General features: G+C 41.0%; 1 protein-coding gene across 1 annotated transcript; it reads left to right on the plus strand.

Moving 5' to 3' along the window:
• The first annotated feature begins 6,155 nt into the window (after positions 1-6,155).
• Positions 6,156-57,530, plus strand: LOC115795128 (cholecystokinin receptor-like). The gene is made up of 5 exons (XM_030750935.1): positions 6,156-6,709; positions 25,049-25,297; positions 34,729-34,990; positions 51,655-51,782; positions 54,962-57,530. The coding sequence occupies exons 1-5, from the start codon at positions 6,565-6,567 to the stop codon at positions 55,537-55,539; spliced, it is 1,362 nt and encodes a 453-aa protein (XP_030606795.1). The 5' UTR covers positions 6,156-6,564; the 3' UTR covers positions 55,540-57,530.
• The last annotated feature ends 3,418 nt before the right edge of the window (positions 57,531-60,948 follow it).

Here is a 60,948-nt window from a genome sequence, read left to right on the forward strand (position 1 = left end):
TGCCCTAAAACAGCTGGTCTCAGGCAAAGGATGAACTGAAGGGTTGCACCAAGGCCCGGGTCTAAGAAAATGTGCTTTTCAAGCTTGACACCAAAGGGTGACTGTGGCTCAGGTGGTAGAGTGGGCTGTCTGCCAGTTGGAAGGTCGGTGGATCGATCCCCCGGCTTCTCCTGTCCATGTGGTGAAGTATCCTTGGGCAGGATGTTGAAAACCAAGTTCTCCCTGATGCATCTCTTGGAGTGTGTGTTAGATAAATGTGCTTGGGTAGAGATAAAAGCTGTGTGTGAATGGGACCTGCAGAAAGTGCTTTGAGTGCTCTATAAGTACCAGTCCATTTACCATTTTTCAAATATCACTCTCCTTCATACTAATAATTGGTATCAGTATCGACCCTGACAAAACCATCTCTGTCACATCTGAAGTCGACATTTACAGGTGCCAGAAATTGTCTTAAGTGGAACACATGGTGACTTTAATCAGAATCTAAACAGGAGTAGCTCATCCCAGTATTGGTGGAAACCAGTATGGAAAATCATGGATAACTGGGTAACTGGCACCCCTAGCTAACTATCATCTATTTTTAGACAAGCTTTTACCAGTGATGCTGAAGTCTGGAGACACATGTGCACCAAGAATGTTCACTGAACCTAGAGAAAATAGCACCAAATGTTTCAACTTTAAACCACTGAATTCAAATCCAAAACTGCAGGATTTCCAGTGGATATGACAGCATTTTACAAACCACAGTGTCAGGGATAAAGTAGCTCATCCAGCTCATGATCCATCAGGTTATTATAATGCATATTATGACCTGATGATCAACAGAAACCATGACCATAAAAACATGAAAATATGTGACTGCGTCAGCATTGACAGTGTATAGTGAAGAGAGAGATAGGGGAAGACACACAGTAAAGAACCATGGATTTGGGCGTAAACCTGGGCACACACGGTCACCCCTGCAGCAGTGTGCTGCCTGTGATGCTCATTAAATAATGGCAATAAGCGTTTCAATGACAGAAAACACATTAAGAATAAAAATAACACCACAATGCAAATATTAATAATAAAATATTCTGATAATCATGAAATAATGATTATATTTCCAAATTAAGGTCTGTTTTTCACATGAAACACTTGAAGGAGCTGCAGATTCTGGCCAGCAGAGGTCACTATGACGCTTAGTGTGGAGCACATTTCTTATGACAAGCTTACATGTAATGAAGCAGAAGTGCTTTCAAACGATAACACCTGTGCGCCCAGCAAAGGATGAAGCGATCACCATCGGAAGTTCAAAAGTGAGCAGACTCTCAAACAGGATCCCCCCGAGTGTTTGCATCTTTATATTGTCATGAAGAGCCAAAGTTGCATAGTCTTGGCAAGTCTTCACCAACTATGTGTTCTTTTTTTTTTTTTTTAAATCCAATTTTAAGCCCGTGGAGATTAATTAGAGCAGGAATGCCGTCTTTTTCTTTATTCTGAGCTCTCTGTCTGTCTCACTCTGTCTGCTGTGCGGTTTTACACTGACAGCAAAATGCTTGCATGTTAACTACACCACAGCAACCCAAGCCTTTGTTCCCGCGCCTTTGCTGACAAGTGCATCGTGTCTATTTGTGCGCTGCTCATCATAAGATAGAGAGACAAGACCTGTCTGTGCTCTGGCCTGTGTGCTCAAACTCTGTGTGTGTGTGTGTGTGTGTGTGTGTGTGTGTCCCAGATAGAGAATCAAAGCACACATCACGCTCTCTTTCTTCATTATGATAGATGAAAGGACTACTTTTGGATGAGTGAGGCAGGCAGTCCAGTCGCACTCAGACAGAAGCTTACAACATTTCAAAACCGCTCCGTGTGTGCAAACACACAATACTTTAAGTCCAGTGATAGCATCTTAAAGTTTGGCTCGTGGGACATGCACATCTGAGGAAAGAGATTAATCTTGAGGATTATGGCTGAATTAAGTATCGTGCTTAAAACACTTGGGGTATTTGGGGCTCGTTGTGGGGAGAACACTCAGCCAAAGTTTGCACTTTCTGTCAAATATTTTATGGTCACTCCAGCAGTTTATTTCAGCCTCAGACTCTTTGCTTTATGTGGGGCGATTAAGTTGGAGCGTGCATGTGGCGAAGAAAAGCTCTGCCAACATCTGGCAGCCTGCAAAAGCTGAGAGGACAGGAGAGTTTTTGGTGCCCATTCCTGAGGGGGCCTTAGGGTTCTTATGGGTCAGATAGTTTTAGGAAATCAAGTGCCTGCAAGGATGTGTTTGTCTTTAATTCTGGGAAACACTCGGGTCTTCGTTATTTTAGGAATGTGGCCCCCCATTAGTGTTTTTTCCTGTTAGGGAAGATAGATATTACTTTAAGAGAAAAACAAATAAGTTTATCTCTCAGAAAAACAGAACGGTTTTATTTGCTCAGCTTAGCAAAGACTGAAAAGCAAAAGCAAACAGCCAGTAAGACTCTATTCCTGTCAGTTATCTGCAGTTATTATCTGCATCTGCAGTTATTCCAGGGTGGCTAACGGCTCTGTTTTGTCCCGTCCTTCTTTGCACATACATGGAAAGCCGTGATAGAGATAGTAACGACTGTGAAGGTGAGTTGTGAAGTTTCTGCAGCAAAAGTACATTTTACAGCACTTCTTTATGGTTGCTAGATTTGCCAACGTGCAAATGGGTATTAGCTACTTTCTGTCTAGCTAAGCAGATCAGCAGAATACCCCTGGGTGAAAAAGGAAGTGCAGAAAAGAACATGTCAAACATTGATAACGTTTGAATACACACACCTGAGGCAACATACACCTGTACACCTATTAAACAGGTGTTCTGTTATATGAGGAAGATTTACTTGTCAGCTGCATGTCTGTCCACACTGGAGGAGATAATAACAATTATAATGTGATTAGTGATTATATTATTAGGCATACTTGATGTGGGACAATTATAACAAATCCTAATGTAATTAAATCAGAGGAAAGCATCTGAAACCATTTAAGGACTCTGGAACTTTAAGAGATTCTAGTTTGAGCTGGTGAAGCTTTGGCAGCCAAGACACCGTCTCAGAACTGTGAATGTGAGAAGCAGAGTGTGGATAATATATTTCACATCATCTATGACAGGGTTTCCTAACTGATCACATGCCAGGCACCCAGACAGAGATAATCAGTAGATGGCAACTCCTTATTTTGGCATTTTGATTTGGTTTTAGGTATTTAAAGAGATATGTCTGATACACGCTCCTCCTTGGTAACGCTATCCTTGGGTGGAATTTAAAAAGCTGAAAGAATTAATGTTTATATGTCACAGTATGCTGCAAAGACTGGAACCAAGGCTGCTCCAGTCATTTGACATCATTACTCAGACTGCATTGCGAGGATTTTATTTTTTTATTTTGTAAAAACTAGGGGTTTTTTTTTAGATTTAAATTGCTGATGTTAATGATAATGTTAATATAACAAGCTATACATACAGGGTTCCTTTTAATATATCATAGTATATATGATATTACAGCCACAGTTCCAAAAAAAGACTTGTTACAAAGCCATGCTGCTGTAATAGCGGCAGCATGGCTTTATCATTGAAAAAGAAAAAGAGGCCATTTGGATGGAGTATACGTTGCTGTAAAACCTGCATATACCTTTCACCATTGATGGAGCCTTTGCAGATGTGCAAGCTGCCAACTATATGGGCACTGATGCACCCCCATACCATCAGAGATGCAGACTTTTGAACTGAGCATTGACAACACGCCGGATGGTGCGTCTCCTCTTTAATCTGCAGAACGGGGTGTCCATGTTTTCCAAAAAGAATTGCAAATTTTGATTCGTCTGACCGCAGAACAGTTTTGCACTTTGCCTCAGTCCATACTAAATGAGCTTTGGCCCAGAGAAGATGGCAGCATTTCTGGATCATGTTCACATATGGGCTTCTCCTTTGCAGGATACGACTTTAACCAGCATTTGCGGATGCCGCGGCGAACTGTGTTCACGGGCAGTGATTTCTGGAAGTGTTTCTGAGCTCATGCAGTGATTTCTATGACACAATCATGCCTGTTTTTAATGCAGTGCTACAGTGTGACAGAGCTTCTTGCAGATTTTGCAACTGCTATTGCAGATAGCCTATCGTTACCTCTCTAAGATGATCTTTTTCAGCTACTTATGAATTCTTAAAATAGGCAGGATGACAGAGGCCCTTTTTGCCCTTGAGTAGTTTAACTGAGCTGCATTTTCTCTCAGCGAATTTTCACTGCACAGGTCTCACTAAATGGAGGAGGTAGTTCTGACACTCCCATGTATCAAAAGGCAAATTCCCCATCTCATCAGACATGCTGATCATGACCTGTGTGAAGACCTTTATCTAGTGAAAATCAATGTGGAGCAGCTGCCAAACTCTCAACACTGAAGGCTCCGGAGGAAGAGGAAGGGAGAGACTTTTGGCATTACTTTAATAAGCCGTTATCCTACAAAATGTGGAAAACCACCAGCACATGTTAGCCAAGCTGGAAAGCCACACACACACACACACACATACACCGCCTACACATGAGAGCAGTACAAAAGCAATAAGAGTACTTGTAAATCCATCCCCAGGACTGACAGCAACCATGCAACAAATCACAAACACAAGTAGCCTTCCTCCCCCACAGTGCAAACTAAAACCCCCTCCTCCCCCACCACCTCCAGACACTTTTCAAAGCGCTGGTATCATTTCTCAAGCGGCAGCACATGAACTAAAATAAACCCAGAGATTGTGCCCCATAAACAAAACCATCACGCTGCCCATCAGGAGTCTGAGAATCTGTCACCTTCTTCCTGCAGGTTAGCCCAACAGCCAAATGAAAAATGCTGAAGTTGTTCCACAGGCTATGAGAAATCTCCAAGACACTCTCTTGCTTTAAGCAAATCATTTATAACAGCCGATGCGCAAATAAGACAGCAGCATTCATATAAAATATGTAAAAACACCCTCATCAAAAACACAGCATGTGCAACATCTATTCTTTGAAACCATCCTTTGCTTTACAGCTAGTCCAAAGTTTTGTTGTGACCCATTATAAAAACGTTCGTGCCCCTCTAAACGTCTCATATGTGGCATGTTTTGAACTCCAGGGAAACACACAGACAGACAACCGCACAACATCACAATGTTCAGCAGAAAGACAAGGGATACAAATACACACAGAACCCACGGGAGTGGAAACAGCTGGGTCACAAGAAACAGGTGAAACTAAAATCAAGGGACAAGACTACCAAAATAAAACAGGAAATGACATAACAAGGGAGACCCTAACAGAGAGACTGAAGCTTAAAACGATACAGGAAGACAATAGGACAGCGAGACTAAGTTATTTAAATTCCTTCAAAACACACTTTGGATCGAAATGAATAATAAAAAGTTATTTTGTAAATCTTGGTCATACCATGTTTCCACATGGAAGATTACTTGTGGTATGAAACTGCATGCTCATTGGCTAATGACTTATCAATCACAAGTCATTAGCCAATGAGCATGCAGTTTCATCCTTCTCCTAACATCCGTTTTTTTTTTTTTTCAACCAACATATCGATGGTGGACTTCAGAAACACAAACACATGTTAATAATGCAAACACTCTTTTAAATGATAATGATCTTAAGAGCTTAACTAGATCTTTTGTGCTTTTCCTGTTTTCTATTACACATATGCACAGTTACACTGGTGGGTGCCCATATTAAACAAGGCCACAGTTGTGTATGGAAACTGGCTCACACCTGCTGTTTAAACCTTCTGCTTATGAGGGACAGCCAATCAGAAAAAAGCTGTTTGAAGAGAGAGAGGGGGGGGGGGGGGGGGGGGGGGGTCAGGGAGATGCCCTAAAACAGCTGGTCTCAGGCAAAGGATGAACTGAAGGGTTGCACCAAGGCCCGGGTCTAAGAAAGATAAAGATTATTATCATGCAAAGCTACCCTATAGAGTCCAGAAATGAAAACATGGAGCTGGACATAAGCATAACAGCTCCCTTTGAAACAGCCTCTTCAGGGTTTTGACCAAGTGGATCTGCCACAAATCTTAAATACAGAGATCAGACGCCACCCCCAAGTAGCCTGGACACCCCTGCTCTATAAAACTCGTGGCTCCACCTCTGCTGCGATATCTCTTGGAAAATGAAACTGTGGAGTTCATTTTTCTTGGAACCTGCAGTCGCTGTACCTGTGGATGAGCTGCAGCCAGTTTGTGCAGCGCTTCATCTGAGCTGTTACAGTGACGGCTGTGATTAGAATAGAGAGGGAGAGACTGAGAGAGAGAAAGTGTGTGTGAGAGCTCCTCAGTTGCCTTAGCAGCGCAGCCTCATTCCTCCACAGTCGGGCTTCAGTCCGCTGCACTGCGCGCTTCGTGGGGCTTCCCTCACTACTCCACATCAATTAACCCCGCCACACTGCGCTTGTTCTCCGCTTATTGGAAAAAAAAAAGGAAGAAAGAAAGGAAAAAGAAAACTTTGGGCTCCCTCCAAGTTTTCACAACGCCCCTTCTCCACCTGTTATGAAGAAAAAGGCGGCAGGCTGATCGCGCAGGTGTAATAATAGAAGCGAGAAGATGGCTCTGTGGCCGGGGAACGGGAGCGTGGCGGAGGAGCCGGCGGGCTGTGCTCCGGAGCGGGGGAACCTCAGCGTGGAAGTTGGCGAGCACAACGTGAGCTGCACGAATCGCTCCGTCCTCAGCAGAGCCGCTCGAGCCAGAGGTAAGATTTTTACACATCTTCTCTCATGCACTTCACACGAATCATCCAAGCTGAGGTGTTAAACTGCTAAAGACGGCTCCATCAGGCAACATCTGGCCCCAAACAGATCAGCATAAACAAATAAGGTGTTGCACCCTATTGTGTGTTTTTTTTTTAAATTGTGTATTTATTATTATTATTATAGGTCTAAACTGATCAATCTCAATATTCCTCTCTTCATAAAAACAGCTACATCTGAGTGATTATTTTGAAAAAGCAGTTTTCATTTTTTGTTGATAGTGTTGTTTCCCTCCAATTACAAACTGTCACCCATGACTAATTCTCTGGTTTAAAATGCAATCAATGGACCTAATGCAATTTCCTCGCCTAACTTAGATGATGTAGCACCCCAAATACTGCTTTTACCCCCTGATCCTTTCCTCACACTGTTGGAGCCGTGTTTTACCAGAAAGACATTTGCAATCAGGAGTTTTCTTTAAATCAGTTTCTCCCATCCTTGTTCTATGTAATCAATCACCCAGCTTCCCAATTTACTGCTGCTTCTCTCTGCATCAATAACGCCCCAATCAGAATGAGCAGCAGCAGCAGCAGCAGGCTTGTGCAGTGTGAAAAGCAGCTCTAATTCATAGTGTTTGTTCTTCTTGCTTATAAGTCTCAAAGTGCGAAGGAGATTAAGCCCAATACCAGAGGAGATAAGGCTCTCAAGATAAGTCTATCACAACACCAGTTGAGCATTCAGGCTGATTTGGTAATGAGGGCGAGAGCTCCTTTTAGTTTTTGAGTCCACCCCTTGCCTCTGCTGCAGCATCGAGAAAATTTCAAATCTTTCCCCCCTCTAAATAATTCACAGCCGCTCCTGCTTGTGTGCTGCATTACTTTTATTGCCCTCATATGTGAAGCAGGCATGAACATCAGTGGGTTCGACTACCCAGAGAGCAATCAAACACTGCGAGACCAAAATGTGGTCACATTGCTGCCTCCAGCTCACATGCCTGGCTGGCACATAAACAGGCTTCTTTTTATTTACCTTCATCCTTCAGGCTCTCTTCGGGCAAAAAGAGAGCTACGGTTATGCATGAGTATTTTTGCTCTCAGATATCCACAGCCGGGACAGGAAATTAAAGCCCCACCCCATCACTTGTGGAATAACCACTGCCCGATTCACTGAACTGGAAACGTAGTCTTTCGCTTTCAAAACGACTGAATTCCTGATGCAGAAGAAAAATACTTGGAGAAGAGGTTTGTTTTCATGCTGGGGAGAAACAAAAAGCAGCAGAAAAGGCTGAACCTAATATTATAAACAGGCCCTCATGATAGTTTTCAGTGAACACAAAGTATTATATTTAATGTTTAATTCCACACTAAAAGCAGTTTAAGTGAAATATATTTAAAAAGATGAAATATTCTGTCATTATTCAGCTTTTGTTCGCACCGAAAACACCAGAAAGTGACAACTGCAGTAGATGCACGCAGTACAACGAAGCTCTCTGAAATGACACCTTGAAGTGGGCTTTATTTAATCTACAAAGCAGTTTGAGTTAATTAACACCAATCAGTTTCATCCACGCCAAAACGGGAGAGAACCTCAAAGAAATCCAAAATATTTAAGTAAAATTGTTGAAAAAAGAACTCGACTTAATCTTTTTAACTCGTTTGAACATTTGTTTTTACACAGGGATTCATAATAATTAGCAAATATCTGGAGGTTTTGTTTGTACCCTGGGGGGGGGGTGCACATTAAGTGAGGATTAAGCAAATTTTCTGCTGAATTTTTACTCACCTGAATGCTTCGTTTAACTTTTGTTGATTACTTTATGGTAGAAATCTCTTTATTTTGGCAAAAGAAAACACAAAAATCAGCAGTCGGTAAGTGTGTGGGGTTTGTCTGATATCAGGCTACTTATTGCTCTGCTTTGCAGATTATTTCCTCAGCCGCTTGTTTCTTCTATAAGACATCATTATATAGTGACAATTTTTCATCGCCCAAAATGACAGCTTTAGATAAATTCTTTTGTCTAATGAAGAGTCAGAAATGATGGGTGGGTGGTTTATAGTCAACAATTACAGTGTGCTTAGTATCACAGCTGCAGCCTCTGTTGTTTAGCGTCTCCTTCTTTCTTCGTTATTATAAATACTGTAGAAGTCGTATAGAAGTTGTGAGGTTTGCCTGTCTGGGGGAGGGATGGGAGTTGAAATGCGGTGTGAAGGGAGAGACGTGACACAAAGCTACTGTACGAGGCGAAAGGGACGCTAAAAACAACTGGTGTACAGTAGATATCACACTAATTTTGCGTGATATCTCCGGCAGACTCCTGTTTTTATCTGCAGTAATTCATCCGGCTCTGCTCTGGGATCTCCCTGTGCTTCCATGTGCGTATGTGGATATGCATAAGGTAGGGAGAGCAGCAGCGAGCTGCCAGCACAGAACAGAGCAGCCATCAGTGACAAGAGATATTGCACATTGATTGCGTCAAAGATTGCAAAGAAGGAGGCACTCGGATCGGGGTGGGTTGCAAAGCGGCTTGTACAACAGCTAAAGCAGTTTAAAAAGCTTCCCTATACGAGTAACTGGCTGGAAGTGAAAGGGTATCAGCTCCGCCATCAGCTGATGTAGGCTGGCAATGAGCTCAGCTGATCTGCTGGGATTCCTACTGAGCTTGAACTTTGTGGCTTGAACAAATGTAGGCTCTAAATGGGGTACAGCACCATATTTTGAAAATATGCTCAAGTATATGGCTAATTTTGGTTTTGTATACAGTGTGAAGTCCTCAACCTTTGATATTTTCACACATGTCCAGATGTGTTTGTCTGTCTACACTTTTGGTCTATTGTTTTTATGATTGTTGAATCAGCCGCGCACAAAACTGAAACAACATCTGACATGCATCATTTTAAAATAATCCTTCTGGACTCCCGAGAGCAGTTCAGTTCAGACAGGGTGCTGCTTACGTGGAATATCATCTGCAGCCGCACCTTGCCTCTGCTTAGACACTCTCGAATCCCCAGATAATTCAAAGTGGCACTTTGCTGAGCTCACCCTGCCCTACGATGAGTTATCTCGAAGTGGATCTCATGAGCATTAAGTGAACACTTGTTTTTAGAGGAACTCCAACAAGTCGCCTTGGGCACTGAGCAAAAGTGGGAAAAAAAAAACCAGAGAGTTAGACAGGGAGACTTGCTACTGCAGTGAAGCTGTGCACTGTATGCACAGTAATAGAGCTGGGAGTTTCTAACATTGAACCAATTTCTACAATGTCGTATCTTACAGAAGAAATTAGCATCTTGTTCCTTGGGATATTAACACAGTGATGTCGCCTGTCATAACATGATCACAATAATCAGATCAGATAATTGGAAATTTTTGAAGCAACCTGGTGAGGTGAAACAAATGGCATGCAGGCACTGTGTGTGCAAAGTATTTGAAGCATCCACCCCCCTGATAATGAGCAACTGCCTCTTGATAAAATCCTTGTACATGAGTATACCTTATAGTTAATGAGGACAATCACCCTTTTTCTCTCATCAGGTTACTCCACTAAAACGGCACATATATCGCAGATCTAGAGGGTCTATAGTGACACATGTAGGGTATGAGAGCATTAATAAAGATCCCATCAAACAGGAGCAGCATTCTCATAACCTTGAAATAGCTGTATTGATCTGTAATGCTCTCTGTCTGCACTCTGGCTTTATTAACTCGCTATAGCGGAAGGCTGGAATAAGGAACGACTCACAGTTATATGGGGTTACCCAACATCGGTTTGACTCAATGCATATAATGGGCGGTTAATGTCATTGTCACTGAATCCTTTATCATGTGACCTCCCTGCGTAACAGGACTGTCAACCTCTATGCAGCTGCAGCACAAGACAAAAGAAGCTTGTTGAATCTAAAATATGAGCTTTAATGTTTCATTGATTTTTACTCAGTGAACTTTAGGTTCCAGTTAGTAGTTGGGCTGCATCATGTCTCCTGGAGCCTCACTGCTGGCTCAGTTTACAGTGTGACTTATGGGATTCTGGTAGCAAACACCTTGACTGAATATTTAATTCAATACAGAAACCCCATATGGGCCAGCTATTGTATTAGCTGTGAGTTGCTGGTCCTAATTAGAGAACACGTAAGTGAATGAGAACGCCACTGAATTAGGAGTCAAACAGGGAATTCCCCTACTTTTACTAAATATTTTTGTGGCACATGTGAACTGACAGGTATTTTACTCCATTATGAACAACAGGTTTTCTTAAGGGGCCTTCATACAGAAGGAAACTAGCAGTCCTGTAGCAAACACAGGCCTTGGAATGCCAGTGAATTTCAGCAACTTTAAGTGATGAAAGGCAAAATATCTATTAGCAGAGGTGGCAAAAGTACTGACATTCTGTACTTAAGTAGAAGTACAAGTACTTGTGTTAAAAAATACTTTGGTAAAAGTCAAAGTACTGGTTCAACTTCTTTACTTAAGTAAAAGTAAAAAAGTACAGGCTCTGAAATGTACTCAAAGTAAGAAAGTAAAAGTAGTTTTTTGGAGGACGTTTCTACCTGCTATTTTTGTGTAAAGCTAATTGAACCTCATTATATATTATTGTAATAATATAAAATAATACATGAGAATAAAAACATTATTCCAATCTAAATTTTAATTCTAATGAATGCTCTCAGCTTGAATCTGTTATGAAGGACACAAACTGTGAAAGGGAATTTAAACACAGCTCTGTTCTCTGTGTCCTCCATAGTAGAGGGTGACTGTGCCTCCACCTAAACACAAACATGAGGATACTCAGGGGTTACAGTGGGATTCAGAAGGTGGAGGATCCCTAAGATCAGCTGTAGTGGTTCTGCATGGGGAGAAGAATCACAAATTTCTATTGTGAGCTCCAGTAAATGATGTTGGTGTGCAGGCTGAGATCAGCTGACCTGCTGCTCTGAGGTTTACTGCTCTGTGTGGATGAACTGAACTCACAAAGATGTAACCCAGTATTTCACAGCTCTCTGAGCTGATCTCCATCCCCTACACTGACAGCATACAGGCTGTAGAAATGTTGGATTCAGTGAATGAATCTCAGCATCAGCAGCTTTGATTCAAACTCATCTCTGCTGCACTGATGTAACCTGTAACTCTGACCATGAACACAGCCTCTGTGCACCAACACTGAGCTTTACTGTAAATACAGTACAGCATACTGCTGAAATACAGCAGCTCTTCTTTTAGCTAGCAGACACACTGTGTGACAAACTGCACACACTTTGTGTGTTTGCTGATATTTGTTGAGCATTTAGAAACGTTGCATTTACCTGCCACACGTTACTCCCTTTACGCTCGCTCCTCTTCAGTAGCGCTAGCTAAGCTGTTTATGTGCCGCGAGCACAACTTACGGACTCGGTCCGGCCCGCTGTAACCCCTGATTATAGCGCTATAAATGAGACATTAATTATATGGGTTTACGTATTTAATCCCTTTGTACCCGATAAGCCCCGGGGGATGGAGGATACGCCAGTACGATTGTCTCTTATCTGTTATTATTCCTCCGTTTAGGCTCAGATCGTTTGTTTGAGGGCGCACTGACTGGAAATGCAAGCTTCTCCCTGACGTGTTAAAAAGTAACGAGTCTGTTTGAAAATGTAAGAAGTAGAAAGTACAGATACTTGTGTAAAAATGTAGGGAGTAAAAGTAAAAAGTACTCAGAAAAATAAATACTCAAGTAAAGTACAGATACCTGAAAAATGTACTTAAGCACAGTATTTGTACTTCGTTACTTCCCACCTCTGTCTATTAGTCATGCAAAGTGGGCAGGCCCTGAGTTAAAGGTACAATGTGTAAAATCTCACCACTAGATGTCAGTCGATTGCAGACTTCAGTCAACCGAGACCTGTTTTCTTACTCCTCCCAATTAACGTGATTAATCCTAGCTACAGTGGCTGCTATAGAACAGACAACTAGTGTAGAGTGTCAGTCTGCTGTTTACCTTAGCTGCCAGTATGACTGCAGTGTCAATATGCCGGCAGTCTATGTCTATTTACTCTGGAGGAGGCTGTAAAACTTTGTGAAAGGAGTTCGATCTGAGTTGATGGGTCAGTGAAGCTCACTTCTGTCCGATGGCAGCGATACTGAGGTGAGTTGTTGAGGATATCTTGAACATTTCTGTCTGTAAGTGCTGCTGTTTTTGCCGCTGTTAGCTGCTGCTAGTTGCTACTTGAATGACACTGTCATTCAAGATATCTTAAATGGATTTTTAGTTAGGCGATATATAGTTTTGACTAGTGCAAATTAAATTCTAGATATCTTGAAAGCAAATAATGACTAGGCAAAACTAAATTAGAGATATCTAGAACTGTAATTTTGACTAGTCAAAATTCCCATTAAGATATCTCCAAATGAATTAGAGATATCTTGAATTAGGCAGCTTTTATATTTAAGATATCGTAAATTAACATTCTGACTGGTCAGAATGACATTACTGATATCTTGAATTAGCATTCTGTCGAGTCAAAATGTCACAACTTATGTAGCATTTTGGCAGAAAGTTTATAAGGCAGTTTGTTAAAACGGCCTGCCATAAAATCAGAGATTCTTTACAGATTTCTTAAGCAGTCTTCAAGTACACGATTTTTACGTTGTTCTCATATCCTATACTGAAGAGCTCTTTCTATATTGTGGCATTTTCTTACAATTTTGTCCAGAACGGCCAGCACCATTGCAGCCACCTGAAATTCTACACAGGCAATTGTTTGAACAGCTCGGTACAGCCCAAGGGGGCTTACACGCAATTGCTTAATTCAGATATCTAAAAATGTAATTTTGACTAGTCATAATTTCCCAGATATGGATTAACCCTTTTTCCACACCTCCACTGCCCTCTACACTGTGTGTGTGTGTGTGTGTGTGTGTGTGTGTGTGTATGGGGGGGCAGGTTCATGGACTTCCTTGAGTGTGAGTGAAATTACCATAATAACCATGCATTGGCTGTGAAGTACAATATCTCAGCTTTCAGAAACCATTTGAATTTTTCTGATGGGACAAACTGTTGCATAATTACGGTAATGCAAATGTGTCGACATGATAGCTCTGTGTTAAAGCGGGTTAAAGGGTATTTTGGGACAATATGATCGGTGTTAAAAGGTTAAACCCATCCAAGACAGAAAGAAAAATTCACTGAAGATCTCCATGGAAAATAGATTTCAGTCTAGGACTAGGACGACTAGGAACCTAAGTCTATGAGTCATAAGGCTCGTTTTTGTGCCAAGGAGCTGATTAGCTTAGCTTAGCACAAAAACAGATTGCGGCAACAGCTCGTTTGGTGCTGTCAAAAATGACTGACCAGTCTCCGTAGTTGAAAAATGAAGCTTACTCAGATATTCAAAACTAAAGTGAGTTAATCCTTATTTATCTTCATGTTAAAATGTCTAAGTTAGCCCTTTATTTGGCCCGTTAACTTCAAAGGTGCCGCCATTTTACCGTAATAACCCTATATTGGGTGTGAAGCACAATTTCTCAACTTACAGAAACCATTTGAATTTTTCCAACAGGACAAACAGTCGTGTAATTACAGTAATTCAAAGTGCATTTGATCAGACCTTTCAGCGGTGTTAGTCAGCTGTTCGTGGCAAGTAAGGGCAGGTAATGGGTGCATCGGTACCGACTGCCGCTGTTAAAGGTTTAACAGAGGATATCAGCACATTTATAGACTGATACATATTATTCTCTATAGCTTACCTCCCACTTCATGACAATACTTTGACATAATTCACTCGTCTATGGAATTAAGGTCGAAAGTGACAGGTGGATATAGAGCCGGGCGATAGAACGATAACAATAATTAAAAACTTCCCTCAATGGCAGTATAAAACATGGTCAATATAAAGTCAGTTGAGCTCATTACATTCATGTTTTGACTGACAACACAAATGGCCAATGACAATGAGAATAGTGCCGCGCTGAACCAATGGTGTCTGGAAGAGAGTTAGAACCACGTCAGGTCAGGTTGATGCACACAGTACAGAGCGTAGGAGGAGCAGCCGGCAGCAGCACACGTGCTAATGTTTGAGCTGCTACTCATTAGGAGTGTGAGCGAGATAAAAGACAAAAATGAAGAGAGAAAATATTAACGAAAACTCGAGCGACAGCGTTACCGGACGTGACATCCCAACGGATGCGGCCCGAGGCTCAAAAGATGAGGAAATTGTTGAAAAGAATGATCAGAGGAATGTGTGGAGCTTTTTTTGGCTATTTAAAATCCAAAAGCAGTGTAGCATTCACTGTAACAATGTTTCCACAAAGGCAGGTAACACTATGACAAGACGTGATGCCAGTAAGCACAGCTGTAAATGTCGGATTTAAGTGGCTGATTAAAGTCACAGACACTTGTTAACAACTCTGTGGCCATAAGCATTGCCACATGAGATTAATTCATTGTTTAATCCATACAAAACAGGAACCAATCAGACTAAAGAGAACGTTTGAATGAACGATTCAATAAGAGATTGATAGCATCAAGAGGTCATGAACCAGCTATTGAAATTGAACCAGCTATTGGAACTCATTCACATAAAAAAGCCATGAAGTCACCACTGCATTCTTATCCTGATCCTAAATGGGTTTTGGGCTAATTGCTATGGGCTCCATGGGTATATAACTTAGTTTGTATCCAGCCTGCCTGCATGGCGACAAATGGCAGGCTTCTGCCTTTTAGTCATTGTGTTTGCAGTGACAGCAGAGTGCACGGGGATTTACGGAAGATGTCACCCATCAGATGCTGCTGTACAGTAACTCAACCTTTGCTTGCTCGTTAATGGCTTTCCTTTAAATAGACACATACCCACACTTAATCAAGTTTGTCCCATACTATACACACTTCACTGTAAAGAATAATTCTTCCCTGGTTGGTTTGTTTGCATGATTCCAAGCAAAAACATTCAATTAACTGCTTTAAAACATGTTGGTGAAGAAAAGAGGAATTAATGACATCAAAAGCTAATGTAAATATCAGAGAGAACCTCGTGGATAATTGAATATCTGCCGAGTTGGTTCATGCACTACAAACAAGCTCTTTTCAAGTTCTGAAAAAAATCTAAGTAATGTAGGATCAATATTCATCGCTCATGGGGAGGCAAGGTGGGACGACTAATTGAATTCAACTGTGCTGACGGTTACAGTAACTCACCTCATTACAGTGGTAAAATGCAATACAGCGATTGACTTGTGCACACTGAGCACCGTGCTAAATTACTGTCAAAGGATTCATCTGCTCCCACTTCTTTAAGGCTGGGTAATGCAGTGCGGTCATATGCAGTGCAGAGGTTAAAGATGAAATCAGTCAGGCTTGTGTAAAGCTAAAACCCATCTACCTGAAAATGTGCACCAAAACTCAGGGATTCAGTTTTATCACTTCAGACAAGTCTAAAAGAGAACCACGTCCTTGTCATAGAGTGAAATCAGTTTTGGGCTTCAGTCATTTTCTCCTGTTGGTAAAGCGAACGTGTGGAGTGTCACAAGCACCCCGTGCTGATCCCTATCTCTTTATTGAATCTTTTTGGATACGAGACAGGCTGTCACCTCTTTGAAGTAACCTTTGCAATTTCCCGGTGGCAGATTAAAGAGACAAGAAGTCAGCGATGTAAGATACTGACCTACTGGCTGCGTGGACACGATAAACCAGAAGCACCCTTTTCACTCTAAAACATAAATAGTGTGTTTGTAGTAGTTCATTCACAATGTGGAGTGTTTATTAGATAAGATGGAAATGACTCCAAAACACAACCATTCATGGTTATAAGGAAAGGAGGTTTATACAGCATGTAATAAAACATCTTCAGTTTTTCCACTGTCACAGTACGCTGAAAGAGTGCACTCTAATGATTTCATGAGTAAATCAGTGTTACAGCCCCTAAATCCCCTAAATAGTTAGTTACAAAGGGCAAACTGAAATAAGGGAGATGGGAGCCCCGGCTAAAACAAACAGAAGTGGTCGTGTCATTGATCTACAATAGCTCTTATGCAAAAGTGAAGTGTATGTAATTAAATCTTTGTATACATATTCAAGGATGAGTGTTAACAAAAAGCCTTACCTGCTTTCTTGACCCATTCAAGCCTGTATTAGCAGTCAGAGATGCTGCTGCTGCTAATTTGCTTTGTTATTATTGTTTTAATATTGTATGCTAACCAGCAGCAGTCACAACTTAATATTTATCGGTGTATTTTGATGGAACAGAATAAATCCAGACTGAAAGCAATCCTTATGACGCGCTGACGAGCGACGAGACTGGCGGGTGACCGCCGCTGATGTCGGCTGACAGCAGAACGCCTCAGTGCACCAGCGGGTTTGTTTAGGAAGTGTTCGCTTAACAGTTTTTTTTTTTTCCACAAACATTTGATTTATGTATATTTTGCCTTTTAACTTGCAGTTAGTTACCACAATTAACTCATTATGAGAATCTCATAATCTCAGCATGCCGCAGTGTTTGTGTGTCTTCCCCTGCTGTTATCCTTGTATACGGCCTCTGCTGCTGTGGGCTGAGCTGCTCCGATCACTCAGAGATGAGAGTTTGAATGCACAGCTATCCCACTGACACTGAGAGCAGAAAAATGGTTGGCCTTAGCTATAACAAATGCATAAATAATTAATATTCGAGCACCACATTTTAACTCTTTCTTTCTTCCAAACAAAGCAGGCCATTGGCAAGTTTTACACTTGGTTTATTAAAAATAAGAAGCTTGAAAAACTACTATACATAATACAGTTTTATAGTTATTTAGTGTAATTCCTCATTTAGCCTTACATGATTAATTTTAAGAGCTGCTGTTATATTTTAAACTTGTGTTTTTCAGCCTCATTTGTATAATATATTAAAGAGATCAGACAGCTGCATGCAGTAATGTTGCGTTTAGATTATATTTCAGTCGCTCAACCCAGCAAAAAGTCTCGCTTTGAAGACTTTTTTTTCTGATTTCATAACATTAAAATAAAATCACTTACAATTAATTTCTTGTTCCTTGTTAAAATTATGTTTGCAAGCCTAACCTGCCATCTCGTTAACGTGTCCGAAATCAGTGTACAGTCCACTAACGTGTTTTAATTCAGAGTTTAATTTGATTTATGCGTGATAACGTGCAGTCTCTGGTTGCCTGTCCAGTCTCTCTGCTCTTGACTATTAACAGCAACTCAGTAAAACATCTTTGATATGGCTGTAAGAGAGCCATCGTCTGAGATTAGATCAAACCATAAATGGTTAAACCGGGGAACATTAAAGCATAATTTTCCTCTAGATCTCATCAAGCATTTTATCCACTAAAGGCAGAAACTGTGTCTGATCTGCTTCCACTGATTTTTATCTTCACTTCCTGTCTGTTTTGTCCCTGTCAGGAAACAGCTGAATATTTAGATTCAGAAATCAAATGTAAAATCAGGATTCCAGCTTCTAATCAAGATTCAAGTTAGGTAAATGTTAATGAAAGACAGTATTAAAAATTATATATTTTATATGAATGTCTTATTCTCTCTATGATGATGACAGACTGGCCCAGGCCTTTGCAGTGACTCTTCTTCCCTCCTGTGTTTTTTAAGATAAATATCGGTCAGCGCTGACACGTGTTCACATTCCTCAGTATTCTGGATTAAAATTGAGGCTCTTTATTTACTGCACATACTCAGAGTTGATTGAACACATCAGCTCTAAGTAATGTAATGTAATGGGAAACTCAGAGCTGCCGATCTCAGAGTTAATCAGCTGTTGAACATGCTTTGTGGGGCCCAGGTTAATGAGAATGAGAAGAGGACAATAACAGGATGATGGATGTGCCGGTGCACTGCGGACAAACAGAACAATCAGTTTAACATGTACCTTCTGTAATAAGAATGTGAATTTAATTCATTTACTCAATTAAAAAAATTGGAAATGTCTTAAAACAGTAGTGCTTTAGGGAAATTTACCAGTATTGGATAGTTCTATAGTATTGCTGCTGTTAAACAGATGCATCAAAAGTGCACGTTTGTTCTGTTTGCATACACGTTACATTCATTTCCATATGTCAAAGGTACCATGTGGTGTTTTCTTGTTCACAAACAAACTTATGCATTTATTCAGAGTTTCTCAGCAAAACACATCATGTTGAGTGCATTTACTTCTTGATAAAACATTTGTATATTGTCCATTGTGAGTTCTCACATTCACCTCGGGGCCAACTCAGGGTTCAGTACCTTTTCCAAGGATATTTTGACATGCAGACCGGAGGAGCTGGGAATCAAACCACTGACCTCTCATTTAGTAGGTGACCCAGTCTACCTCCTGACCCACGGCCGCCCCAAGGACCGCAGACCAACCAATGCGCGTCGTTCAAATGCCAGATCCAGTGTGGTCAAATCCTCCATAAGAACACTAACGAAGCATGATCGGGTTTTTATTAGTGGCTCCTCACCATAACTAATTGTTGCTAATTGACCTTAAGATCTAACAATCATGTTGACATGAAGAGATTTGCGGAGATGATAAACGATGATATCTATATGATAAACGGTTGCAGGTGTAACAACTGAAATTCCCCTCTGGGATAAAGTATTCCTGATTCTGATTTTTAAAATATTTTAGTCTGGGTTTGCTCGCTGCCTTTCTTGGTGAAACAATAATTGCACAAAGACGGTGACTTTCTTTTTTTTTTTTTTTCTGCACAACCTAATGGCGCATTACCACAGAATGTATTATTTGTCACATTAAATATGCAAATTATAAATTAGTGCAGTCAGTGAGACTGTTCCCATTGAATAGTTCAACAAAAGTTCAATAAAGTAGTTGTTGCACAAAGAATTTCACTGGCATGCTATGAAAAGTTGGAAAAACGGCTTTTTGATGAAAGAAAAAAATCAGTCTGTCTCTGTTGTTCTGTCTGCTCTTTGTATTGAAGATAATTGTGACATTACATGTTTATAATACATGAATGATAATAAGATTAGTAGTGAACGATAGAAAAAATGGAGACCCACTTATTTGAGACCTTTACATGAAGGATGCCGGTATTTCAGGTTCCCATTGACATATACACACACAGAAAAATGGGAACTACGGGTTACCCATTATTAAGTAGAGGAGCTTATGTTAGTGCAGGAAAGATCAGTCTTGTAATTGATCAGCAGTAGAAGTTAATTAACTAATTTAATGCTCAGTAAATGCGGTAAGTCATTCATCAAGCAGATCTGGCAAACCATTACTGAAAGCTTATTCATGACCATGTAATAGGCTTTGGAAAAAAGGTTTTGACTCGGGGTCCATTTACCGGCTGCTTTCTTAATGCAAACTGACTGCCTGAGAAATTGGACTAGTTTGTAACACAAGTAGTTTGAAGATGTCCTCGTGGTCTGTGGGAAATTATATTTTTTTCTTAATTTCTGAAAATTCACTCATATTCAGCTAATAATAACAATAATCAACTGAAGATGGATCATAAATGTTGCAAACTAAAGCTGGTGTGGTGACTTCTTGCTCTTAATGACAAATAGGTCGCTGACTGCTGAGTTCAGAACTCATTTCCTGATTCACGTGTGCGATTCTCAGGTTCACTTCCAAAGGCCGTTCCACTCACTTGTAATCAGGAGATGCGTCAGATTTGGATGAAGACGCCATTTATAACAATTTGGACTATTTCATCAGCTCTCCGGGGCTTTCTACATGAACTGCAGCCTCACTGTGAGGCTGGAATTAAAAGAATAATTCAGAACCGCGGCTCTTTTTCTGAGGTGTTTCCTCCAAGATTATTGCTGTTAATTATTCCTGAGCTTTGTGACGATTTATTCATGCATGATGACAAGATCCTGCTCCATCACTCAGGATATATATATGAGCAATCCCCATCCAATAAATGACAATGCTTTCAAATGGCCTGCTGTGCCTGTGAAGTTGCGCTAATCCTCTCGTAAAGATAAGACAACGTGAAGTGATGTGATGAAACTTTAATGAACCCTGTGGGGAAACATAATTACAGTTTGCATTGCAGCAGCCAATAAGATGTGCATTACAAATAGAGCGGCGTACAGGTTAAAGGCACAGACGCGGTCCTAGCATAAGCAGCCATGCCAAAGTGTTCCGCACCAATAATTCGTCCTGTGGTTCCGAGGGGAACCCTGCCCTTTCAGTCACGTGTTTTTTTTTTTTGTTTTTTTTTAGATGCGTTTGGATTCGAGCACAGCTGTCACGCTTTGAGGGTGTCAAAGGAAGCAAAGTGATTTGTCCTGCAGACAAAAGGCTCAAGGGAGCCAGTATACCGCTGGTGCTCAATGGAAACATAATTCCACTTTCATTTGGCTGGATCGCACAAAATCTAACAGGAGCGAGGCTGCTGAGCCAGTGACGGCTTACTGCTGGATTTAATGAAGGGAGCCTCAAAATGTAGTGCTGATTCTGACTGTGAAATTCAAACACCTGTTGCAGTTACAATTTTTTTTTTTAGTTATTTGAAATAGATGTCTTTAGCTCCCTGTCAGACATGGGTTTTTTTTTTGTCAGCTTTAGAAATGAGAATTATGATCTGAATTCACTGTTGTGCCACACATATTTGCTTTTCCAAGATGAGCTCTATAAACTCTCTATAGGCTCCTCTTGTTGTGTTTTTCTTTATTCATTTGTGTTGTTTGAGTGTATATGTATTGTGGCAATGCCAGAGTTGACAGGCGGGGGGAAAGCAAGAAAGAAAAAGTTGGGGGGGGGATAAGAACAAGAGAACCGAGCACAAGCAGAAAAACACGATGGATCACCGACTGCTGCGCGATGTGACAGCATTAAATGTGTCGGCGTCACGTCCGCCTGAGCAGCGCATATCCACGTCTCTCCCGTCTATGTGCAAGATTAAAACGTTCGTCTGTGATGATCCAGATGAAAGTTTGATTTCTTTCACCCCGTGTGAGAGGGGCAGGGGCAACTTCAGCAGCATGCAGCATCCACAAAGATGCATTGCTCAAAGGGACAATGGTGAAGAGAACTGACTGTTTAAAGGTGTGGCTACCCTCTTGCAGTCCACAAGTCTGTGACCTATGTGAGCGGGACAGAATGCTGTCACATCTCTGAAATCTTTGGCTTATGAAGCAGCTCTCACAAAGCAGAGGATTTGCTTAATCAAAAGAATTATTCATACTTGCAGTCAAGGGGGGGACAAAATCTCTCAGGTGGTGATTAGCATGCATCCTGCAATGTCCTGGGTTCAAATGCAGACCTCACCTACTTTTAAGTTTGCCATCTAATTCCTTTGTAGTTTGTCCAGTAGATCCTAATCGATTTCTTTTTACATTTACTAAACATTTTTAAGTTTATTGCAGACAAATTCCTGTCATGTTTTACTTTAGAAATTTTCTTTAATCTATCTATTTACATGGATGACATTAATATGAATATGCCAGCCTGAACTAACTTTAAGCCTCAGTCCTTTTGCAAGATGTTCTGCAGCCAATTAAGCTCAGAGTTACAGGATAAACGCAGCGATACAAAGACTTTTTTTCTCAAACTAAAAGGTAAAGTCATGCAGCGCATACTAATAAGGCACAACTGTATAAAAGAGTATTTATCACACAGTGTTTTATAAAATACTAGTAAATACACCCACACAGAGCCAAGCTAAAGCAGAGCTATTAGGCAAACAGCATAGGCTGTTTGCCTAATAGCATGGGGCAATGGGCAAGTAGGTGATAAGACAGCAAAACAATGATAAAATATCAGAACTATAATGTTTTAATGTGCAGCTGCTGTGGTTCAACAACTTGGGCAATAGGCTTTCCAGAGTGTAGTGTAGTTAAATTAAAAGCTATCAAACAGTCCTTATTATCATGATCATCGAGTCAAATTCTAAATAACCTCAATACTGTGTCTTTCTTCTAGTTCTGCAAACACTGAAAGTCAAACTATGCCTCTCTGCGGGAGGACATGATGAAATAATGAAAATCAAAATTTTATTTATATAGCACCAATTCACTGCAACGCTCACCTTAAGGTGCTTAATATGTAAGGTAAAGACTCTACAATATCAGAAAGAAACCCCAAAAATCAGCCGACCCCCTACGAGCCAGCGTTTGGCGACAGTGGGAAGGAAAATCTCCCTTTTAACAGCACTAGTTTAAATAGATGGGCTGTTAGTGTCTCACTGTGGCACAGAGATGCATTTTAAGCCCCACACGCACTGTTTGTGTCCCGCTTCCACTCCTCACGAGCAGTGCTTGCCTTAAAGGTGATGCTCTATATTCCGTCTGCAAGCTCTGCTGTAAAACTCTGGACTTCGCTCATGTCTGTGCTTAATCAGAGGACTCAGTCAGCACATGGCGGGCCCCGACCTTGTCCTGTCAGATGCTCTCATTCTCAAACAGACTCGCTGTGACAGGCCGGTGTTAGTGAAGGGAGCATCCCAAAAACCCTCCGGCTGGGCCATCCAGCTCTCAGAGATGCTTGGCTGTATGGCAGTGCCGAAAGAAGGAAATCTTATGGAACCCACTGTAGATGACTGATTCATTATTTCATTTTCTTCCAAATGTAGTAACTGTGCATGCTGCTGTGGCCACATGCATTTATGATCACTTTGCATCATTTTGTAGTTATGTTGTTGCTTACTCCTGTAGCTGTTTTCCAACCCTTTGTGTTTGCATCTCTTTTTTTATCTCCGTTGTCGACGACAGATGACAGTCAGCGCTAATCCAATACCGAGCATCGGTCTGTCTTCCGTCAAGTTTTTGGCTAAATTTGCGACTCCTCTGTCATTTATATTTGAAATGATCTGAAACTTGGCACAAATACTCTTTGGGTAGGGCTCTACAAAATAGAGGAATGAATTTTCAATTTTTTACTTTTTCAAAAATTTTTTTTAAGTGAATTTCAGCCCGTCCGTCCGTCTGTCCATCCATCCATCCATCCATCCATCCATTCTCTTCCACTTATCCTGTTCAGGGTCGGGGGGGGGGGGGGGGGGGGGGGCTGGAGCCTATCCCAGCTGACACAGGGCGAGAGGCGGGGTACAGTATCAGCTCAGTGATGGTTGAGCTGCAGCCAAATTAGTTTCCGTTCCATTACATCACATATTGTACAAGTAAAACATCTGACATGGCGCTTTATAGGCTAACAGGTCTCTTGTTTGCTATAATGCATCTCTTTGTAGTGTTTAGTACCTCTTCATAGTTATGCATCAATTTCTAGTCATGTGCATCTTTTTTTTTTTGCAATTTTGCATTTATTTATGGTAATTTTTGAGTGGCTTTCTAGTCATTTTGCATCTCTTTTTTTTCTGTTTTTGCATCTGTAATAATTTTATGTGTCTTTTTTTTGTAATTTTGCACAACTTTGTAGTCATTGTGCTGTTATTTCTACTGATTTTGTGTCTGTTTACTTAATTGTAATCTCTGTGGTCATTTTTCACCTGTTTGTACTCATGCATCTTCTTTTAGTCCTTTTTTTTGTCATTTGTCTCCTTTCAGTTATTTTGTGTTTCTTTGCAATCATTTTGTTTCATTGTAGTTATTATACCGATATGATTTTGCTTCTCTGTTTAATCACTGTGCGTCTCTTTGCATTCATACGTCTCGTTGTTGTCATTTGTGTCTGTTTTTAGTCGCTTTTACGTCAGATCGGAGTCATTTTGTGACCGTGGCCTGTAGCTAAAGCTGCCTGCTCCTCCAATCTTGCTCCTGCCCCCACAGACTGAAATGATAATGTTGAAGATGAAAAGGGAATGGTTTCATTTCGATCTTGTTTTTCCAGTTTGGGTTGTATTCCCAAGTGAACCACCTGACGCAGTCAGGTCAGTGCTTGTAATATTGTTTCTCTTCATCTTTTTCTTGAAGATTACAGCGCTTGCTTTTACTCACAGGGTGAGCAGCCAATTATTGACATTAGCACGATTTAAGATGTTGATTAAGCCAAGTTGTTCTGTCTTGTAATAGAGTTTGGTGTTATGCGCTCACAGTCTTATTTCCCAGGGGAACAACCTGATCCAGGCTGTTGTCTTTATGTAGTGATACTATTTTGTTTTTTTCCAATTTACTCATCTCCATGTTTTTTGTCTCATTATTTATATGTCATTTACTACATGGGTTGCTTGGATGTATTACTGACATTTGCATACAAATGAAGAAAATGTTTTTGGATGAATTTGGTTATAACCTGGTGAAAGTCTTTTGTCAGCCAGTTCAATTAATGCACCGATGTTCATCTTATGCTGCTTTTATTTGCTTTTCCGCTTCTTATTACTGTTACCAATGCACTTTCTTCTCTCCCAGGACTAAAAAAACCAAAACACTCTTGCAAACTGAGATTTTATTAAAAGCTCAGTTATTCAAACATGCTTCCCATAACTGACACTGCCTCGTCTGTGTTTGTGTCTATCAGAGATGGACTCCCTGCGCATTCTGCTCTACTCGCTCATCTTCCTGCTCAGCGTCTTCGGCAACCTCCTGATCATCGTGGTCCTGATGCTGAACAAGCGCATGCGCACGGTCACCAACTCCTTCCTGCTGTCGCTGGCGGTCAGCGACCTGATGATGGCCATTTTCTGCATGCCCTTTACCCTCATCCCCAACATGCTCGAGGACTTCATCTTTGGAGCCACCATGTGCAAGATTGTCACCTACTTAATGGGTGAGCCTGAATCTTTTGATGCCAAACCCGAGCTGAATTGAACAGGTTTGAACGCAGCCGCTTTCTGTGTTGCTTTTTTCAACTTTTTCGACTTAGGAGTCACCGGGCCGGGTCATGCTAAAGAACATTTTTGTTCTGGGTTTGTTCAAGTCTTTAGAAAAAACTTAAGCCAGGTACTCTAGTCTGTTTGCAGCATCTTTGTAGGATGTAAAGCTCCTTGAGGTGATTGTGGCTGTAAATTGGTGCGTAACACATCAAAGGCCCTGACCGACAGTGAGGAGGACTGCTGTGGGAGGGAAACTTTTGTGGAGTGAACAACAGCAACTAACCCCCAGTGCAGACAGCTCACACCCTAAATGAGTAAAACCAAAGCCCCCTGTAGGCATGAATGCGACCTGTTCTGTGGATTCAGCTGAATGAGAAATGTTCGCACTCCTCCACCTGAATGCATCATCTGGGGTTTCATGAGCTGATGGAAGTGAGTCAACTGACAGAAGCTGTTTTGTACACATATGAATGAATACATGTGCGTCTTGCTACCTTTTATGATGCTTCAGGTGTCTCTAAGGAGGTAGAGCAAGTTGTCTGGCACTTGGAAGGTTGGTGGTTTGATCCCCGGCTCCTCCAGGCTACGTGTTAAAGTGCACTTCATGGGCAAGATGCTGAATCCCAGACTGTGCCCGATGTGTGAATGTTTGTGTGACTGTGTGATCACGTTGTGTAGTCTAAAAAGTGCTTCGAGTGCTCAGATTCAGAAAGCGCTGTACTCAGTAAGTACCAGCCAATTTACAATTCAGGAGGCTCTACAGAAGAGGAGCCTGATGTTAATGTGACACCTGGTAATCAGGGGGATGAAGTGGGCCGGAATGATCCTGAACGGGATTCTGACACCTTTATTAATGAGTTATTAAATCTGACAGCCAGTTTAATGTATAATATTGGTGTTCCTTCCTGCTGATGCCGTGCAGATGCTCATCAAATCAGAAAATACTGTCAGTCCACAGTCCCACCTGCATACTCTACACATCCCTGCCATGTGTTAATGCACACAGATGTCTGTTAAATTGTAGTTAACCAGCTCAGCAAATATCAAACTGTTACTGTGCAGTGTAGCTGTGGCTGAGTGGCTGTATTTCCCAGGAAAGAAAGATGTATGAAAGAGAGGACAGGAGAAGATAGAGATTATTTTTAAAGGTAAAGGGACCGCTCTGGAAATTTAGAGCTTGCATGTAATCTCCTAATTATTGTTAGAAATCTGCTGTGTGCTTCTTTCTTTCTTTTAGAGGAGAAACTCTAGCAGTTAATTCACACGCAAACAGAATTTTGATCGAGTTTGGAATGGGGACAGAAAGCTGTGTTAATAACACAGCATGAAAACACAGGAAGCTGTGGTATAAACAATTCATAAATTCAATTACTTTATGCTAATGAGATGTTAAGTATTAAGTTCAATAAAGAGACTCTATGGATTTGTTTTGCATTTGGAAGAAGAAAACCAAAAAGGTCACTTTTGTACTGAGCTGAACGGGCTCATTATTTTAGAAACCTTACACAACAAGCACAACCAGAACAAGGGAGAGTTTAACTGAAAGTGATTATTATTTTATTTTTATTTTATTTTATTTTTTTACATAAGATCCAGCTGGTCATTTGGTGACTGGGCTATATGTGTTTTATTCTTCTTTGTGGCTCACAGCTGATCTGGACACAGTGATCCTCACTTTAGAATCCTGTCTAAAATCGCTCTATAGTTAACAGGGGTCTGTCTCACATAGAGGCTTTTCTCTGGCCTTCTTTTTTTGCCTGTCAGAAGGTAGCCATCGCATTGAAAGTGCTCGAACAGTCACACGTCTTCAGGAGTGTGACTTAGCGATGAGCTGGCTCTCATCAGGCCAGAGTTGAGGTGCCACGTGAGGCTTGAGTCAGACTGAAGCACAAGAGAGAGTGCCAGGAAACTGAGATCGGCTGCAGTACTTTGTCTCTTCGCTCCACTTTGAGCTTTTGAATGGTTGAGAAACGATATTGAACGGTTAGGATCACAATCCTATTATTGTCTCCGAAATGTAATGCGCCATCTGTGAGGACTGGCTCACTGAATCTCCTTTTCAATTACTGGGCTCTCTGAGCTGTGATAAGGAGGAGAGCAGGAGGGCCGACCGCTTCGGACTTTCAGTGCTAACTTTTGTTTTTTGGATACTTTGTACAATTTTACTTTTTTTTCCTGCTGAACTGCAAAGTAGTTTGATGATGAATGATTGTGAAATGATTAATCACTGGACCACAGGAATATTGACATTCTCTTAACTTGTGAATGATGAGCAGGGTGTCTTCCACTGCAGATGTGATAAATGTTCTTTCCTGGCTGCATCTTCATTTCATTTTTCTCTATGAAATGATTAAGAATTACATGACTAACTTCCTAAAAGACAATCAGAGAACTCTTTCAGCTGTGCAATAAAGTTCATTTGCCCATATTTGCAAAATATGCAGTAATTAGTTTTGGTGAGCTAACATAAAATCATCTACCCAGTTAGCACCAGTCTGTTCTCAGGATTGGACAAGGTTGCTAATAGGCCATTAGGGCTAGTCAAAAGAATTGTACCGTGCATGCTTGTGTGTACACCAATCTTCATGATGCTATTTATGCTGGTCCATATACACGGATCAGCCACATTAGGACCAGGTGAAGTGAAAGTCATTGATCATCCTGATACAGTGCAATGGTCTTTCATGTGGATATTACATTGAGACATACTGATATATAATTGCAGGTCACCACAGTCATCTCGAGGCTCTTTTTCTTGAAAGGTGAAGACTCTAAAATTTAAGCGAGAAATCCACAACAATCCAAAACTGGTGCCAGTGGAGAGAGCAAACTCCCTTTTAACAGGAAGAGACCTCCAGCAGTGAGGGGGAAAGAGAAAAGGTAACCTGGGAACACCAAGAGAGCATTCCTAGTTACAGCAGCATAACTAATGGATAGTTCAGGGTCACCTGCTGCAGCTCCAGCTATCTAAACTAACTTAATCTTTATCAAAAAGGAAGTCTGAAGACTAAACTTAAAATTTGAGAGGTTGTCTGTCTCCTGAACCCAAACCAGGAGCTGGTTCCACAGGAGAGGAGCGTGATAGCTGATCGCCCTCGTAGTATTATCTTTATTGTATTTGGAGTGAACTGAAAGCTTTTCAGGGAGCTTTTAGGGCACCTCAGCTCAGCACCAAATCGTTTCATTGAAATGCTGGTTTGATCAGGCTGTTACCACATTGGGACCGACAAGAAATCCCGTCCTTATTTTATGCAGTACAATAGCAATCTGAACACTCGTAGCATTGGTCTCATCAGGTGGAGAGCAGAAACTAGTAAAAGTGAGATAAAGGGGGCAGATGTTGAGGGAAATAGAGAGAAAGGACCAGAGCTCAGTCTTGAAAAAATAATTACAAACAAAAGGGCTTCATTCATGATCTCACTGCTTGAAGAGTCTCATTAACAGTCAACTTTTTTGTAGACCTTTCCTGTAGCCCCTATTTTTGTTGCCTGTTTGTGAAAATGAGAGCTGTAGTGTTTCTTTAGACTGCCTGTGATTCTGCTGCCTTCTTTTGTTCACCTGTCTGACCTCTGACTCCACCACAGTTTTACTGAATAATTTCCTAAATCAGGATTCCTAACCCTGAGAGGTCTAAGAGGATGACAAGTGCTCTAACCCTGTTCCTACATTTTGGAAAAAATTATTTTTCAGCACACTTTTATTTATTATTTTTCGCTCCCCTGATTACCAAATATTGAGAGAACAATAAAAAAGACAAATCTTTTCCGATAGCAGAGTCAGGGATTAGATGAGGGTACTTGTTACCAGGGGTTAGGGTTAGAGTTAGGGGGTTTATCCAGGTCTGGGTCCCAGTGGCAGCAATCTAAGCAGAGTTGCCCACCACCTTTCCCCAACCACTCAGGATTTAGGATACCAAGCTGTTTCCAAGCCAGTCGAGATATATCATTTCTCCAGCGTGTCCTGGGTTTATTCTGGGGTCTCCTCCCTGTTGGACGTCCCTGAAAGACCTCACCTAGGAGGTGTCCAGGAGGCATCCTAGTCAGCTGTCCAAACCACCTCAGCTGGCTCAATTCAATTTTATTTATATAGCACCAAATCACAACAGTCACCTCAAGGCGCTTTTATATTGTAGGTAAAGACCCTACAATAATTAGAGAGAAGACCCAACATTCAAAACGACCCCCTATGAGCAGCACTTGGTGACAGTGGGAAGGAAAAACCCCCTTTTAACAGGAAGAAACCTCCAGCAGAACCAGGCTCAGGGAGGGGGGGTCATCTGCTGTGACCGGCTGGGGCTGAGGGGAGAGAGGCAGGACAAAAGACATGCTGTGGAAAAGTAGCAGCTTCTCCCAAACTCCTACATCCTCCTCACAGTGCTCATCTACAAACATTAACATCTGCTCGAATTAGTCAAACTCCCGGTGAGTAGGAAGTATCTGATCCGATCCTTCCATGAGCAACGTCTTCTATCAGCCAAAACCAATCAATAAACAGCATTACCGCGAACTATTGATATTGTGACAAACCGACTCAGGGAACTCATCTACCCTTTGCAATGTCATCTGTTAACACACACCCACTGGACATATAATACACCATTCATCCTTCTACTTGCCCATTCATCCAAGCATCCACCAATCTGCCCCAGCTCGGTAATCGGGTGAATAATGGCCCCTGTACCGTTTCCATGGCAGTTATGAGATCGATGTTGTAATATTCAGAGTGTGTGCTTTCTTACACAAGCGCAGTCTTCAATCATATTTATGCATCCATGTTTGTGTTTTTGCTGCTGGTTGTATGATGCAATTACCAACCAACTTACCAGCTTCCCTTGAGGTGCACTTTGCATAATGCAGTAGTGTTTGGGATGTACGCAGCTATCTGGATGTCTGGAACCAGTAACACTCCAATTCCACTGGTACATTTTTTTTTTTCTTTAAAGACCATCCTTCAGCAGAGAATTAGTGTTTTTCAAGAATTAACAGGCATGGTTTCACCTGAGGAATGTAAATCTTTTCTCCAGGTTGAGGTGTGCTGAGAAATCCACAACACCGAACTTCACAGCTTCACTCAAAAGCCAGTTATCGGGCTGCGAGTGTCGACTCGAGTGAGGTTTAATGAAAAAGAGAAAAAAAAAAGGATTAGGGCCTCTTTATTCGGAGCGGAGCAGAGACAGTGCAGGGGGAAAAGTGTTTGGTTCGGTTAGTTGACTGGTAATTAATTTGTCAGCGCCTCGTCCAGAATTGTAGCAGAATATCCTCTCGTCAAACATCATCCTCACAATACCGCCAAGTTTCAGAGAGTGAAGCTTTGATCTGTACGTGTGAAAACTCTGCCAAAATCGACTCAGAGAAGCAATAACTAAGTCACATGGGACACATATTTAATGAAAAAGTGTCCACTCTGTTTAATATATGCACAGGAAAATGTAGCACTGTCAGCAGGAGTCATATTGAGGAGAAGACTCGGAGTTATTGCTTGGAATTTTAAATGGCATAAGTAAATTCAAAGTGACGTTTTTGGGGTTCTGTCAGTCATTAAATATTTTTTGCTGCTGGTGATGATTTCACAAGATTCCACATAATAAAGGAAAATGCATCTGCATCTTCTTAATGCCCGAACAGATTCCACACACGCACACTATATATATATATATATATATATATATATATATATATATATATATATATATATATATATTAGTGTGCGTGTGTGGGAGGGGACAACGTGGCCATACATGCACGTGTATGTTGTACCAAACAAGGTGCACAGTGAGGAACTCCAACTCCATTTTTTTGGGCTGCAGCTGGTAGTCGTCGTTTTCCTCTGTAGCCTTGGTAGGCAGAGCCATTTCACTACCTGCTGCAGTTTCAAAACTCAGCCAGAATCCTCATGCAGATCCTTCTTCAGAGAGGATCTCATGTGCTCTGAGTGATCCTGAGGTCAGCTGTAACCTGGCTAACAAGCCAGCGAGCGGGGAAATTACTAAATCAAAACAGCCAGTGTTAGCTCATTAGGAGAGACTGGAGTTTAAAAATAAGAACAAGAAGATTGTTCACGAGTAAACTGATTGCAGGTGGCTTTGTCCTGTCAGAAACAGTTAAAAAGAGTTTAATTTTAAAGTACATCTTTCGACACAACTATTCCCAGAGACCCATCTGAAGCCTGTACACCAGTTACAGCAGTTGGCTGGTTTGCTTTTTATTGATGGCTCACACCCTTTGGACAGTGAGTCTCGAACAACAAGGTTTAAAAACAGCTTTGTTCCACCGCTCAGATGAACAAATCATAGCTTTGTTACTCTGTGGGTTACGTGATGCTTCAAAATGTGTGCGTGTGAGGATGGGTGGTTTATGACTGCAGACCAAATCTGTCCATGGGCACAAATAAAGAAACCTGAACACATTTTGTTTCTTTGCTCTTCTTTAGAGGTTTCATAAATTGTTCCATCAGTAGTGCTGATCTCATCTCAGCGTTTTCTTCCAGTGGCTGTAATAAAACACATGGTCTAGTATTTTATTCTGAAATGTTGAAAGGGTTGAAGAATTGGGGCCAAACCTTCAGACTAAGAGCACTTTATGCTGGTCAGAATTTCTGTGCTGTCTGTGTACCTGCAACAGTGTCATCAGTTTAAATCACTCAAGTATCGGCGCTGTACATCACTTCCTTTCAGTATGGATTTCCACATCCTCGCTGCCATCGGTCTTTATAAGTGAAAGGTTAGGAAAAAAAAAAATCACTCTTGAACCTGGCTCTACCAGCTGAGCTACTTATCTTCATTAACATGTCCTCCCAAAGCCCAAATCCTCATGCAGCTTACCTTTTCAAATGTGCTATATAAATAACACTTTTCTCCATCTACTCATTGTATTGTTCGTTTGATTAGACCTCCTCTTTGCCTTGCAGGGAAAGAGTAAAAAATAAAATTCACCTCTTTCTGCGCTCCTCTTTCTGCAATTAGTGTTAGCCGGTGCTGCGGCTGAGCGTGACCCCCTTCAAGCAATAACAAAAGCAAACTCTTGTGTGTGATTTGGTCTTTCTCTGCGTCTGCGCTTAGCACTTGAAAGAGACGTGTGGGTGTGAGAGACTTACAGTGTGAGACTCTTTCAGTGTCTGCGCTCTGTGTTAAGATATGCATGTGCTGACTGTGCCACCCACCTCCTTCTGCGTAGACATGTAGTGGACAGTGGGCAGTCACTCAGGACTGTTCTGTGGAATAGGCTGGACGTCTCTTTAAGCTTTGCAGGTGGGGTTAGGCTAACTGGTGATTCTAAATTGCCCGTAGGTGTGAATGGTTGTCTCTCTGTGTTGGACCTGAGACAGGCTGGTGACCCTATAGCAGCTGGGATAGACTCTATAAAACTGCATTTTATATTTACTCAGACTATCTTTGTCTAATCTGAAACATGTAAGGCTGACAAGCATGCAGGAAGGCCGCAAATACTTTTTGACAGCACTGATGATTGCTTGATTTTCTAGGGGCAGCCCTGGTATCCCTTAAGGTTTCATGCAGAAAGTTACACTTCTCGCAAAGAGCTGAAATACTTGTTATCATAGCAAAATCTCTCCAACAGCTCATACAGAAAAAGCATTCAGATGTCTTCTTGTGACGCTGATGTTCTCTTTGTTGTTGAGCATCTTTACAAGCCAGCTCCCTGCCTGCTTCAGATCCACATCAAATCCCACACCAAGTGTCCCTGCTGTTCCCCCTTTTTCTCTAGGGGTTTCAATCCTTGCATTATTTTTCAGTCAGTATATACTTAAATCTGTAATCTTTTACCTTCTGATAAGATTAAAAAAAAAAACCCACATAACAATAGAAAGGAACAAAGTTTTTTTTTTTTTTTTTTTAAATCATTGTTTTGTAGGAAAAGCCTGCACCAAAGGATGAAGGGAAATCATTTTTGACCACCACTCAAAAGCTTAATATTGTTCCTGTAAATTGAGTTGCTCGTGTGCTCGTAGGAGAATGCAGAATGACTTGAATGATAACGTAAAGCTCTGGTTTAGGCAGACTACGTTCTTCCATCCTGGAGGAACAATGAATGGGGATTAATACACTCTGTGACAGAGGAAATGGTGGATTGAGGTTGTTGCCTCTCACGGCGACGGAGGATCAGTGCAGTGAATTTATTTGGGCTTGTGACACACAGGTATGTGCATATTGATGCTGTTTGTCTCACCTGGACTCACACTTAGAGCACAGATACACAACAACTTGCATCATTCCCCCCCTCAGCAGATTATGCATATTAATACATGCAAATCCAACTGGGCCTTGGTTTGTGTCTGAAGAAAATTAGACTTTAGATAATCACAGTGGTTCTAGCATGCCATTGCAAGGACATGGATGATATATCTTAAAAAGGAACACTGACCATCAAGACATGTAACGCTTATTAGAGTAACCCTACCCGACCCCTAACCCTTTTAACCCTCCTAATGTAAGGCCAATAATTATAAGACTTCATTTTAAATGTAAAATGTTTTAGCTCATGAAAATGTACCTGTTTACCATGTGATTAAATCAAAACCCAACCATAACCCTAAATCTAGATTGGCAGTGGGTTATATTAACATTAATAACAGCAATTTAAATCTCACATGTACAAAAGAACTTGTCAGATTTGAAACAGTCTTTGGATTTCTAGGCTGCACTTGTTTACGTCGCAATGAAGTCTGGGTAGTGATGTCACTCGCTGTGCAGTGACATTTGCTTTACTGTTTTTTTATGCTCTGTATGCTCTGAACCCAGAGTGCATAGTGCATGCACTCTGGGTTCAGAGCCTGAACATTTTTAAAAGGGTGCTTAAGGCCCACAAATTGAAATAGTCAGGATTCCTTTAAAAAAACAAAAAAACAGCTTTATAGTCTGCCTGATATCCAGATGTTTGGCACTAAAGGCTTAGTTACGGCATTGAAAAGTATTCTGTGGATAAACTGAGGGAGCCAGATTCACCCTGTCAGTGCCGTCAGTCACTTGCAGCCCATAGAAAACTGTCCCAAACATTAATTGTTACTGTTGATGGAGCAGTCTGGCATTTATTTGCCTTTGAACTGGGAGCTTCTTGTATTGCAAGGGTGTGTTCTTTCACTTTTGAAAATAGTCAGAGCTGCTGTGACATGTTTGAACAGTTTGATGAGCTATAATAATATGCTCGTTAGTGTTACCTCAAAGATGAGCAAATATTAGACTTACCTTAAGTGTATGCGCTCAGTACTGCTGTATCTCCAAAATGTGCCGTCTGTATGTGGACAGTTTTCTAGGTAACAGGTTGATATTGAACCATGTGGAGAGTCCAGACTGAAGGATAATTGAAGGATTTCTCCATTGAGGAGTAGACATGCAGAATGTAAATTTAGCATTGTTTCTCTTCTCTCGCAGGGGTCTCTGTTAGCATCTCCACCTTCAGCCTGGTGGCCATCGCTATCGAGAGATACAGCGCCATCTGCAACCCGCTGAAATCCCGGGCATGGCAGACCCGATCCCATGCCTATCGCGTCATCGCTGCTACCTGGGTGGTGTCATTGCTAATCATGGTGCCCTATCCGGTGTTTAGTACCCTCAAGTCTTTCCCAAGAATCAATGGTACCGTGGGCCGCATGTGCCGCCTGGACTGGCCCAATCCGCACTCTGAGCAGGCCTGGTAAGTACATGTTAAACAGTTAGGTTTAAACTATTTGCTGCCAGAGAAAGAAACTCAAAAAAAGGTTTAAAAAAATTATTTGTGCTGTTAACAGTTCATCAGACATGTCTTTATATAAAGAAGAAAATATCTGTGTGGGGTGGATGATTAGTTGGGATATGATGACTGCCAGCTATTTCGAAGCAATAATATCAACCATCCTGAATAGATAAACACAACCCAGCGTCTGTGAAAAGCAAGGCTTCATGTGCATTACAGTCATTGCGTGTGATGGCTTCACAGCCTTGACAGGGATGAGTGAGTAAAATATGAATGGACTGAATCTGTAAATGGAATGCAGTATTCATGGCTTTGCTTCCAAATCTGTGGAGATTCTTGGATTCTGACTTACATTCAGTGTAATTATGTAATTTACATATGTGTAACCAAAACTTCATTTTTGTAGCAGTGCAGTCATATTTCTATGTACTGATTGCTTACAATTAAAAAAAAAACAAAAAAAACTTGATGATCATCGCCCTACTGTTCCCAGCACAACAAACTGAAACAAGACAGTCTTTGTGCTCTTTAGTCCACGTCATTGACAAATAGCTGGCAGTGCATTAGCTGTAATTCATTTCAAGTAAATTGAGCAACAGATGTGAAACATGTATACGGTCTGTTAGTGTTGCTAATGTCTTACCAGTGTAGCAAATTGATCTCTGCCTTTCAGCATGTTTTGTTATTGAAGGAGGTATCGTTATATGCAAAGCTGTAATTGCTAAGTTCCAGTTTTAATTTATAATTCTCTTGTAGTTTATGCTTTAACAGGATAACTCATGAAACTGTGAGTATGCATTAAGGCCCAGTCACAACTAAAAGGAACTGTATTCTGAGGTTTTAGTGCAAATAGTAAAGCTAAATGGGTAATATTCTCAGTTGATTTTGACCTCATGGATATATCAGTGTAGACCATTTTGTCTGATATATGCTGGTTTGAAAGATTTTTTTTTTTTTTTTTAAGAGACCTTAATGCAAAGGATGTAATTAGGAAAGTGTATAATTGTGAAATAGATTGTTGGAACATAAACCCCACCATTTATTTGGTCTACGTGGTGTGTGTGTGTGTGTAGGTGTATATATGTATGTATGTATGTATGTATGTATATATATATGTATGTATGTATGTATGTATGTATGTATATATGTATGTATATATATATGTATGTATGTATGTATGTATGTATGTATGTATGTATGTATATATATATATATATATATATATATATATATATATATATATATGCCTGGATAAGGCATAAATTAGAATCAGTTGACAATGTGGAATATATTTTTGTTGTTAAGGAACTGAGATGTTTGCACACAATGCACACTTAACATAATTGATGACCACCTCCATGCATTCTGGCTCTGTCCACCAATACAAAACTTCTGGAAAGTAAGTAACTACCAAACTTTCTCAAACCCCAATCCCCTTGGCATCCACTGTGTTTTGGAGCTGAATGCGCTCTCGTGTAGCATAAATGAAATCTCTGGTCATAAGCAGTGTTTTTGAACTGTGCTGTGTATAGAATAACATGAAACACAATTAGTTAATCCCTATTTTAATTGAGAGAGTTTGTAACAAGCAGACTGACATTAAACGTAGGTGAACGTTTTAACCAGTTAACTGGCCGAACCAAAATCCCCTGAAAAAACTACGCCCTCTGGTTATTATTGGCTCTGGAAAACCCACGTCGTGTCCTGTCCGTCCGGATGTAGTGCATTTTATATGAAAGGCTAGACCCTCCTATTTTGACTGACACCTCATTCGGCCAATCATATTAAGAAATGGGTTTTCCAGAGCCAATAATAACCAGGGGGTGTTTTACATGATTGGCCGAACGAGGGTCTAGCCTTTCATATAAAATGCACTGCATCCGTTCCGCTTACAGGAGGTCGCTGTCCTCGATCTCTGAGGGGAGAGAAGCTATTTGAGGCTCCAGCATAGCACGAACAGTTCAGAAACAATTTGAAATGAGAAAAAAAGCAATTTATTAACTGATTACGTCGTGGTTTAGACTGCTTATTGGTAGCGGATCTATTCTGACCCAAAGTACAGCCGTGACCAGTTCTGAATGATGGCTTTTAGCATTTTTTTTGCTCCCTAAAAACTGGCGGCAGATCTAGAATCCACTGACCAGGCTCTAGAAAATATGTGGTGTTGTAATCATAGTGACACAGGAACTGCTTGCATGGTAAATAGGAATCTACTACAGCTAATAAGCTAATGGCTGACATGCTATCACACATAGTTTTCAAATGAGGCTGCTCTTTATTTTCTTACTTGTATAGCATATAGCTGTACTTGGTATTGTGTCTCAGGAGTGTAAATCGTTTCAAACGTGCCCTCGAAGAGAAGGAAAAATCTTTTCCAGGGTAGCTAGTACGGCAACTAGAGTGAACTATTTGACTAATTATCGAAGATTGAAACTTGAAATGACAAATTTGGTAATGTGTTCTTATATTTTCATACCACAGGTATATTAATAACACCTACAATAAAAGCTAGACTTATATAATTTAATGACTATTAAAAAATTTGAAAATCATAAACATGCTTACAGGCTAGCTTGTTAACCGTCTATTAGCTTAGGTAGCTAGCTAACAGACAGTTATGTCATCATGTGCTGGTTTGTGAAATCCTATTATAAAGCCTCGAGATTAGTGTTTGGCAAGAATTTAGCATTTTATTTAAAAAAATATTTAGATCATTAAGTCAAATATCAGCTGTGTTTAAACACGTCTTATTCCATGAATAAAGCTAACAAGCTAGAATTGTTCATTTTAAACATTAAGTCAAACTTGACCTGATAATTTTGCACAAATTTACTTCACCCACGTGGACCAATTCACTGGCTGTGATGGTGCTGTTAAAATCAAATGTATTTGTTTCTCATTTTCACTGTTACAAATGCTGCTTTGTCCAAGCGCTTGGTGTATTTTCTCTTTAGCCAGAGAGAATTATGAGAGGGATGAAAAATTAACGATGGAGAGAAGGTTCTTACATTTGTTATTTTAGGATTGAGCCCACGGGCTGAAGTTGTAGAGGTGGATATGGAGTGGGTGTTTGAAAAACAAATGAAATCATTAGGCAAAAGTTTTATAAGATGAGAATAGTGTTGAGAGCCAATATGAAATGGATCAGTTTTGTAGCTTAGCAGGGATTATACCAATAGATAGAGGAGCTGGGAAAGGAAGAAAAGACCACATTATTGCACAGATAGTCTTTACATAATGTATCTGCCCTCAGTGCAATCATCTCAACGTCCTTTTAAATTAATGTGATAATTTCTTCTCTCCTGACTCTTTACTAAGAAGGAGGGAAGAGCAAAGCTTATGAGAAGGTCAAGAGACAAACGATTATTGCTGCTACAGTCTGGATTGCTCCATATTTGAAAATTCATGTATCCATCTATAGCTCTCCAAAGACCAATAAAAGCAGCTTTGTTGTTGAAAAGCTTCCCCAAATAGCTGGATACCCACTCAGATAAGATATGTTAAATCCTCTTGGGATATACCACTCAGAGGTTTTCATAGATCTTTCTGTGAAAACTTTGGATCCTGTAGGATAGCGCAATTAAAGTGAAGAAGAAGATGAACATGTCCAAAACTTGTACATCTCTCTTTTTTGACAGCCTTTTGTGGTGGAACATTCTGAGGAATTCTCTTTTCTCTGACTGTCTATCAAGCTATTAAGCTTCACTGAGAAAGACGAGGCAGTGGGAGACCAGTTAATTAGTCTGCTCAGTGAGGAGGAGGAGGAAGGAAAAGACAATCAAGACTCATATGTCAAAAGTTCCCATGTCACAGAGTACAAGTACATTTTCAAGTTTTAATTCATTGTCAGGGGTTAAAACTTGCCAAGAGATAACACCATCTATCTTTCACTAGATGAAAAGGACACCTAATGAAGTGGTCACTGAAGCAAACATTTTTAGTCTGAAATCAAAAATGATTAGCAAATGGCAGCTAGACACAAGGGAGCCATAAAGCAGTTAAAGTCAAAGACAAACTTAATTATATTTGAAGTATACATTTACACTTACACATGATAAACACTGAGATTATTTTGCAGATAGTTTTGCATAAAACAAAGCAGCACAGGGTACTCTGGAAGGATGACTAATCATTTCCATTAATCATCCCACATTTTGATCTGTGCAGATAACATTTTGCATTAAAAAAGAAGCTTAATCGTTCTAACATTATCAGGCTTCTGATCAGTGGAGTGTCTTTAACTCTATCACTTTTGCATTTTCAGCACCTGACCTTCATTTAGGCCAAAAATGGCTAAAATGTCAATGTTTTATTATGCTCAATTAAGTCAATTTCAGTTAAGCAGCTTACAATGCACACTGTACAACAGTTACAACTGATCTAGAACTCGCATCAGAGCTTTGGCTTTCCGTAGTTAAAAATGGATGCAACTTCTGGGGATAAAACTGAACCCAATGTGATTGTGTCCTAAACCAGCCTTATTAATGGCCAGCAGCAGTTGACTGCTGTGATTGTAAAAAGACTTCTGGTTGTACAGATGTCTATGGGAAAACAACCCACAGCTCCTTAGTTCTGTGATCTTAGTAAACGCTTTACAGATGGATTTATGGGCTCAGTTGCTAGGTTTAGGCCGTATTGAATAAAACATGAAGTTAATTTTGTAAATTGTAATAAGATAAGATTCAAAAATGCCAATGACTTTTGAGTGACAAGTTTTGTGTTGCTGGGCTTCTCAGTCAAATCCTACCTAGTCTAATCTTAAAAATAGAGAGGGTGTCTGTCTCCTGAATCCAAACTGGGAACTGGTTCCACAGAAGAGGGGCCTGAGAGCTGAAGGCTCTACCTCCCATTTTACTATTAAGTATCCTAGGAACCACAAGTAAGCCAGCAGTCTGAGAGCAAAGTGCTCTATTGGGGTGATATGGTACTATAAGGTCTTTGAGATAAGATGGGGCCTGATTATTTAAGACCTTGTATGTGAGAAGAAGGATTTTAAATTCAATTCTGGATTTAACAGGGAGCCAATGAAGGGAAGCCACTGTGAGAGAAATATGCTCTCTTTCTAGTCCTTGTCATTATTGAAGATTTTTCAGGGACAACCTGATAATAATGAATTACAGTAGTCCAGCCTGGAAGTAATAAATGCATAAACTAGTTTTTCAGCATCAGTCTGAGATAGGATGTTTCTAATTTTAGAAATATTGCGCAAATGCAAAAAAAGCGGTCCTACATATTTTTTTAATATGTGAAGTGAAGGACATATCCTGGTCTAATATGACTCTAAGATACCTCACAGTGTTACTGCAGGCCAAAGTAATTTCATCCAGAATAAATGTTTGGTTAGACACCATGTTTCTAAGATTTGTGGGGGTCAGGTACACTAACTTCAGTTTTATCTGAATTTAGAAGTAGGCCATCCAGAGGTCATCCAGGCTAACTAATTGGTGTGTTTCATCTGGCTTCATGGATAGATAAAGCTGGGTATCATCTGCATAGCAATTAAAATGTATGCTATGCTTTCTAATAATGCTGCCTAAGGGAAGCATGTATAATGTAAATAAAATTGGTCCTAGCAGAGAACCCTGTGAAACTCCATAATTAACCTTAGTGTGTGAAGAAGACTCCCCATTTACATGAACAAACCACTGCAGTGCAGTAACTTTAATACCTATGGCATGCTCTAATCTCTGTAATAAAAAATTATGATCAACAGTATCGAACGCTGCACTGAGGTTTTGTTTGTTTCCATTACAATTAAATACCGCCGCAGCAAGGCGGCCCGAAAGTCCAGTGACACGATTTGTATGTGACACAAATACAAACAGTCACTCCTTCTTGCTTCCTCTGGATTCTGTCGTTAGCCACCAAGCACAAAAATGTCTGTTGGTTTGCATGCAGCCATTTCCTTCATTGCTAGGTTTAAAAAACGGTGAGTTTGTTTCGTGTGAAGGAGTCAGTGTTATGACTCATCTAGTGACATCACTGCCTTACCAATCAGTGGTATGCATTCTGTTGACATCACATTTTCAGACTGGAAAATTGGAACTGCAGCTGAGTAGGTATTAAAGTATCTGGTACCAGGTACTAGCACCTAGTGGAAAACCCTAAAAACTGAGGTGAGTCAACTTCAGTCGAACTGAGTAGGTACTAATGGAAAAGCGGCATTAGTTACAGCACTTTCAGAAAGTCTTCTACTGTAAAGAAATTTATACCCCACTGCTGTGTAACCCATAACATTTCTAAATGTTATTAAGAAATGATCAGACAAAAGAGGGTCTTTAGGGAATACTGTTAAATGTCCAGTGTCTGTCACATGTCAAAGCAAGATCGAGAGTGTGGTTAAAGTGGTGAGTGGGTTAAATTACATTTTGAGAGAAGCCATCCATCCATCCATTCTCTTCCGCTTATCCCTTTCAGGGTCGCTGGGGAGCTGGAGCCTGTCATAGGGCAAGAGGCAGGGTACACCCTGTACAGGTTGCTAGCCTGTTGTAGGGCTAACACGAGAAGCCAACTGAGTCTAATAATAGTTTAAATGCAGTGTTGAGGCTGTCATTTTCAGCATCTACATGGATGTCAAAATAACTCATTATGATTATTTTAGCTGAACTGAGCACTAAATTAGATAAAAAGTCTGAGAAACCAGATGGGAACTCTGAGTGAGAGCCAGGCAGTTGATACACAACAACAAATTAAACAGATTTTTGAGTTTTCCAATTAGGGTGTAGAAGGCTAATAGTCAGGCTTTCAAATGAATTTAAACTCTGTCTGGGTCTTTGGTTTATTAATAAACTGGAGAGGAAGATGGCTGCTACTGCTCCTCCTTGGCTCCGAGTTAGTGTGACTCAGGGGTGGTGATTCACTTTAAATGAGTGTTTCTCAAACTGTGGGGTGCGGGGGTCATGACAAGTAAATGACAGATGGGGTATAAACAAGAATGGGATGTCACTGAAGTTCATATGTGCACGAAAGCAGACGGGCAAATACTTTCGGCAATATAGTGTACAAGCACTTTCTATCTAGCATTTACATCCACAATCACACTTTGATGAAGAAGCAACTTGGGATTCAGTATCTTGCCCAAGGATAGTTTGGCATGCTGACTGGAACAGCCAAGAATCGAACCACCAACCTTCCAATTAGTAGATGACCTGCTTTAACTCCTGAGCACAGCCACCCCACAGAAGATGCCATATTGTTCTTTCTTTGTGCTTAAATCTTTTTTTTTTGTTTGTTTTTTTGTTTTTGGTGGTCTGGGAGCAGACAATCTCTATGGGGATGGGATTTTGGGTGGATAACAGGAGGAGAGAAGCTGCAGAGGCATATAAGCTTCCTGGTCTCAAATCTGGATTGTCCGAAGTGGGATGGATGATGTCTCTAATAAGACAGGCTTTCCCTGGAAGGTTTCCCAATTATCTATAAAGCCCACATCCTGTTTATTTATTTTTTTTTCCATGTTTGTTCTGTTGTTGGCCTTTTAGTTTTGTTCCTGCCACAGAAACAATAAAAGTCACAATAGAAAAATATCTTCTGTATAGTGAAAAACAATGAAAACTGTCTACTGTCGCCAGTGTCTGTGCCTCACATGCTGCTATACTGATCTTAAAATACTATCAGTAATTTTTCTTGCTCTTATTCCTCTTTATGGTGAACTCTACTGTTGCTCCATTTCCCATTCAACTCCATTCTTCAACCAATCAGAATTCTGCCAACACATAGTGTTCTCAATGCCAGGCTAAGCCCTGCACCAAAGCATGTCTGAATCCTTTATTCTGGTAGCCAAACTATACAAAAATAGACACTATCATGGTACAATGAATTCTGCTTGAGGCTTCACAATTACGGTGGATTTAAACATCTTTTATATACTGTCTCTGTTTCTGTCTCAGACAATAAAATGTTGGGTTTTGATATTTTTATCTAAAGAGGATTTCTGCAATTGAACCCTGTAAGCCTTTTGCTATTTTTAGTTTTACAAGAAAAATCATAACTAGATTCAATCTGTAGCTGCTCCATAAGTTTGCAATGTATTAAGTCTCCCTGACCTCATCATCTGTCAAATCTGAGATATAAATAAAGCTCAACAAATGTGTGTTGTGTTAAAATACACTACTGCTTGAAAGCTCAGGGTCATTTTCAGATGTCCAGGTTTTTTTTTTTTTTTTTTTTTTAAGAAAAGCACATTTTTTTTCTCCAATATAACATGAAATTGATCTGAATTGTTGTGAATGGCAAATGATGATTACGGCACAGTGGAACAGTTGTTCGCACTGTTGCCTCACAGCAAGGCTTTGCCGGCTGGCTGGAGCCTTTCTGTGTGGCGTGTCCATGATCTCCCTTTGCATGCGTGGGTTCTTTCCGGGTGCTTCCCACAATCCAAAGACATGCATTTAAGGTTGACTAGTGATTCAACATTAGCTGTAGGTGTGAATGTGAGCATGAATGGTTGTCTCATTGTGTTGGGCCTGTGATCGACTAGCGACCTGTCCAGGGTGTACCCTGCCTCTTGTCCGGTGACAGCTTGGAAAGGCTCCCGCCACCCCCCACCCCCCCAGCAACCTAGAATTGAATAAGTGGTTAAGAAAATGGACAGATGGGACCATTCATCATAAAATCATTAATGGTTTAATGATTATCTGTGTAGGCATACAAACGTCTATCAGTCCTTTAGTCCAATGGCACACTGGAACTCAGTGTGCCATTGGACTAAAGGACTAATGCTATTTAATCATGTGAAAGGGCTCATTGATCATGTTAGCAAAGCTGTAGTGCTAATTAAAAAGCAATAAATTTGGCTTGTTGAGTATCTGAAGCATCAGCCTCTGTGGGGTGGATTATAGTCTATAAATGGACAAAAATAAAGAGTTATGTATTTTTTTAAAGAATTAAGGAGATAATAATAAAGGATCCCCCCCAAAACAAAAAAAACACCTGAAGACAATAGCCTTCAGTTTCTTTCAAGGACATTTTAGGTGACCCCAACCTTTAAAGCATTGCAAACTATAAAGCACTCTGTGACTCTTGTCTGTGAAGTGCTATATCAATAAATATTGTGCGCTTGCTTGAAAGGATTTCCACAGTTCACACATTTTAAACAGTAATAATCATCAGCCTCTGGTGCTGTCCAACTACAGAGTCAGTCTGTCTGCAGTAGGTGTCTGCAACAGTGTGAGCAACAAGAGAGATCCCTGCCTAACACAGCATAGAATATACCGCCAAAAGTATTTGCTCATCTGCCTTCACATTAGGGCTGCAACTATCGATTATTTTAGTAATCGAGTATTCTATCAGGAATTCCATCGATTAATTGAGTAATCTGAATAAGAAATAATTTTGTCTTGTTAACAGTTCCTCTGCATATTTTAGCTTCTATAGATTCATAACAGATGTTTCTCTGTGAGAAACAAACAGGGTGGATGGAGCAGCTCCAAAGTTATTTTTTCTTGATGATGCTGATCAGGTGGTTGATGAAGGATCTCCAGCTGTTTCCCAGTAATGGTTTTAATGGTGGTTACAGGAAAAAACTGCTGCTTTGGATGCTAGAAAAACATTTCCTTTTGCTCCACCTGAGCTCACTGTCTCGATAATGGCCCCGCCTCTTTGGCTTGTTGTAATGCTTTGTATTCACATGTGCCCTCCTAAATATGTTTCTATTGCAGGTCTATTTTTAGTCACTGTTCAGGGATTAAAGCATGAAAAATATTTTGATGGAGCCCCTTGGTACCGAGTGGGTGACTGGGGGGGGGTCTCCGTCATTAACGAATGGTCGCAAGTGTTAATGGTGGCGCCCACTAGCAAACTGTGGTCATAGCAATCCGTTCTGGTAGCTAACATTTGAAATTTTCAGCTCAGCGAGCATAACACACACACGTGTAGAGACCAAAGAGACATGGAAAAACGTGTTGGCAATGATACACTCAGTGTTAAATGTCATTTTTCCAAATGACAGAAATCCGTCACAGCGACTGAGAACTTTAATGCTGCTAATGTGGGTGAAATTCTCCACTTACATGGAGACACCTGAGCTGCAGAGTTTAAACGAAGCATCGAAGCAACAAATGTGTGTTGAAGATTTTTTTATAATCGAATTATTCGAGTTACTCGAGGAATCATTGAAGCCTTACTTCACACACATATGAACTTGAGTGACATCCCATTCATAACCCATAGGGTTTAATATGATGGTGGCCCACCCTTTGCAGCTATAACAGCTTCAACTCTTCTGGGAAGGCTTTCCACAAGGTTTAGGAGTGTTTATGGGAATTTTTGGCCATTCTTCCATAACCGCATTTGTGAGGTCAGACACTGATGTTGGACGAGAAGGCCAGGCTCGTAATTTTCTCCTCTGATTCATCCCAAAAGGTGTTCTATTGGGTTGAGGTCAGGACACTGTGTGTGTGGAAGACCTTGATTGACCTAATCAAGGTCTTCCACGCCGAACTCGCTCATCCAGTAGAGTCCAGTGGCGGTGTGCTTTGCACCACTGCATGTGACGCTTTGCACTGTGCTTGGAGATGTAAGGCTTGGATGCAGCTGCTCAGCCATTGAAACCTATTCCATGAAGCTCTCTACGCACTGTTCTTGAACTAATCTGAAGGCCACATTAAGTTTGCAGGTCTGTAGTGACTGACTCTGCAGAAAGTTGGTGACCTCTGTGTACTATGCACCTCAGCATCCGCTCACCATGCTCTGTGATTTTACATGGCCAACGACTTCGTGGCTGACTTGCTGTTGTTACCCAAGTGCTTCCACTTTGTTATAATGCCACTAACAGTTGTGGAATAATTGTGAGGAAATTTCATGACTGGGCTTGTTGCACAGTTGGCATCCTATCATGGTGCCACTGAGAACGACTCATTCTTTCACAAATGTTTATAGAAGCAGTCTGCATGCTTAGATGCTTGATTTATACACTTGTGGCCATGGAAGTGATTGGAATACCTGAAAGTGGAGCACTGGAGCACCCAGAAAGAACCCACGCATACATGGGAAGAACATGGGAACTCCACACAGAAAGGCCCTGGACCCAGGACCTTCTTACTGTGAAGCAACAGTGCTAACCACTGTGGCGTCATGCTGCCCACCTGTAGTTAGTTTGCAAGCACTTGGCGACAGTGGAAAGGAAAAACTCCCTTTTAACAGGAAGAAACCTCCAGCAGAACCAGGCTCAGGGAGGTGCAGCCATTTGCTGCAACCGATTGGGGCTGAGGGGAGAGAGACAGTACAAAAGACACACTGTGGAAGAGAGCCAGAGATTAATAATAACTAGTGATTAAATGCAGAGTGGGGATTATAACATCAGTTTTTGATTTCAAAACACCAAAATAGTGGCAGGAAGATGCCCTTCAAATTGAATGAAAAACCAGAGGGCTGAAACCCAATTCTTCATTTATAGAGTCAGTGCAGTGTGGTGCTCTGTTTTAGCAGGACAGAGTGAGTACTGTATCTATCAGCAGCATTTGTTCATGCAGGTTTAGCCAAGACTTTGGTAATTAAAGTCTTTTTACAATTTAGTTTCTTTTGCAATGTTTTAATCTCCTTTATACACTTTGTTGTTGCTCCACTGACTCGTTTCATATGCCAGTCCACCTGGAATTATAGTATAGTGAAAATCTGAAATTGCCCACACCCCTCGTAGGAACAAATGATACAATCATTTAGTTGGAGAACTTTTGAAGTGATTATATGCTGGGTGTTACACCTGTTAGTTTCTGATCCAATCAAAATGCATTCATTTCTCTCTGAACAATAACTACCATGCTTTGCTCATTTTAAATAAAACATTTCACATTAAAAAGACCTTCCTGCTTTTTGGCGCCCTCCAGCAGGTGCACTATTGGCTAAGTTAGCGCTTTCCAACCCTGACTGAACACGAGTGGAAATTAAAACCGCAAAGGAAATGCGTGACATATGCATCATCATTTTCTTTGATGATTAATGTGAGCCAAGCACATCTTTCCTGGTTGATAATCATCTAGCTTTCAGGTGATGTGGGAAAAGAGGTAGCTATGAATATTCAACATGGTCTTTTTTTTCTTGTGTCCCTCTGCTTCAGCTCTACCCATCTGGGTTTCCCCTTTGAGGCACACCAAGCATAGATATCCACTACTGCTGTTTCCACACTTCCACATGATCATTTTCACACAGCTTTTGTCTAACAGATTTTCCACAGTATCAAACAGCCAGCTAATGAGAGCGTCAGCCGATTGACGCCTTTATTTTTTATTAAACAAGAAGTGAAAGAGAGGGGCTGTGCTGAGTTCAGAGAGTTGCCCAGGAAGACATTAGAATATCAGAGAATGAATGAAACGCACCCTCTTCCTGTGTGCTGTCGCTTTTATGTGCTGACTGATGTGCACCGCAGACACTGGCAGCATTCTCTCATTACTACCATATCAAATCTGGCTGCATCTGCGTGACATCTGTACAGTTTTATTATTATATCTTATTTGCCTGTGACTTTCCAGTAGTTTTTATTTTGCATTGCTTGCACATGCTACCTTCTCCCCTCTCTCTCACACTCATTCATTCATTTGATTCACTGATACGGTCTGTGATCGTACAGTCCCAGGTGGGAAAATTCAGCAGCTTTCGAACAAAGCTGCAGAGCGCTGAAGGACTTACACAGGATATGTGCGGAGGGGTTTCCACAGTCAGATACTGTGACAGATCTGACAGAGGCTCTGAGCCCTTTGAATCTTTTTGCACTGTTCAAAAAGTGCTCTGCAAACGTTTTGTTCAGCTTTTTTGCTCTATACTCAGTTCATAATTTCTCCTTTTATGTGCTACCAATCCAGGCACTGTAGACAGCTGCGATTGTTATTCTTTGTGTGTGAGCAGTGTGTGATTAGTGTAAAGCAGTTGAAAACACCCCCAAGATTTGTGTAATCTTTTAACTGTCTTTGCATATGTTTTATGTATATATAAACTATGGACACTCTGGGATGAACAGTTTACGACCATTTCATAAGTAAGATAAAAGACATGCATGCAATTTTTAATATTTAACACACTGATTTAAAGTGGAACACAGTTAAACTCACCAGCATTATGCAGCTGTTTGAGTGGAGATTTTTGCTATTAATCTCAACTGACCAAGTTCTCCAACTGCAGCAAACCCCTGACTATGAGCAGTGCCATACTGTGTTCAATGGATGCGCATCTAAAACTACATGCTTTTAGTAGCTTATTTATCTAATGGTCCTTGGTATAGCACTTAATTCATCTTCTGGCTAAAACAAGCTGTTTCAGGTCACTTTCCCCTCCATTTAAGACAACTTTCCAGCTACTGTTGGTTTAACAGTACTGGGGTGGCAAATATGAGACATGCTTAAGAAATAAGTGTGTGCGAGAGTTTTTAATTCTTTTGCAATTACAAACAAGGGTTAAAGTGGGCTGGAATGATCCAGAACTGTGTTCTGACACCTTCAGTTAATGAGCAATTAAATCTTATAGACAAGTTAATGCATATGACTGTCAAATGAGTTCATTTTTCATGTGCTGCAGCCTGGTGTTGCTTCCAGTGATGGCACAGAGATACTTGCACAGTAATAAGAAAATAATCATCCATTGGCCTGCTTATACCTTCAACACATTTCTTTTATCTTCTCTTTCCTGTGATGCATTCATAGGACATGATGTAAACCATGGTTCAGATATAAATATTTTGGTTGTGATAAATGTGATAAATGGAACACCATTTTTTTTTTAAATGCCAGAGAAAGTTGCAACTTTTCAAATAGCTCAAAAAAATCTACAGATGTGAGCAAACAGAGTTTCTGTATAGTTTGTTACACAATGCGTTTTCTAGCTAATGTAGGGTACAGTTGTGGTAGAGTTGTATTTCTCACCCTCAGTGTGCCACACTCAGAGAAAGATGCAACAAGATGAAATATTATTTTCAAAAGTAAGGACTACCCAGCAATTTTAGAAATCTGAAATTTAAATCTTACATCCATTGTCCTAATCATCCATCCATCCATCCATTTTCTTCCGCTTATCCGGGGCTGGGTTGTGAGGGCAGCAGCCTAAGCAGAGAAGCCCAGACTTCCCTCTCCCCAGCCACCTCCACCAGCTCATTCGGAGGGACCCCGGGGCCTCCTCCTAGTAGGACATGCCCGGAACACCTCAAACAAGAGGCGCCCAGGAGACATCCTAATCAGATGCCCAAGCCACCTCAACTGACTCCTCTCGATGTGGAGGAGCAGCGGCTCTACTCTGAGCCCCACCCTAATGGCCGCACTCCTCACCCTATCTCTAAGGGAGAGGCCAGCCACCCTTCGAAGGAAGCTCATTTCTGCCGCTTATATTCGCAATCTTATTCTTTCGATCACTACCCAAAGCTCGTGACCACAGGTGAGGGTAGGAACGTATATCGACCAGTAAATCGACAGCTTCACTTTTACGCTCAGCTCCCTCTTCACTACAACAGATCGGTGCAGTGTCTGCATCACTGCAGACACAGCCCCGATCCATCTGTCGATCTCCCATTCCCTTCTCCTGTCACTCGTAAACAAGACCCCGTGATACTTAAACTCCTCCACCTGGAGCAGGAACTCGTCCCTGAGCCAGAGAGGGCACTCTACCCTTTTCTGGCTGAGGACCATGGCCTCAGGAGCTGATTCTCTTCCCAGCCGCTTCACAGTCGGCTGCAAACCGTTCCACTGTGAGCTGGAGGCCACCACATGATGAAGCCAACAGGACCACATCATCCGGAAAAAGCAGAGACTAGATTCTAAGGCCACCAAGGCAGAAGCCTTACGCCACATGGCTATGCCTAGAAATTCTGTCCATAAAAGTTATGAACTGAATCGGTGACAAAGTGCAGCCCTGGCTGAGTCCAACACCCACAGGAAACGAGTCCGACTTATTGCCGGCTATACGGACAAAGCTCTCACTGCGGCTATACAGGGACTGAATGGCCCGCAACAACGGGCCAGACACCCCACACTCCCGCAGAACCTCCCACAGGACACCCAGAGGGATGCGGTCAAATGCCTTCTCCAAGCCCACAAATCACATGTAGACTGGATGAGCAAACTCCCACACACACTCAAATATCCTAGAGAGGATAAAGAGCTGATCCAGTGTTCCACGATCAGGACGAAAACCTCATTGTTCCTCTTGAATCTGTGGTTCAGCTAATGGACAGACCTTCTTTTCCAGCACCCTGGCATAGACCTTACCAGGGAGGCTGAGGAGTGTGATTCCCCCGAAACTTGGAGCACACCCTCTGGTCTCCCTTCTTAAAGATGGGGACCACCACCCAGGTCTGCCAATCCAGTGGCACCGCCCCATGTTGGTATTTCCATAGGGGTCTTCATGTTCTTTGCATGTTCTCCCTCTGTGGGGGTTTCTCTCAGCTTTCTCCAACTGGTTATTCTAAGGTAGGCATAGGTTTGGTTGTCTGCTTCTCTTTTTTAAAACTTTAGTGATGGACTGGCAATTTGTCCAGGATGTACTCCGCCTGATGACAGCTGGTTGTAGGCTCCAGCATACCCATGGCCCTATGGTTGGATAAGTGGTTAATAATAGACGGATAGTTTAATACATCAAGAGGTGTCTTTTTTTGGCCATCAGTGTCCTGAACAGACAAATTTTCACCTTTCACATGTCGAAGTTGTTGAGACATCTGACAAAATTGTCTTTTTGACAAATTACTGCTGTGTGAGATGTGATTATAGTCTCATTGCAGGATTGGTGCTTTTTGTGACAGACTAAACATTCACATTTCCAATTCTTATTTTTGGGCTAAATAAAGGCAGACGAGATTTAATGTCCAGTATTTGTTGGATATGTGTTGATCACATTACAACAGTCTCAAGGTAACTGAATCTTTTAAACAGAAGTATGATGAAATTGTTTGGATGATTAAATGTATAAAATACATTTGTATGCAGATGACACAATCCTGTATGCACAGTACCCTTTGAATTCAACTCATCAAAATAAGCATTACATTTTTGCAATGTTCTTCAATTCTCTAAAGAACCTCAAATTTGTACTGATTGATGACAAAAGAAAAAACACACTATGATTCTGATCCACATATAACAGGATCATAGTGTACAGATCTGGATACTGAAACTGAAGTTGTTTGGCACCAAAGAGCATTATGCAAAGAGCTGCCTGCTGTTATCCTATTTTAAAATTGTGTTCCAATAAAGAATAGAAGTAATTGTCATGTAAAAACATGTGGGTCTTCATTTAGAGTAAGAGAAAATCATGCTGTTGTTCTTGGTTTTCCACTAAGGCTGCAGCATTATAAAAAATATGGTGATATATGCAAACACTGCCGCATCAAGCGCATCCCCAAAAGAGAGAGAGCAAGCGTAAAGGCGAGTTATACTGCAGGTGCTGAGGAGGATGATGGCCTTCAGGGAGGAGCTGCGTAACTGACCTGAGATGCTGCAGTACATTTTGCTAAGAAGCAAAGGGGGGAAAGATGCAATGCCTTTCGCACAACTCCTGTTTGTGCATGGCAATTTAGAACCAAAGAGAAAAACTGTTAAGCTCACAAGCAAATTTTTCATCTTGTTTTCTCGAGCTTTGAGGGTTGATTTGGTTGCAATTCTATAGTAACTGTGTGATTTTTACACCTCTCCCATCCTATTCTGGCTGTTTTTCAGGTACGTGCTGCTGCTGCTTACTCTGTTCTTCATCCCAGGAGTGGTGATGAGCATAGCCTACGGTCTGATCTCCAGAGAGCTCTACCGGGGCATTCAGTTTGAGCTGGGCCAGAACAAAGAGACCACTGGTGAGATCCATTATATATTTAATCCAACCGTGAAAGGATCCTTGTTCACACTGATTAAACATGTTGTGGGGATGAAAAACACTTTCTCTGGACCTGTATGAGGCTGAAGTAAATTACATGTGAAAGGCCTTAGTAAATGTTCCTAGAATACACTGCTCAAAAAAGTTAAAGGAACACTTTGAAAACATATCAGATATCAATGGGGTAAAATAATCATGCTGGATATCTACACTGATATGGACTGGGTAATGTGTTAGGAATGAAAGGATGCCACATCTTTTGATGGAAATTAAAATGATCAGTATACATAGGGCTGAATTCAAAGACACACCAATAAAATGTCATGAAACGATGCAGTAGTCTAGTCCATTTTGCAGAAATTTCATTTCAGCAACTCAAAATGGTACTCAGTAGTTTGTATGGCCCCCACGTGCTTGTATGCATGCCTGACAACATTGGGGCATGCTCCTAATGAGACGATGGATGGTGTCATGGGGGATCACCTCCCAGATCTGGACCAGGGCATCACTGAGCACCTAGACAGTTTAAGGTGCACCCTGGCAATGTTGGATGGACTAAAACTTTGAAGTAGAAACCAGTGCTTGTATGAATGTGAGTAAATGGGTAAATGCAAACATATTGCATAAAGCGCTTTGAGTGCTCAGTCAGAGTAGAATGGGTTAAAAACCTTCTACAACCCAGTTCAGCTCTCCTAGAGTGACTGTCTGTCTCCTGGAATCTCCTCCATGCTCTTGAGACTGTGCTCGGAGACACAGCAAAACCTTCTGGCAGTGGCACGTATTGATGCGCCATCCTGGAGGACTTCGACTATCTGAGCAACCTCTGTAGGGTCCAGGTATCACCTCATGCTACCAATAGTGACACTGACCCTAGTAAAACCATTCCTGTTTTGGGGGTTGTCTCGTTGTTGCACCTCTCGTGAACCTGTTGTTAATTTCACTGCTTAACACCAAAGCAGCTGAAACTGATTAACAACCCCCTCTGATACTTAACTGACCAGATCAATATCCCAGAAGGTTAGTTGACTTGATGCTAAACTCTGATTGAAAAGTGTTTCTTTAATTTTTCTGAGCATTGTATAAACTGTTATTAATATAACACAAATGCTAATGTCATAATAAATGTGTCTATTTGAGTTTTATTGTTATGCACTTAGATAGCACACTGTCATTTCTAAGCAACAGCACCAAATAAATATTTCTACATGCATTCAAAGGGACATTTGTGAATTCTGCCTCGAGCAGAGAATGACATATTTTGTTGCTACCTAGAGGTTCTGCACCTGTTCCATCCAAAAATATACTCTGCTGTCCTTATACCCACTCAACTTGTTGTCTTGCAGCTGATATTTTCCATTGAAACCGAAACAGAAAAAAACATATATCAGGTGTAGCTAAAATATGGTCACTTCGGGTAAATTATAGCTGCCGCTATAACTGTGTGTATCAGGAGCACCGGTTTCCATGGAGTCCAGTCTTGAGTGTGATTCACCAAGGCTGAGAACATGTGAAATAGCCTTCATTAGTGGTGGTGATCTACATCTGAAAAACAAAAATAGTGCCATTGTGATGCAGCAAAATAAACTTCCATCCTTGCATTATTCTGAATTCCCCGTGCTTAAATTTGTAGGCTTAGGTTTCGGTTATTTTTAGCTAAATATGCAATTTTCAGAAACTAGAAGATGATGCATTTCAAATGAAGTTTTGTACATCTTGCCATCACAGTCCTTATATTTTAATCAGTTTCATTCAGGTGTTCTCAAGAGGTGAAAAGTGGAGAGTGGAAGTTAACCTTTCCCAAACCAAAGATAGCCCCTCAGTGACCACCAGTAACCTGTTTAAGGTCACTGGTGGTAGTCTTAGGTTGATACCTAACCCTTCCTATGAAATGTTTACCTACATGACACACCCAAAAGGAAATCTTATAACACAAGGCCAAATCCATGTAATATAGCTGATTTAAGAGGTAATGTCTGGTTTCTGAAACTATGCGCGTTTAGCAAATGGCCGAAATCACTCGTTACTTTTCTTAAAACTTCCGACTACAGTCCCATACAAGTTTGAACACAAAGCAATGCTGAAAACCAGCCCAAAGAGACTAAAAAGCAATTGCTACGGTGATTCTACTGTAGAAATAGGCAGAAATGGAGGCTACACTGCTACAAGCCTGACTGGTTCTCACTGCTTTTGTTACCTGTTGAAGGTCAGGCTCTGGTCACTGGGTTGGGGACAGCATACGCTCAGCTTTATCATCACTCTGGGCTTTTCACTAGCCTTATGTTAGCATGCTGTCTGTGCAGATGCTTGCAAAGAGTCGATGTTGTGTTAGCATTATAATGCTGTTGTTTCTGTCCTTGACACAGTTTGCGTTTTACCATTGCAGTCTTATGCACTCATTTCATGCAATAAAAATAAATGTTTTGTATAAATGTTTTGTAATTTATGTTCCTCAAAAGTTGTAGATTCTCCGCTATTTTCCTCCTTTCTGCACAACTGAAATCAGCTGATTGTAGCACAAGTGTAAAGGAAGAAAAGGACACTTTAATGTTTATTTCTTTTTATCCCCCCGACAAGCACATGACTGAAGAACGTTTGTCACAAAAAAAACAGCATGATTGTAAATATAAAGTGATTACTGAATTTGGTTACAATGTTACAATAACATGTTACTTTGGAACATGTTACACAGCACGTTATATAAAGTAAACCCGCACACACTTAAATCCTACACACAAAACTACAAACAAACACTCACATAATTCATTTTTCCACCCAGGTCTTTGCTACAGTCAGCTGCAATATCTGTTGCAATATTGACTGTACCCAAACTTTTTTTTTTTCTTTTTTTTTTTGTGTGTGTGTGTGTGTAGGGTTTTTTTGCGTAACAACATAAAGTCAGCTGACTTTGTGAGCTAACAAAATATTAATCAAACTAAATTGTATTGTTTTAATTATTTTAAATTATGACCTTTGCCTTTTAGGATATGTTTTTTCTTGTAGTCCAGCCTCCTGTGTCTGATATAAGTGGTTGTCATTTCTGTTCTTGTATTATTTTGTATTTATTATAATCATGTGTTCCCTGTTACTGTAGGAACTTGTATGTAATGGCACTTGCTTTAATCTGCCTTAGACTTACACTTTCCCCCTGAACCTTCACAGCCCAGAAAAACGGTGTAGACAGACCTTCGACAGGGTTGAACGATGATGACGATGGTTGCTACATCCAGGTATCCAAAAAGCCCTCCTCTTCTGTGGAGCTCCCCACCCTCTCTGCCTCGTCTAGCGCCACGCAGGTCAAGACTGAGCGTGCCCGCAGCAACACCTCCGAGGCTAAGCTGCAGGCCAAGAGGCGTGTCATCCGCATGCTGATGGTGATCGTAGCACTCTTCTTCATCTGCTGGATGCCCTTGTACACAGTCAATACCTGGAAAGCCTTTGACATGAAGTCTGTCACCAAAGCCCTCTCGGGAGCACCCATCTCTTTCATCCACCTCCTGTCCTACACGTCGGCCTGTGTCAACCCCATCATTTACTGCTTCATGAACACGCGTTTTCGCAAGGCTCTGCTGTCCACCTTTGCCTGCTGCGGTCGCAACCGTCTCTGCCGCAAGTGCTGGTGGTGCAATAGGAGCGAGAGTGGGGAAGACGGCATCAACGCCACTTCCATGGCCACATCAATGGCGACCTCCATGTCCAAATTCAGCTACACCACTGTAAGCACCACTGGCACCTGCTGAGCCTGGAGAGGAGCTGGGTGGTCATCAGTGGTTACAGTGTGTGCCATCTGTTTGTTTTTTTTTTTTTTCCCAATCTTCTGTTTGTCACTCGTCATCTTATTATGGTGTGAGTCACGTGCTGAGTAATATCCATGCCCTTGTTTAGAGGCCTTCTTTTAAAGGTCTTGTTTAAATTCTTCGTGCATGGCTGCAAAATGTGAAGCGGAGGAAATTCTGCTTTTTTTTTGGTGACATTCTTTTACTCCAGTTTAACTGGCAGCATCTGCTTTGTTGCATCCTGAAAAGAACATCAAGTGCCTGTGCTCTTTGTGTGGCTTTGTTCGTTCACTAGCTGGGATGGAAATTTTAGTGGGAAAACTGTGTTGAAAATATGAATTCTGTGTACATACAATACTGTCTTTATGCTCAGAGTGTACCTAAGGTGACTGTTTTGATGGAATAGTACTGATAAATAATGAGGACTCATTAACTTGTAATGAATGGAAGGATTTTTCATTCAGGGCATCTCAGTTCTCTGTTATCAGCATTTTCTTTTTAATCATTTATCGTAACGTTATTATTTAAATTATTTTTTTGTTACTAACCTATTTATTTATTCATTTTTTTCCACTTGATATTTTGGTGTATGGGATGTTAGGAAAATTGGTCCAAACAAAGTACCATATGCTCAGAACTGTCTGCCAACAGTTCTAATGGGAGAAGATTAGACAAGGCTGTTAAATGAGGACTACCATATTTCTCCACATTATTGAGCCTTTTGCATGAGCAAATTGTCCAAATAAAAAAAGAGCACAATATTGTTTTTTTTTGTTTTTGTTTTTTTTTTTTGATAACATTATTAATTAGTGTTGTTTTAACTTGATAAATGTCTCCCACTGTGTTACAGTACAAGGAACAGAGAAGTTTATAACCTCGATGTGTGCAATAAAGTGGCCTAGAAAACCAATATCTTCATATACTTACAAATGTAAGCCCTTTTATGATAGAGGTGAGGACTAGCCAAACAGATATAGATCAAATTATGGTGAGTGCATATCTGAAAATAGGAATCCGAACTACATGTTGGAATTCTGAACAACAGCATGAAGACTGTGTAGCACCGTGTGAGAGAGTTTGGTTGGAAAGACCTAGCTAGGTTCTTCATAACTCACCAGCTACCGTAGCGACTCAGCTACAGTTTTAGAAGCTTTGTGGCACCCTAGAGGTCAACCGTTCCTGTGTTTAACTAAAGCTTTACATGTGTTATATATAACCGGCTGTTGAGGAGGCAGCGCAAAAGAAGACACAAATATTTGAAAACCTTGCTAACAGCTAGCAGGAACACTGTAATGTAAAGCTAATCCTTCAGGGAAATGATGGTTTGTGATGGTTACCGAACTGCTGAGAATTAAAGGGGACCTATTATTATTCTTCACCTTACATTATTTATGTCATATATTGAATGTTGTAATGTTTGGTGTTCATATGTGGCAAAAGTTTAAATACTGAGGGAAGCACATACAAATGAATCCCTGAAAGCAGAAAGCTCAAGCTTCAGGCTGCGGAGAATATAAATATAAAATTTTTCAAAGTTTTATATAAAAAATTTGAAGCCTATCCACAAAGCACAAGAAGGGTGTTTCCCAGAGCACTGGGTGCTGCCCCTCTGCAGCCTTCTGGAAGCTGACCAATTAAAAGAAACTTTTGGGGGATGAAGGGAGTTTGACAATACAGGAGTGAAAATGGCTTGTTTCATACAGTGGATCAACTGAGGGGCTGCACAGAGGCACAATACATGATGACAAGGGAAGCATGGATCATTCAAAGCTACGTTAGTGTCTGAAAATAAAAATATAGAGTGGAAATTAGTATAATAGGTCCCCTTTAACTGAAAAATCTTCAACAGGAATTAGGAAAAGAGGGACATTTATATAAAATAATGCAGTATAAGAAATGTTAATAACAGGAAATGGAATCTTTGGAAAGTGTGTTTATGTCTTGGAACTGCTCTAGCCAACTCTTTGTTCAATGTTGTGTTGTACATGTATTCAAGCTGTTGTGTCCAAAACTGAAAATTCAATAAAAAGAAAAAAAGAAAAATGCCCCAAAATCTCACAGTGTAAAGTTTTTTTTGTTTTGTTTTTTCCCAACATTTTCTCCTGAGAGCTGACTGATATGATGGAGAGAAGAAAAGTAGATATATTGTGTGTGCAGCAGATGAGGTGGAAGGGAAGCAAGGCCGGGAGGACTGGAGGTGGATTCAAAGTGTCCTATCATGGTGTAGATAGGAAGCAAAATGGAGTAGGCGTAATCTTAGTGTGTGAATAGTGTTTTAGAGGTGAAGAGTGTCAGACAGCATCAGGAGTTTGAAGCTGGAAATGAAAGTACTGTATGCTCCACAGGTTGGATCCCAGAAGAGAAAGAGGAATTCTGAAGTAAGCTGGATGAAGTGGTAGAGAGTGTCCCCAAGGAGAGAGAGTGATGATTGGAGCAGATTTCAAAGGACATGTAGGTGAAGGGAACAGAGGTGATGCAGAGGTGTTTGGTGGGTACGGTGTTAAGGAGAGAACTGTAGAAATGGGGGCGTATTTTGCAAAAAGGGTGGAAATGGCTGTGGTGAATATGTACTTCCAAGAAGAGCGAGGAAAATAGGGCGACATATAAGAGTGGAGGAAGGTGCACACAGGTGGACTACATCACACACAGAAGGTGCAATCTGAAAGAGACAGGAGACTGCAAGTTGGTGGCAGGTGAGAATGTAACTAGGCAGCATTGGATAGTAGGCTGTAGGATGACTTTGAAAATCAGGAAGAGGAAGCAAGTGAAAGCAGCAGCAAGGATTAAATGGTGAAAAGTGAAGAAGAAATGTTGAGCAGGCTCTGGTGGTAGGGAAGAGTTACTGATGGTTAAGCTTAAGTTGTGAGGGAAACTGCCAGGAAGGTGTTTGGTGTACAGAGGAAAGAGGGCAAGCAGACTTGGTGGGATTAAGGAAACACAGGAAAGTATTTAAAGGAAAAGTGGGATGAGATGAAGAAAGTAGACACTCCATCACTCCTGGCCTACCCGACATCTCAATGTTACCACTCTTCTATAGTGTACTGTACTGATACTGATTCTGTATCCCTCAGCAGACATGGAACTCCTAAAATACTCCACCACAGAACTTCTCAGTTCTCAGCCTGTCCTGCTGTCATTAAATCTTTTGGACTTGGACAAAATGTTCATTGAAGCTGCAAGCTCTGTTTGGAACATAATTCCTCTGTTCTGTCTGGAAAGCGTTCCAGTAGGCAACAACGTCACAATAAACCTAAAGGGAGCACTCTGAGCAATACCAGTATACCAGCAGAACCAGTGCCAAACTCTCCACCCAGCTCCCCCCATAATCACTTGTCAACTCTGTATGAAATCAAAACATGCCTACTCAAGCTCAACAGTGAACAGAGTTCTTGGTCGTGGGCCCCAAAAACCCTACTCTGGAAGATTGGAGATCAACTCATTGACAACGACGGGTCCCCCATCTCATTATTCCCAGATGTTCGCAATCTGAGTGTCGTTCTGGACGCCGTACTTTCATATCAAATCTGTAACCAAAGCAGCTTTTTTCCACCTAATGAATATCTCTCGACTTCGGCCATTGCAGCGACCCTCATCTATGCTTGTGTCACCACCTGGCTGCATTACTGCTGTGGGGTCCTGTTCAGGATTTCCAGCAAAGACCTGGACAGGCTCTGGTATGCCCAGAACTCAGCTCACCCCCACCTTCAAAAATCTCCACTGGCTCAAGTCACACATTGCTTACAAGCTCATTCTTCTCACTTACAAGTCCCTTAGTGCCCTGGCCCCTCAGTACCTGCCCGACCTCCTTCACCCAGAGAAACAGTGTTGGACGCTATGATCCTCAGCCATGGGTCTCTTTTCTGTCTTGGATGGGGTGAGATGGAGGCAGATGATCAGCTGTGGAGTCCCCTGAAGGAAACAGCTGAAAGAACAAGTACCAACTGAATGTAAACACCATGACCAGCCATCCAGAAGACCATTTATCATCTGGATCTCAATCTCACAGACAGCCCAGTAACTCAATAGAAACAATACTCTTTTCTCTTTCCCCACTTTTTCTGTCCAACACCACACATTAGAACTTCTGGTTCACAGTAGAAATAGAAAATTGAAATATAGTTTTAGAAAAGAGAATTTAATCTTCCAGTTTTTCTATATTAGAAGCCAAACGACTCAGTTTTACACAGATTCTAACATCAGCTTTATCAACACATTTCAGTTTAGCCAGTTTGAAAACACAACTTATTTTTAAACCTTCACACCTCCCACACAGTCCTCACCGTGGAACATACATAACTAAGCTTTACATACAAGATCAAACACAATACACACTCTGAGTGTCCTGAGAAGTTGCCAGCAATGCTTTTCAATGACAAATCTCTGAAGACACATTCATGACCTTCGGATAAATGTCTCATTTTTAAAAATTTTCTATTTAACTACGAACTTCAAAAGCAATTTTTTCGGCAAGTTCCTTATAAGAGAAGCACTTCTTAGTCAAACAAAATGAAGTATGCTCACCACATTTTTGACGATATCTTCCGATAGTGGTGGTCATCAAGATCCCTTTGCCCCGCCCTCTTTGAATTTCTTGTGCTTTCCAGTCGGTGCAAAAATCTCCTCTATTAAACACATCAAATTTACACTATTACATTTTCTGATAAAAGCTGAATTATATTCAAGAAGTGTCAAACCGTCACTTCAAGCATGATGCGTACGCGCGCGCGCGCACACACACACACACACACACACACACACACACACACACACACAAAATCCTGCTATCAAAGCATGTCAAAGTTGGACTGACCAAAGTCCATGTGGGGGACCTAATCCCATGACTTCAGCAATCAGACTCTTGATATACTTTTAAAAGTAACATTATTTTTGGATGCTTTTTAACCTATTCTGCCTAGCCAATTGCTACTTGGGTTTCCCCCAGATGATCCAAATTTTAACCACATTTGCTGACCTAACAGAGTATATATAAAATATATGGATGTATGTTATAACCATCAGTGTCAAGGTGTGGCTGTGTGGCAGGCAGGGTAGAAGCCAAATGCAGGACACGTGGAACGGAGCTGAATCTTTCAGAGCTTTAATGCTGAGACTTTTGACAAAGTCCAGAAACACAAAACCCCAAATCAAAGGAAAACATCATAATGCAAAAGGTTTGAGAAACAAAAGGGAAAGCGCACACACAGCTTAAACACTAACAACGATGCAACAAGGAACAGAGACAAACTGAGGGTTTAAACACAAGGAATCGAAACACACAGACAGGCAAGACGTGATGGGACATGAGGCCGGCAAGGAAAACTCCAAATAACAAGAGCATAGAAATATAATACATAAAGAAATACAAACAAACAA

This window comes from Archocentrus centrarchus, chromosome 2 (assembly GCF_007364275.1).
Source record: "Archocentrus centrarchus isolate MPI-CPG fArcCen1 chromosome 2, fArcCen1, whole genome shotgun sequence".
NCBI lineage: Eukaryota > Metazoa > Chordata > Actinopteri > Cichliformes > Cichlidae > Archocentrus > Archocentrus centrarchus.

What these genes read in the sequence shown, in the direction of transcription:
- LOC115795128 (XM_030750935.1), top strand. Translation starts at nt 6,565, where the DNA reads ATGGCTCTGTGGCCGGGGAACGGGAGCGTGGCGGAGGAGCCGGCGGGC. An exon ending in CAGAGCCGCTCGAGCCAGAG is followed by an intron (nt 6,710 to 25,048) that starts GTAAGATTTTTA and finishes TGTGTCTATCAG; the next exon opens with AGATGGACTCCCTGCGCATT. An exon ending in GATTGTCACCTACTTAATGG is followed by an intron (nt 25,298 to 34,728) that starts GTGAGCCTGAAT and finishes CTTCTCTCGCAG; the next exon opens with GGGTCTCTGTTAGCATCTCC.